Here is a 61482-nt window from a genome sequence, read left to right as displayed (position 1 = left end):
TATACACAGAATAAAATATTCACATTTGAGCCATTTCCACAGGGCTATTTGTCGTAGCGGGCATGCTTTTGCCCACTCTTCTTTATAGAACATAACAGGCCCCAAAAACGTCGTTTGAGAAGATAAGCTATTATCTAATGTTTTCACGCTGATGTTAAAAACTTTCCTTTCGCCCGAAATTGACGATCTGCGATATTAGCAGTATTCATGCGACTTTAAAAAAAAAGGTCGAGGAGGAAAACTTTCGTAAAGCCAAACAAAACATCCTCAATAAAGCCTCTATTCAACGAGTTTGAAGGTTCATCGAAATGGTTTCATAAGTCATTTTTGATAGCCCGGATTTTTTTCATGTGAAAGTTAGCGCCGATCTAAGAAAGTAGAATAATAAATTGACCATTTGGCCATATAGTTCCTCCTGTTGGGCTTGCTGTGCATTTTGAATCATGACATGTTTGGGACCACTTGTCTGAAATCAGGCGAAAATTTTACTTATATGAAATATTTAAGAGACTTTAGCGGGTTCACATCAACCCATATCGCTTAACACATGGCTATAATTAAATAAAGTTATTTCCACATTAAAAAATATTTTGAAAATGGATGGTGAGCAGTTCTGGTCCCGAATTGAAGCTGTAGTGACGGTCAATGGTGGTTATATAGAACAAACCTTCGCCAGAAACGACACATGTTTGGAGACAATTTACAAAAAAAATCCTGGTTTAGATGGCTGATCGTATACGCATATATATATATATATATATATATATATATGAGTGAAAAAAATTCAATAATCCGCACACAGACGGATTCATAAAGGCACAAAACTTTACGAGAGAATGAATAAACTCCGTCCTCAATCAGCGATTAACGCATTTTTATCAAAGTTATTTTTACTGCAAGTTGCAAACACAGCTCACATAAAATAGAAATAAATCAAAAACATGTTACTTAAAGCCAGATATTTATGAGATGGGTTCCAGCTTCAGTGGGCTGCAGTGAAAATCAGCCGCAGGCAATATTTTCATCAGCTTCGTCGATTTCGGTCATAGCTAAAGCTTTTTTCAAAAAAAATCAGAACCTAATAGTGATTCACAATAATGAGATGTTGTTCTATAACCCGTTAACCTCTCAGTGTGATCGTAGCAACAGCGCCTAGGATTCTGCGATGAGCGAGAGAAAATCGACTAAAAACTGTATCATTTCAATTGAGTACCTGTGTACATGTCTATGCGATCGTTGAATACGCGTCTGCACTGAAATCAGTTGGGCCTGCTAGCTATACCGGCTAGTTAGCTATTTATTAGCCTAATTAGGCCTAGACCTACAATATAACCATAGGATTTGATAGCAGGTCACTTTGTCAACTCAAGTATGTTGTTTTGTCCCGGTGAGAACCCAGTGGGTAACGTATTTGCCTGGTGATGTTCAAGACACGTGCGTGGTGTGGGTTCCAATCCGAGTATGGACAGAGTTCGTTTATCTGACGAAGTGCTACACGGACGCAAAACTCGAAACAAACAAACATGTTTGTGTGGTGTAGCTTTTAACAATGGAAGAACTCGAAGGCTATTGTTGACAGGTAATGTGTACGATTAGAGTGAATCGATTGCCGTTATACGTAAGCCTTGTAACGTAGCATAAATAGAATAAACCGGACAAAATTTCAATAATACTGAAGTCTATTTTTAATCTTCAGTAGCCATTCGATATAAAGTTAAATCTGCTTCATATTTACTGGTTTACCACATTGCCTTATCTGCTGAGATGCTGCGTGCTGTCCTAATGTTAACGCATGTCTGCTTTTATATCGTGAGATATCGATGTAAAAGTCATTGAAATATCGACGTTTCTTTTTCTCTAGTTTCCATGTTGGTAGGCAAAGAATGGTATGCATAAAGATTGAAGGCAAATCGCCCTAGCTAGCCGCCCTTGACCTCTTGAGCAGGAGACTAATTATTAATTAGCTTTAATTAATTAAATATAGTTTGAATTGTTATTTGATTTTCAGCACGGCTGTTTATTTGACCTTCGACGCTGTCGATTTCACCTTAGAATTGTAACAGTAAACACGCTTCCAATCCGTAGGACGCACACAGCGCCAAGTACGAAGTAATCTTCGAGGATTTCACTAAATGTACAAATCGTCAGGTAAATAAATTATCGTTTCAACTAATTGATTTACTGAATGTTGAAAGATTCCGTACGATGTACAATTTTACGCTAACTTGTTGTATGGATTGTTATATGGCGTACATGTGGTGTAGTATAGATAACTACTCTCAATGAAGTAACTGGGTGTAAGAGAACGAGTGCCTGTCTGAATAGACCGTGCTAAAATCGATTTGATTACTCTTTCACGAGAGAACACTGCGTAATCAGTTTATATTATTCAAAGCTCAACATGCGTCTTCTATCAGATCGTACTGCGCATACAGTTATACCCTGAGTACGGTCTACAGAACTACAAGCATGATGCCAACAACTGGACGTACATAGGATCGAAGCTTCACGTGTGTACTGCTATGACAGTTACTTACTTCACTGCCAATCTATACTGTTTCATAAGAGACGAATATATCTGTCCTGATTCACTATCGACGTATTTTTGCATGCTGACATAGGTGAAAGATGTTTAAAGCAAACGGCACAATAGAATTTCGTTTTTGGGGGCAGGCTTCACAGCAGCTAAATGACCGTCTACTGAGACGATGGATCACACTGGACTTTGGCCTAACGTCGTCCGGAACTCCACTCTGTTGGCTGTTACTGTCTGGCCAATTTAATTAGCAACCAGAATAGGCCTGTCTGCCTACCAGAAAATCAGCATGTATTAAAACAATTCACGTGAATATATTTATCTAGGGCCAAATCGTGTCAACACATCATCGAAGGATTAATTTTTGACTCAATTCTCTCTTGTGTGATCGAAAAGTCCCCTAAGCCTAAACACGACCTGACGATGATGTTAAATGATTGATCATTAGCCACCTAATCTACCTTACTGATGGTAAGGTATTACGGAAAAAAGATCAAAACTTGCTGTGGCACAAAAGACAAGCTATCTTGAAGAGCAAATAACTAAAACGCTTCGGAAAACTGTTCAGCGGAGTAACTGTAAGTGCATTGTTCGTTTAGTTTAGCATAGCTCTCCTCATTGTGCCGTCGCTTCTAACCGAATGAGTACTCATCTCTGAAGAAACTGAAGAGTCAAATTCAATTACTCACACTATATATTACGGAAATAAAGGTGTACAGGGTCGAACCGTATCCGATTGTAATGTTGTCCTTGAACCACGGCCTGTTCTGCATGGACGAATTTTTTTAACTTCACGTTCGTCTTTGTCGTATTTCCATAACGTCGATTATCAAATAAAATTCATGTAAAATTTTTAGCTTGTTCGTCGCGACCGCGAAGTGGCTGTGGGTCGGTGGCAGGGCCTGATACGAGCAGGAACAAAGTAGACAATGCATTTCTACCTCGTCGGCTACCTGCCACAGGCATCGATGGCCAAACGTATGCTATAAACGAGCACAATATAATTGTTACCATGTGACATATTTTTTAAGGCTACGATTAAGAACGAACTAAGAGGACGTGAGTATATTAGCGCCAATCACTTTTTATAGATTCATTGAGTTCACTAGGATAACCTTGGGCATTGTCTGATCAGATCAGATCTGATCAGTCTGAAAGATCAAATCAATCAAAAGAAAAAGGATCAGTCAATGAAAAACATCGAAATAATAGAGATTCGTTTGGTATTCAATGTTTAGCGGTGGATGAACAACCAATAGCAACCAAATAACAACCGATTCTCCCTAAACCGCTCGAATTGTGAGCTATTACTCAAGGATTTTTTGAGGATGACTTCGGGCATGAAGTACTTATGTAATTTCAACAGTTTATGATCAGCTGAAGGTTGGCTATTTCAGCGTAGGCCCTATGACAAATAGTAATGATCATATCCTGATTCTGCTATGCCCTACGAAACATCGGTAGCCCCAAATGGCTTGCATGCAGTTTCTTCTATATATAATATTTCTGTTAAGAATTAAAAGGCCTTACAGTTGATACGACACTTGAATGGTATTGCGCAGCCTCTTCTATTACGACTATATAATGGCTCTGCAACGCTCGACTTTACGGTTTTCTCTCAAGTTATGAACCATGAATTGTGCTTTAGGCGTTTTCGCTATGTATGCGTGAAAACGTATTTATTATTCTACGCATGTCTCCATGCAATAATTTAAGGTGAAGTAAAGTGACGCGCGTGTTCGTCATTACCCAAAGCCCATTTGGCTTTCGTCGCTCCTGACCGAAAGCGACTATGCAGCATCAGTGAACAGGGCCACGAGAAGCTAACCCACAAAGTTAAATTTAGTCGACCCAGTTTAACAAGGATATACGTGTCTCTTTAATATTTAGCGAACATACAGCATTTGCCTTGTAAGGTTGTCGTTACGGGCCTAACAAAGCAAATTTGCTGCTTTAGCCATTAGCGAACCGTCAAATTAAAAAGCCGAAAGTTATAAATGAACTTAAGTTAGAAACTGCTGTGAACCTTTTCTTAGAATTGCGGCAAAGAAGGAGCTGTCACCGCATTTCATTCCATTCGCAGGTCATTTGCCGAAGTTACCGTTCTCTTAGCTCAACCATTTTTCAGCCAGACTGGTCACACCATGAGCGTACGCACCTTTAAGATCTTGCAAAAACGGATCGCATAGACTCCTGCTTTTTTAGAAAGGGACGATAAAAAAAACTACGCGTGCTTTGTAGTATACGTTTTGAAATGAAAGAATTTCAGTCGTGCTTATTTGAAAAAAAAAACGAAGGCTGCAAAGTAGTAAAGAGCATGCACCATATTTTCTATTTAAAACAAAACCAGGTACTCTCAAGTGCTGTAGAAGGCTTGTCGGTCTGGGCTACGAGTCGATGCCGAGTGTTCATGAGGGCCAGCTGTTTTGCGTTAGACGAGAAAACCCTGAACATAATTCTCGTTTTAAGGCAAACCTAGAGGCCTATCACGGCGAGTGCAGACAAAAATATGGAAAAGCAAACTGACTTACGCTGGAGAGCCATCGGTTCACCCTGGGGAAGCCTGCAAAATAATTAGCCGTAGCACAGGAATTATGTCAGGCCATTTTTAAAAATCATGTGGCTGTAAAGGGACTCACAGCGAAGGTGATGTTGAATGAGCTGAATTTCAGGTTAATGCCGACTTGTCAACTGGGCCGCAGAAGAACCTTGAAGCACGCAAAAAGGAACCGCATTTGCTTCAACGTGTCATTATAGCTGACACGATGTGAAGATAAAAACGTAATCATTTAAGCTTGAAGTAACCTACAGGGTATATTTTGAAGATACGCGTGTATTTGTGGCAAATGTTTTAACTGTCATTAAGTAACATTACTACCAGGTTTTGAGCGGATTCCTTAACGCTGTCTATTTCGAAAGCAATTCGTGAATTTTTCACCACGATCGTGCCCTCACTCACATGTTACTACTCGTATTGCGCTTTGTATGGAAGAACTCGACACCTGTGTTAGCTTGATCTTTGCATGCATTAGACCTCTATGTTTCGAATTCTCCGTCCTGTATTAGTACCGTTAGGCATACGGTTGGCTCCCAGCACGAAACGAAGTCTGTCTATCTATGCCCGGGTTCGAAGCTAGACCACAACCTGCTTCTAACATTAGCAGGCAAATACGTAACCCGTTAAGCTATTACGAGGAGAGTTTACCAAACGTAGTCACCTAGAACCCTCCTGCTCCGCAAAGCTTTTTTTGAGAGGGAAAAAGGGCGTCCGGGGAAATTCAAGCAAAAAGGCAGCTATTTTAAATATTATTCTAATGATCAAGTTCGAATCCTATTTTATCTATTAAATTCGACCGTCGTGCAAGCGGACTAACTTCAGCGGAGTCAACTCTGAAAAGAAAACCTGGTATTTCGGTAATTAGGACATGGGCGGTTGGTCCAAAGCCAGATTCTCAGGACATTTTTCATCCAGTAATATTGCGAGCTGGCTGGCTGACTGGCTGGCTGATTTTCCGAGGAGACGATACTGCGACTGGAATAAGATAAGAGCGCTTTGACTTTTAACCGTACAATTGAATAGCCAAGCTAATTTTGTGTTTAGGTTCGTGCTGTAAGAACATACTGCATTGAACCTTGACCCTATGCCAGGGTTGTCCATTGCTAAATGTACGTACGGCATCTCATTTACTCGAACGATCTATGCCAAAATGAAAATAAGCTAAATTTTAGTGAAAAACGAAGTCATCTTTTAGGGCGTCGTGTACTAATCATTTGAAGAAAAAAAAACGAAAGAATCATTTGAGAAAAGGTCTGTGCAAGACGCGTTTGCTTCGTGCTTTCTTTCACCAGTTGCCAGACAGCTTCCGGATTGCCAGACTACAGAACCAGGCGATTTTGTATTAAAAGGAGCCTTATTAACGCTTTTTGTTGTTAGGCATAGCTAAGGTTTGAATATATAATCTTATAGACTGGGGTTGTTTGTCGCACAATCGGTTTGAAACATAACTGAAAATACGTATGGCGACAGAAATTCAGCTAGTAACTTGCTGTCCATCCGTTGTTTTTAATTTATAGATTTGGATTACACGCATAAGTTGTTCAATTAACACTAAATGCCTTTGTAGACGATAAGAGGAAAAGGCTTAATAAGATGAGGCTTGCGAGATAGCGATTACCATAGTGTTAGGATATTTATCCTAGCCGACTACGTGGGTAAACGTTCATAGGTAAAGTACTGAAGCTGATAAAAACAACAAAAAAACAATGCAACGTCTAATAGAATAGTTCACATAAATGGCTCTACAGAGCAAAAAAAAAAATGAAGAAATCAAGATAAAGACGATACTTTCGGCTAGTAAAACTCAAGCGTAGCTTTTCCACGCTTGGGACAGGGCCGTCGGATGCTTAGCCAGGGGTTGATGACCCACGGATTAGGAAAACTGTTGCACACATATAACTTGGGGGTGATCGACCTTCAATTTACTAAAGGCCGACAGAATGACATATGCCAATCTTCTAATATATTGTCCGAGTTCCCTCGTCAATGTATCGAATAAAAACTGCTTGGCTTTTCCTCGTTGGGAAAGTCTCCTCAAAGTTAACAAACACGGTATATATAGAATACTTTAACTACTTCAAAAAATATCGTTCTGGTGTAAATTGTGCGGCAGAGCAAACACATTGATTTATCTTTCAATAAATATTTGATTGATTGGGCGGCTCTTCGAACACCGAAGGTGAGGACGAGATAATTAAACATTTTCAAAGAGTTTCTTTCAAGGATTTCGAATTAATGATATTAATTTGCTACTTTTAACAGGTATATGTACGGATTAGACTCTGATTTAGGAAACGCAGTAAAGAATGAATTGTGTTATGTATGATTGAAAGACAGGGATATTTTTAGAATTTTGAATTTTCCCTCATTTCTCAAACTCGGTAGACGCACTGCAATCATCGTTCAACATCAGATGATTTTTGCATCTGCTGCGTTTCTGTTAGACAGACGGATCCTATGGCGGATGCGATCACTTTACATTCGGAGCAACCCAGTTTACTAGGATAGCACACTATTTCAATCGCTTAAAAGGCAGACCATTTCAGTAATTTATCTCTCTGCTTTTAGCTCAACGCCGTTAGAACGTATTTGATTATTAGCTAATTAATAAAGCATTTGCGACTTAACTCTTAAACGATCTATGCCTGAATATATCCATCAGAGGATGAACGTAACGACTCGTTCCTCAGAACTAAACGATTCAGCTCATGCAACTTCATTCTGAATCTGATCAGGTTCAATATAGTTGTCAATAATTTCGTTATGATGGGAAGTGACAAGCGCCTGTGACAGTTCGGTTGAATATGGCAAGCTCGAAAGAATATGTCGACGAAGTATATGATAGAATTCCTCATCTTCCTCATAGCATACATTTTCAAGCTTTCGAAGATATGACCGGGGCCACATAATGAAATGGCTTGGTAGCTTTATTGCTCTTCTGCTATCGGCTTCTGTCTGTGCAAAAATATCCACGAGATAATGCAGTATAGCTAAAAGCATTCAGCGGCACGAATTAACTTATCAGTTAACTGCTTCAATAATAAATACTTCATTGAAGTAATGCTGGGTACAGCATACGGTATACATAAAACAATGAGGCTCTTCTTTCTCTTTAGTAACACGTCACCTAACCTCACGAACTAAAAAAAGATTATAGAACATCTCAGATATTCGATAATGATTAGGGAGCAAGCTCTTGAGAGAGCACTTGAACAGTTCTTAGTAAGGTGCGACGTGATGAAGTTCTCTGGTCTTTTGCGTCGGCATGTTTCACTTATAAAGCCACGTTTCCAATCTCGTGAAGCACCCGGTGATAGCACAGAGGGTAGCCCGCTAAATTTACAGAGACACGATGCTATAGATTCGGAGCCATCGTAGACAAACTTTGTTTCGTGCTGCGATCCATCTCAAGTGACGCCTAACGCCTCAAGTACCAGGTGTAAAAAGGCTTATAAAGCGTATGCGACGATGATGGGAACCAGCGAGGTAGTGAGCCAAGTTATAAATAAAGACAATAAATAGGATACTCTCGTTCTTTCCTTTTTAAAATTGTAAGTCTGCATGACATAAAGCGGACAACCATTATCAACTCAAGGATAAAAGAGTGAAAACATATGATAACAGATAACTTATTTCGATGTAGTTCAGCCATTGAGCCGAACAGAGCAATGCAAGCCGCTCGGGAACAACATGAATACTGCAACGGGTTGAAGGTGGATCTTGAAACAATCGTATACGATGAATGGGTTTATAGTTTTCACCCTACTAATGAAGCCAGACTATAGACTGTATTAAGGTTCAGCAAATAGTAAGCCAGCAAATAGGTAATCAGTAGATTATAGAATCATGTCTCGTGTTATTAATCTCACATTCAAGGTAAACATCAAAGGTGTATAAGAAATAAAAATCGAGATGCCTCCGAGCGCATTTGAGATTTAGAGGTAAAAACAAATGTACGTTAGTGTAATAAAAATTCAGACGATCGACAATTTCTTTTGGCTAACTGACCGGCCCCCTTCATTAGCTTGTAGAAGATGAAATTACCTAGTAACTTGTGTTCATAATCAATTAATTCCTCGGTGCGCTATTGATCGTGGCATAAAATCTGATAATAGAGCTTGCTTCCCGATTAGCAAATCGCGTACTTAGAGGCAGCCGGCCAAATCGACACCTGATGTTCTTCACTGATCCAGTCAGATTTGGTCCGTGGAGTAGTGATCAGTCAAGTGTCAATAAAGCACGGGAACATTGTAGGTTGTGTCACCTAAAATCTATTTTAGTTGAAATCTATTGTGAAAATGGAACGATAAAAAAATCAGAGGAGTCAGCCGTAATGACGTTAGGGTTCCCTAGTCGTCCGTACGTCTTTTTCAATTGTCTTGTAATCATTGTTTATTTAACATCTGATGGTGAACATGGAGAAGTTTTAGTTATTTGTTGAAACGACCGGTGGTTGTGCAATGACCATCTACACAGCGTAGAGGTGAGCTGCCGCGCTCCTAGCTCCTGTGTCGCCGTATGCGACGCCCTGGATCTGTTTAATGTTCCTATACAAATATTTGTCCCAATACATTTGCTGTGATATTATCTAATAACTATATTATTAATAGAAAAACGATATTATCGAGTGTCTCTACTCTAAACCTTAGAATTGTTATTTAGACGAGCTTGTGTCATAATCTAAGCAACCAGACCTCTAGACAGCAATGAACTGTACGTAGGTTTTATTATTATTTCTGTGTACAAACAAGGCGATAATACGCTGTTTTTAACCAGAATCAACATAATTAATGGCTATATTTTTTTTTGTTCCGTGTCTATTGATCTGACGCAGTTGCAAGCCGCAAATTCCCTCGATAGGTCTTATATTGTTGTACCAAATCGACGAGCCAATCAACGAAACAAAGCCAGATTCAGAGATATAGGGAAAAGAAATACGCGGTACCATAGATAATATTATTTGCGTACTCGAATTCATTAAGTCCTGCTTGTGAAGGACTGATGTCACTTTCGCATCCAGTCGTTTATACGACGCCGAGGATCGAGTCCTTCCATAAAGTGCTGCTCAAGCAGAAGTTCTGAGTGACGAGCAATTGACAGACTTGGGCTGGTATGTAACATTGTATACACTGCACGCATCGAAATGGCCACAACTGAAATTTCCTGTGTGTTGAGGATATTATAATAGGTCGGAGCTCTCGTGCGATATAGAGGAGGCATTTGATTTGTCTGCCTAAACAAATTCGTATCACATAGCCTCGGTATGTACATAGAAGGGCTATGTGTAAATAAGGATTGGGTGTTCGCCATTCTGTACTTGATCAAAAACCAGCTACGTAACTGCGGAACCGCTCCAAGTGCCAATAGTTATATTAGGATATCCGACTTTGGGTAGCTATTCCAAAAACAAGATTTCTGAACTGATCATTTTTCCATGACCGGCTCCCCGGACTATTATAGCCGTTTATAAAATTCGTCGTATTACACCGATATCAGTTTTTCGTGCATCGTTTCAGGATATGTAGATCATCAAAATGGGTACGGATTAGGTGATGTAAACCGTCTGAAATCAAGTTGTTTAAAGCAGATACAATATATCTAGTGAACTGTTAGTTCAATATAACGAATCGGGAACTTATTTACGATAAGTGTTCAATTAGCTATGGTAAGAGTCGCCTAACTCCTTTAGTATCGTTCGTTTTCTATACTAGCTTTGTATGTTGCTTATTTGTTTGTGTACATGTCTATGCATGTACACAATACTTAGGGTACATAGTCGAACTGCTTCCCCTGCAAAACTTTTTTACGCAAACGATATTCCTTGAGCTCGTGATTTTTTTTTTCACGAATATATAAATAATGTGTTTGAAACGAGTTTTACTAAGATTCCCGCCAAATTTTAAACTTGCACCAGGCTCATGAAATAGACATTGCTTGTTTGCTTTATGAAGACGCTATTGAATATCTAACTCATTGATATTGTATAGCCACCTCTAAATATTCTAACACTAATGATCAACATGAAGCAATACGGACGTATTTTAAGTCCTATAAGACCCATCGTACAAGATGTCCTCCTTAAGCTCGCTCAACAACTTGTACAGCTTTTATCGTTGGTTATCTGGAAGCAGTTTCTTCGCGCGCCCATACATCTACACGCATTATTTAGCCTGGTCATGGAAACAGCTAGCCTTTGAAAATTAATTAAGATTTTTTCGAATCTCTTCCGTTCTAAAGTGATTTCGGTTTTGTACATGTTTGATATCATTACATTCGAATATCCGCAAAGCATGAAGGAACTGGTAAGCAATAACTATGGCTGTAGGCGAAACTAAATGCGATAAATAAATTTATATCGCCCTTTTATTGAGTGTTAATTTAACGAGTTTAATTTTGAGTGTTAAACCAATGGCTTTCACAAAGGCGGGGCACAGACTGTCGTAGCCGTTTTGAGACCTTAATAAACTTTGTTTAGAGGTTTTTTGGGAACTGATGCGCTACGTAAACGAGATTTCATTACGGAAAGGTGTTGCACGGTACTATGAGACCTTGCCCGCTAAGCCCCGTACTTCGTATACTTGGTTCGCCTTGCTATATTCAAATATTACTTCAAATCAGAAGGACTCACTTCGCGCCAACCCAAATGAGTTTAGCTGTTCAGAATCACGACCTGATATCAGCGGATAATTAAGAGTTCGATAAAACAGTAATGTAACGCCTATTAGTAGCTGCTCGACCGGCTTTTTTTTTTAGTTTTCCCCTTAGAAGAAAACACGAAGGTCAGTTAATTAGCTAGCATTATCGCTGACTGGAATTTTATTAATATGCTGCAGCTATCATATTTTTTTTGTTTTCTAGACGTCGGCTGCTTCAGTGTTCTCGAACAGCCTATATCGACCCCGTATATAGGTTCCTCTTAGAGTGTAATAATGCCGGCACTATGGAGGCTAGCTGAATAGCGTGAAACGGCGTAAAGTAAAACCGGTTTTGAGGTTTTGCTTAAATTTTATCTAAAAAATGTTATTATTTAATTCCTTCGAATATGCTCATAGTCGTCTGGCTAGCCACGTTTCCGTTACGTGCATGGCTGCAACGAGACCAGAAAAATGATATTTGGGAGGTATGAAAGGTAAAACATTTGTTGCATTATTTTTAAAATATGGGTTAAACAGATCGATTCTTACTACCTTCTTATCAGTATGAGCCAAATGTTTATTTTTCACACTTAATATTCTCGGTGTAAAAACTACGGCTGTGTTTATTTTTTCCGTTGTCTTAATTATTTGTTTCTGTTATTGCAAGCTACTTCTTGGTGAGCAAACTAGAAAAAAGAACTAAAATGAAAACAATAGCGCGTAATCTGAAACGATAGAAAAACGTCATCAAACCCCCTTAGGTTGCTGCGCTTTTTCAGTATCATACCGTTGGCTAGTAACTGATAAAGAGCTTCGTCATCGCCATAAAAACACGTGCTTTACTGGCAGGACTATGATTTTAGCCAGATCGGCCTCCAGCACGACAATGATACGACCATTCCGATACACGCTAAATCTCAGTCAAAGCGCACATGTTCTCGATACGTGCACGAAAGTATATCAATACTTCGGTCGTAATCTATCTAGAACGAAGTGTCACAGTTTAGCGTATAGGCCATAATCTCTCTGCTATTTCAAGCAGATCCCATATTAAGATTACATCGATCTACTAAATTTATGGCTGTTCCTACATACATCTTGCTTAATTCAATAGCAATTTCTTTCTAACTTTATATAATAGAAGGATTCAGAAGTAAATTACACGTACTGCGATTGTCTTATTTGAATGACATAAGCTAGTAGAGGATCTTTGGCGTCATATCACAATGAAAGGTAAGGAAACACATGTGACAGTAATAGCTATGGTACGTTTTTGAAAAGGAGTTGGAGTGGAAGCTATTTAAAACAGGCCGGAATGATTCATCCGCTTACTATTCCACCCTGCCGTACGCTACGTGTTGGGAGTATGATGATAATTATGCTAGTCATACGCTACTGTGACATCGGCTGAAATTAGGCAATCAAAGGGTTTGAAAAAATCATTGGATTTGGGCTGGCGACCGATTTCGTGTGTTCTGCTGGTTGTGAATCTCCAGGACAGTAAATGGAAAGAAAATGAACAACCGTCTGTAATATTTTTGCCTGTTCACAATACATTGCCTGCTCTAGCTGTTTCCCTAGAAGACGCATCTGTCTGCTATTTTTTTTTTATACCTCTTCTGCTGTTCTTTTCATGAAGACAAGTTTTCGGAATCATCACTTTTGTGTCATCTCAAGAACTTGCCCGACCAAAAAAATACAAGTAGCCGGCACAGGTTTCATCAGAAGTGAATAAGTTTTTTCCAGCAGGCTTATAACACGCCATGGTAATAATCATGCGATCATATACAAAACCTTTTTTTTTTTTTTTTTTTTTTTTCTATTGTATTGATAAATTCAGTTTCTGTCGTTTCTCTTAGTGCGCTAATTTCTGGTGATGATTTTCTGAAAACGTCGAGATATTGACACCTACTCGGAGCGGGCGCGTCAGTCACTTAGACCACGTTTTTTCCGATGAAAATTATGCGGATGAGTTTTGGGAGGAAAGTCAACGAGCCAACTTAATCCCTTTTCAACCTTTAGTTATTTTGTAGTCATTATGATCAATAAGCAGTTCTCCCATCCTTATGTGTTATGCCGTATAGTTATATCTAATAATCATTAGGTTTCGAAGTGCAGGAAATATTTGTCAAATGATAGTTCTTTCGTCCGATGCTGCTCCCTTTGCTAGACACAGTAGCAAAGGCTTCTATTTTCGATTTCAAATCTCCTGGCCGGCCAATAGGCGGTACTCGTACAATTTTTGCTTGTATAGAAATGTTCGCGTGTGCGTAACATATTGTTCTTGTCCTAATTTTCTAGATTTAATAAACACAACCATGAGTTTACTTCTCCTTGTTGGAAAATTTCCAAGTTATAGTTTGGAATTATAAAATTATTTCATCAATAGAGCTTTGTTAGTTGGTAGAAAACCTATGCGCCTTCCACTCGACATGCAGACTATAGAAGCTATCACATAGCTTGTCGAAGGCCACACCACGTGCTGAATATCAGAGGACGAATCAGAGCTGAGAACTGTCATCAGTCCGCTGCGCAAGTCTTAGACCTAACGATGAGTTGACATAGCAAAGCCTCAAGAAGAGGCTTTGCTCACGAAGAGGAATCGTAAGAAGACAGTAGAGCAAAGCGATATGTAAAGGTTGCGTGATTACGAAGTAAAGCGTTTTCGTTTCACGATTTCCGGGCCTATACTGATAGTATTCAATCGAATCGAGAGTCGGAAGCTGTGCTACGCTTCATTTCTGGGTTGATTACAGTTGAGTATACTCGATTACCGTTGACACTTCATCATTCATTGTGATGCTGAAGAGTCGTTAAGGTTATAGTATTGTATCCAAGAGGGTTTCGAAAAAAACATGGCGAGTGAAGCCACTGAATGTGCGTGAGGAAGTCGTATTTTTTTGGGAAAACTTTCGAAACAAAATGTCACAACATTAATCGATGTAATTCAATTATCTGCTGTCATTCAGATCACGAAAGATGAATACGCCAACGTGATACGAGAAAAACCCGATCGGATAATATAACTAGCTTGAAATCTAATCGTCAAACCCTTTTCGTGTGAAGAAACCTGCAGCATTTTGACATTTTATTTAAATTTTTATGCATAATATGAAAATGTACGATTGTTTTGTCTGACGGCGTTCAAGACGAAGCACAAATCCTCTCTGTACTATGCTGTCAGTGGTGCCATCTGTCAAAGTAGCCGAGTACATCGATCGTACTGCCCTTCTGTACCGCCGATAAAAAGTGTTGTCGTAAAAACGATCCTACTTCCATCTCCTTTGTAGATAACCACCGCCTGTTGAGTCGAATAAAAATCATATATAGGTGTATATTTGCAACTCAAAATCTTACGATATCCGCAATTTCATTGTTGTTTGGTTAAGAAAATTGGCCGAAAAATAAGAAAAGCCGTGAGAAATTTGCCAGCGTAGAATGTAGCTGACGTTCATCACTGTACAGTGACTCGTATGTGTGTTCATTTACTTGGAAAAATTGATAAGAAGAGAAGCGCAGAATTTAAGTGAGTTGCGAAAAAATCAACGCGTATGTATCTCGTCGGTATCGCAACGGCCAAGAAACTCATAAGTCTGAGTAAGTGACAACGTAAACGGCACAACTGAATACGTTACGTATAAGGACAACAATTAACATTCTTGTCAAAACAGATAAAGGAATCGTTCCGTTATAATGGCTTCAGCGTTTTCGCTCGACCTACTACCACCTGAGGTAGAACCAATCAGCTTGATTCGATTAGCTAATGGGGTTAGGAACGCCAAAACAGGGTGGGAAAGGCCTGTACGCCCTGAATGCTTCAATATCTCACTCTGCATTATACCTTTCCCCGGGTGCCTGAATCAACGTCACTGGCTTCGAGCGTGCGTGTGTGTGGCACAATGTCAATAGATTGTGTACGGTGCACCGTAAAGGATTTGGCCTGCGCCGGTTGGGAAAGCCGTCGTCACAAAGACGGAAAGCCAAGGAAGGCCATGAAATAAAGCGATGTTTGCTTCGCGCCACCCTTCTGTTACAGTAATCGCTGGCTGTCAGCCAGACCGAACTCCAGCAGCAAGCTTGAGAATATATCGACCGGCACCAGCAGCGGCGGCGGTGGCAGCAGCAGCAGCAGCAGCGGCAAAAACCGAAGGAAAACTGAAAAGAAAGTTTCTTGCTTCCATCCAATGCCGAAACGAATGGAAATGCAAAAACTTCAAGGCTTTCGAGCTTTTCGCGACACCTTCTCTTGTCCGCAAATAGAAAATCTGGTGCAAAAAGTTGAAACAAAATGTTGCATTCTTTCAAAGCCAAGAGGAGCTGTTTATCGCCAGCGTTATTTTGTGGTGAGATGGTTGATTGCTAGTGTTTTTCTCAAAAGATGGAGGACGCTCGCTTGAGGCTATATCCAGAACCTAATTAAAGACCACAGGTAACGTAAAAACTAGAATGGCCCAGATGTGGATCCGCGCGGGCTAAGGAAACTGGAAAAGGAGCAGTGGGAAAGAAGAAAAGCTGACGGAAGTTTTGGGACATAACGGAGCGAGAGCAGCGAATGCAGAAACCGACGAGGAATCATCTTTTAATCGTTCCCCCTGCCCTCTCCCACCCTCTAATTCTTCGGACTGTTGTTGTTCTATTGGGATAATGTTAGGCGTCCTCAGATTTCGTTACTGTCCCTTGCTTGCCCGTAAGAGCAATGTTTGCCCTATGATGACTTATTTCAAGAACAGAAGAAAAACTATGGGATATAGGAGGCCAAGCTTACAGCCTTATGCGGCTTGCTGCTACTAACACATACGTCAGGTATTTCGAGTCAAGACAGAGCATTTAACGATTTGAGTATTCGACATGGTATCGCGTCGTCTGGGGGTATTACTTCGCAAGGATAATATAGCTATTGTTCTGTAAAAGCCCAAAGTCAGAATGAGATCCGTGTATTTCCCACTTTGTATTCTATTAGGTATAAACGCGTCAACGTACCTCAAATATTTAAAAAATGGTTGGTCTCGAAGTTCATATATAATCAATAAATAACTAAGGTCAAGTGAATATCCTATAGTTGAGGTAGGCGCATACATAAGTGGATTCGAGTGATAAAAATTTATTCAAAAGAAGCGTTTTAGGTAACGCCTTTAGGTGACCTTGTACCGCCATTGATGTAACTACAGAACAGAGATCGTCCGAGAGCAAAGTTGACCGCAGAAACTCTTGATTACTAATATGAAGGTGAGCGTCTGACCTTCCTTTTGATGTATAATAGCTGTTAAATAAGCTGCCGATATAAAGTTCCGGCGAGGGGTCTCTAAAGCGACGTGCGTTCGATTCCGATACGAAGGGGATTGCAAGACTCAATTTCCCCTACATATGTTATGGACGCCTCACGTGGCAGTAGTGCCTTCGAATATCGTTGAATGCAAAAATGACATGTATTTATGAGTCACCCAATGGACTCTTCAAAAATTTAGCTTTAACTATAACGAGGTATTTTAAACATATGAGTGTAAATTTAGTGCAAACTTAGCTCCATATTATTATATACAAAACCATGTGTTGAAGCCACACGCCATTTTAGTAGAACGAAAATACTGCAAATAACAATTTAATTATGTGGTGCAAAAAATGCACAAAGGTATTACTATTTCATTACACGGATTTCTCTTTGGGGAAATGATGATTAGGCGCATCAGCGTAACGATCAACACAAATCTTTAGTGTGTTAGCTAAACTCTCTTCTTCGCTGTTGTTGATAGGTGCTTCTTAGATGACGGCCAGAATCACCCGCCAGGGCTGTAGGTGACTAGTCCTTCGCGAAGTAAGTACTTACGGCCAGCCGTCTCACATTTTACCAGTGATTTTTATGAAAGCAGACCTTTCTACTTCAAGTTCAGTCTATTGTAGTCAGACGCTAAACATTGCGTCTGAGTTGTTATATATAATATTCAGTGGATTATGTACCCAATACGAGAGACAACGGTGTATCTTAATAAGACCATAATCGTCATCAGCGTCAAGTGGAAGAATTACCTAGTGTCAATCACATGGTTGTAAGCATTATTGTATAATTAGGCATGACAGGATAAATAGTGCCTTAGCTGAAAAGGGTAGCACACTAACCGGTCCGTAGAAGCACATTTGACTAGTGCTCATTTCTAGTTACAATTTATGCCTTGGATGAGCCCGAGCAATCTTTCTATGAATACTTTAGTTATCTACTAAAACGAATTATTACTGAATCTTCCAGGCCGGGCGGGACAGCAGTCGAGGCTGTGACTATAAGGCACATGGAAGAGTTCGTCGTACCATCTGCAGTCTAATTGTCTCGCCCGTCTGTTCGCTAAAATAGCATGCATATCTGAGGGCCGCTTTTTCCATTCTTGTCGTGCCTTGACTTGCCAGTCATTCACCCCTCTTTGCCTATTCTTTATCCTAAGGTCCTGCTGCCGATAAGGCGTTTTCCGCTCATTAGGTGTCATCAGGAAATCCATTATGCCTTCCTTGTGGTGTGGCCGCGATAAAGAAAGGTAAATATGGGGTAGATACAAAGGAGTTTATTTCAAGATCTAGAAGGCAAGAATTCTTTAAATAAGGTCACAAAGTTAGAAAATCAGGACTCAGACCGATGATCAGTGGTGCTATCCAGCAATGTCGTATGGTTGCAAAGTCAATGTACCAAGCGAAGGGGTTTGCCCGTACATTTATTTCCACATCGGCTAAATGGTCGTCCATAAGAGTTGGACATCACGTTAATCAGGGTAATAAGTGAGATTAAGGCTTTAGTAGGATATTTTAGTTAGCAGAAATATTGTCAAGGTCGAAGGTAAGGTGCACGCTGGCCACGAAATGTACTTGATGAGCAAATAATTGAAGTTCCACTGAACCTATAAGTAAATCCTTAGATCAAACAGAAAATTTTATCCTATTGTGCTGTACGCATAAATATATAACATTCGTCCGACATATTTTCTTTGATAAGCGGGTGCACTCAGCACTTGCGCTTCTCTATATTGTCGCAGATGGCTACCTATTCGATTATTCTCACAAATCACTCGTGCTGCCTAGTTGAATGAATACGTTCCATTAATCGCTTGCTATGAGACAATAAACAAATACGTTTTTTTATATTTGATTTTACCCAGATCTGTCAAACAATTCGAACGATTGACCGACGGGCACAGCAGATTGATTTTTCTCTACGACAACCAGACGGCCATATGTCTCTGTCATGTCAGCACGTTCGAGGGTAACGTACGATAGCCTGTGGCAAACATACATATTTCGTAATAGACGCGTCTGGAAGTACGCGTACACCTACGTATAGGCCTGCCGTTACAGTCGAAGAAGGCTTCAGCGTCGATAAATTCTCGGATGCCAATATCGGCGATACTTTTACAGCACAACGCCTATTCGAGTTTAGAAACTTTGAGCAAAGTATGCAGTTTGATGTTATGCGTATCGTGCATCGTGCTAGTGCTTTTTTGGTTCGTTGCTTCGTGAACAGTCTTTAGGAGATAAAAGTTCCGTTTACGGAGCTCGCACAAATAGCTTCCACCGGTCTCGCCGAAGATACACAACACGCTATCTGGTTTCCACGAATCATTAAACTTAATCAAAAATGGGGCAGCTTTATTGCGGATATGCACATTTACATCAGCACATTTCCATGGCTGCATTCTATGAACGAAAGCCCAATCACGAACAATGTGATAACCCATTATGTTATTTATCTAATATCATACTGCGCGTAGTTAAACTTTCTTTCCGTCACATTTGTCCCGTGTTGACCTGGTAAAGAGGGCACGCTAAATGCTCCCAGGTAGATCGAGAAACTAGACCTTATGGCAATTATGACTCGCACCCTGTTGTCTTAAACGTCGAATATATGGTTTTTTAAATGGAAATTTCGCTTTTAAGACCGTCGATCCTATGTTCGAGTACCGCAATCCTGCAGCTGACTAATGCCTATATATGCAGCTTCAACGAAAGCCCTCATTGTCATCAAATCGTCTTAGTTGTAGTGAATAGACTTTGCTAGCTTCTACACCAAACTGTCTATGATATCTATTACAGGAAACGGTATAGAAGTAACGTACTAGTCCATCGTGATACTATGCAAGGTTAGACGCGTGTAATATACACTATAGAACAGTGTAGTCCTATTTGTCACTATTGTAGTGCGTCCGTTATCTATAATAATACCGTTACCAGACAGGAACGCCTGTTTCCTCTCGAGATTATTCAATTCGTTTGAGTCAGCTGAAAATCAAGTTGGTTAACTTCAAAGCAATGAAGCATCGCTCCGTGTCTTAGGCGAGTCCTTAGACCTAACACTTATCTTATTTCCTATACCTGAAAAATCTGCAATAGCAGCAACAACCGCATTCGAACAGGCGCAGAACATAGAAAAATAGCTCCCAGCTCTTTAGAATTGTCACAGGCATTGCCAACAAATCGTATTGTCTTCGATGGCAGTCAACTCTCGTCGATCCGGATAGGGGGCGGGAGAGAAGGGCGGAGATGAGTAGAGGATGAACCAATTGTAATAAGACGAATTGTAATTCAGTCGATCCAACGAAAGAGGAGTGCTAATTGTGGGTTTGTTTTTTTGGCGATTTTCGTTGGTAGCTGCATCCGATAAGCTGACGTGCATTGTGAGACACGACACGACGCGACGCGACGCTACCATGGATGTGGCTGTCACATGGCAACAGCCGACTGCGGCCAAATTCGTCGGATCGCCTACGGCAGTTAGCGTTCGTATACCACGGCGAACGTCAGCAAAGAAGATGAATAGTGGTTTCGATACGGAGGACATGTTCCGAAACTGTATTAAGGGGACTGAGGGTTGAATTTACATAAATCCACTTCTTGAGGAAATTCGCCGGACTCCGGAAGTTGGCAACGAACATCGGGAGAAGACGTCGGTTTTAGAACAACGGCAGAGAACTATAGAAGTGTCAAAAAAAATTATGTGCCTACGAAATGGTACAGATTAAAAGCCCTTTATGCAAGACGCTAAGAATTGAACGGGACGCACGCAGAAATAGGTCTCGCGACGATGAAACGAGAACCAGATGAACCTAGAAGAAAGAATAAGCGGGCGACAAAATTTTAGATCTCTGAAAGAATTGTGAAATAAGTGAATACTCAACACCCATAAAATGTTAGGACATATGAAGCAATGTTCCCCGTAGTTCAAGGCGTTCTTATTAAGAAGATCATGTGTTAGCTTATATCTTTAAGCAGAAGGTGGCAAATTCTATGATCGAGGCTATGCGTGTTATTCGGTAATGCGTGCGTGTGTGATGAAAAGCGCGCTGAGCTTTGAAGCAGCGTCCTCTCAAGCTTGTCACACGGGTTCTCAATTGTTGGAATCTTCTCTTACGTCAAAGTAACTTTGGTGCTTTACAGCCCAGCAGATAGGTAGAGCTTTCTTTAGACTGAAGCTCTAAAACATACGACTGAACTACTAATCGGTGTTATAAAAGTAAATTTTTTCTCGACCGCTATGATTTCGAGTGCTAACACGGTTAGCATTTCCAACCAGGAAACGACCAGGCGCTTTCGTTTATGCCAACATTGAAGGCAAGTCAAACCGCTAATAGGAAACCAAAGAAAGGCTTTCTATACAAGAAGACCGAGTGTAATTTTTTGTTATTGCCTAGTCCTTGTTTGTGTATACGTGATAGCACGATTTGTATCATCATGACATCTGACGATATCGTTTCGAATAGGCTCCGGGTAATATTTATCCACGAGTGGAGCAGATTGTCCCACACTGACGATCAATAGGAAATGGCTGTACTCCGATCTATTGATCTTCTCTAGTTTCCGTAGCATTTTTATAATCAGCGTGCCGTAATACGATGTTCAATTTGGGAACAAGTGCAAATCGACGGAACGGATCACGCATGAAGTAAAGGTAACAGCAAAATATGGAAACACCTCGCAATACGCTTATGTAGTGCAATAGTACAATATTATAGCAGGGTTTAATGAATAAGCACACGTCTACGGCCATATAATCCCAGAGCAGGTGGCTGTAAAGCGCTTGGTTTCGTCAGCCAACCGCTCAGCTAAGCTAATTGTACTTCCTTTTTGTAGTAGCGGTGAGATGGCTGGCAATATACTCAAAATCGCAGAAAAACCGATATGAGCGAATCGGGAACTAACAGAAACGAGGCCGTAAAGTGGACGCATGCACTTGGCCCGATTGTAAGGCTAATGTGAAGGAGACGTGGGTAAGCTTGACAAACGTATTCCTATGGAGAAAACTTGTCATTATAAAGAGACTTTTGAAACATTTAGCAGATTCGTGAACGCCAACGGTGCTTGCTAAACCTAGGACTAGTTTGTGGTGTTCTTAGATAACATTCGAAGATTGGCTCGTTTTTCCCCGACAAAAACAGATTCGACCGGTGAATTTGATCGGATGCTTCGTTGTCGACCGGAAAAACCCGACACCGGCCTTCGGAGGCATGTCCACTAAAAAAAGAATACTGATTGCTCTTGCTAATCCGAGACGGGTTATTTCAACAAGCAGCGTACACAAATAGGGACTGCTGTTGGCAAATTAGAGCAGTAGGCTTCAGGTATGTTGATACCGAGAAACCCGAAGGCCGCCAACCCATATGCCCTTCATCAAAAATACCGCCTTCAGGTACATTGATCATCATGTCGCATAAACTGGCCACTTTTTGGTGGGCAGCGGTGATACGACTACTCTTGTTTCCGATCTAAGTTTCTATCTAGCTGTCTAGGTTTGAGATGACTTCAAAGCGGCCGTGCCCACACGGACGTAAGCAAAATTGTATGCATTTTTTCAAAACTGACTGAACTTGGCAAGACATCATTAGTCGTGCCAAATTCAGTCAGTTTTAATTAATTAATCTCCGTACCTCGTAGAGCACGTGGTACTAGACAGCGGAACGTGAGGTCAAACCAAGTAGAGTTCCTGGCAGCCTCTCTCGCTTCCTTGAGTTAGAGCTATCCGTAGCTTGAACGTTCGGCGATTTTTTGACCCTCTGTTAATTAAACAGACTTAATCTTCTGATAATGAAATTGACTTAGCCTAGGCTCTTTATTTGTTGCGTTGATTTGTTTTTTTATACCGTAAGCAGTTCTCTTCAAGCCTCCAGAATTTCCAAAGACTGACCTCATAATCATTTGATCGGCTTTTTCGACATATAGCCGAAGGTAACATCGAATCGGATTCCGTTAACTTGGTATTGAGCTTTCTGCAAAGCAGTTCCTGTTGCACCGTAGTTGAACTTCAGAAGAGTTTCTGTCGTGCTTCAGTGAGAGTTTAAGAGAGATCTCGAAGGGACACTTTTGAGTATGAAGTTGAAGGTAATCTACATACTACCATTTCGGTGTTCTAGAACATTTTCGCAAACTATTTTGTTTGTAGAAATAATAACAGTTACTCTATAATTAGTTAAACGGCTTATCCCAGGCTCGAACAGTTTTACAATACAGTTCTAATGTACATAGGTGATAAAATAATCCGCTGATTATCAATTCCGAAGAAATTAGCAAAGATCGACGTTAGTTTGATCGGACTTTTATTTTTTGTCAATTTTTTTTGACCGCTGTCATGTTTTTTTTGCTTCGTATCATTTCAAAATGGACCACTAGCTTAAATAGTTGGTGATGGTATACATGTGCCTTTCTGTATCCTGGTGGTAGGTAATATTACCTCATATGCTTCATCCTCAGCATGGCTACACAGATTCGGCATTCTGTCTCTATCGAAACAATAAGAACTAAACGGTTGGTAACTGAACTTTCTTATTATATAAGGGTCCGTTGTTAGACTTACCTTTTTTTCCGGGGCAAGCGTTAAGGGTTGTAGCCCAGAGTTTGACTTCGGCTAGACCGCTCGAACTAAATTAATAGAAATGGCTTATATCCAGGAGTGTTACGTCTGGCGCTGACAATGCCCCATTTTGAGCCAATGTGCAGAAACTTGAAAATATTTGACTTGCGTATGGATGTATTGTTCGCTTTCCTGACTTTAACAGTGTTGACTTGGGTTTCCTCGGGGGGAAACGCTCGCGGGGACGGCTCGCGCTTTTTAGTTTGACAGAGAAATTATTTGAGAACTCTTCCCCTTTAAGGAAATGAAGTGTTCTCTATTATTACTTGGTGCTTAGGTTATGATACATTGAAACTGCATGAAGCACCTTTTCACCTTTGTATTTACCAGATTCAATTCTTTTTGAAGTCTGCAAGCATTAGGCATATCAGGTCGTTGCGGCTTAAGGGCTCTCACTGACATCTTGGCCATATTATACTGTTTCGAATAAGGGCCCTTAAGATCCTGCTCTATTCTATTAGCGCCACAGACCACAAATATCCCATCGTCACCATCATTCCACTAGTCTTTTTTCGCACATATTGCGCATATAGGTCTAGATAGGCTCGCTGCTATATAGCTGCATTATTTAGGACCACTGCTTAGTTTAAAAAAGATCTGCTTCACCACGTTGTTCCGGCTGTGGGGACGATTTTCAAGCTTATCGTATACGAAACAGCTATAAAGAACTACAACGACATTCGTAAAACAACGAAGCCTGAAATCGTTTTTGTGACTCACGAACTCAACGTATTCGTTATGTTATCCGTTAAAAATACGACCTGAATTCATTCAGCAGATAGAAATGGCACGACATATCCGAGATACAGTAACTTCTCGGCCGAAAAATTGCCTACCTGCATACGTTCGGCATATTATGTTTGCATTTTCTAACTAATATCAATATCAACTGATTGTTTGTAATATATTTGTGTGCATCATTAAGGTCCTTCCAGATACGACACCTTGTGAGGAGACTCTTTTTCAACGGGAGACGAAACATCAATATAAATTCACATACAAGATCGAGTACAATCTGAGATCCGAGTGTAGACTGATCACAGCTTCCATTTGGAGGCTATTTTAAACATTTCGCTCAATGAACACTCAGAACTATTGCGCTCGGTTAGTTATTATTTATTATTATTATATTTTATAAATTAAAAAAGTAAGACCAGAAGCTAGCTATAGCTGATATAAGACTTCTCACGATGATGTTCCTGTCCTATTTTGTATTTTGATTCTACAAACCCGACTTTGTTACAATCGGATACTGCTACTATATATTATCAACGAATAAATACACCACTTGTTGAGCATGATGTAATCTCTCTTCATGTCGTTTTTATTTACAGAGTATCACAGTATGCACATAGTTGCTTCATATATATTTATCGTTTCTCTAACTAGTTGATCATGGTCACCGTTATTTATTTATTTTTTTTTTTAATTATAAATTTTCGCATGCTTTTCATGTACGCCAAAAATTCTTCCGTTTTATTCAACAACATAATGTCTTTCTCGTCTAGCATTCTGCATTTATCCTTTCCTAGTTGAGTGGGTTTTCTGCTTTTTTCGTCGATTAACCAAAGTTTCTCACTTAGTTCGCTTGAAAAATATGTTTATTCCTGTTGTCCTTCCTTTTATCTGTCATCGTCACTAGCCGATATACTCGGATATCAAGTACGTCACAATTATTCGTAGACGAAATTTTTTCTACCCTTTTTTCTCACAGTTACGGCGCATTATAGCGTCCCTTTTGCGTTCTCATCTCCCCCTTTTTATGGGGTTAGGAAAAACTTGAGGTCAGAAAATTGTTATTCTGAGCTGTAAGAGAAACAGTAATAATCCCGTTCATAGGAATTGAAACGCGTTCGCGTCTATGATATGCCGCTATTGTGACGGTAGTGATTATAGCAATACTTAGCATAAATATGGCTAATTTTGTTCCTGTTTGCTGAGATCAAAAATTATCAATATCGTTTTAATTTACCTATGCTTTATTGTTATAGGCCTAATTATTGAACCGACTTCGCCGTTATTTCTATATTATTGCACAACGCGTTCTACGTTATAGAAAGACGACGCATACGATCCCTATATCAACAATCCAGATTTGCCTCGCGACTACTAGAAAGCGAGATTACTTGAACGGACAAAATCATCGTTTCATTTTGCCCTTCGTCTTCTATTTTATCTATGCATTATATATTATTTAATTTTTATTTATCTTCTGTTTTTTTTTTTTTCTTACTTTTTCTATGTTACGTCTTATCCTTTCGTTGAGCCTCTAGTCAGTGTTTGTACAGGGATGCCACCTTCAGCGAAATGCCATGTCGCCGTCCCTTCTACCTTTCGTCGTGATTTCAAGGAAGGACCCGTTTAATGCGAGACCCAACTGGTACCGAAGGTCGGGCAAACGAGCACGAAAAGAACAATTTACGAACAAGCAACCAAAACAGTTGGTAGCTTCCCGTTTTCACCAACTTCATTCCTTATGTAACATGTATATGTACATGCGTATACCTACTAAAAGGTAGTTTGAGCCGGTATCAGAGCGCTGTTGTTGCCTTTCGCATTCTCCTTTTGACACTTTTGACGTTCTCGCTCGCGCCTCCGTCTACCGTGACAACAACGTAGTTTATTTAGCTACCATGGCGTTTAACAGTCACCTCAGCATAACATAGCGCGTTCGAAAAACAGAAGCCACTTCGACCTATAGAATTTTACATAACTTTTCCGATAGATCCATACCTCCAGCCTACTTCTGTTTTCCTATCAATTTTGTAAATGTTTTGCGTTCCTTTGACCTCACTAACAGTCTTGCTTGCTATTTATTTCTTGTTTAAGCCCACTCGCTTCTTGACATAACAATGAAGGAAACTAGCAATGCCACCACACAATCCAGATGATGTCATAATATGTCCCCGTTTAACCTTACTCGTGTCCTATCATAATAAACAAGAAAACCTGTTTATTAGCACCAGCACACAATCCAGAGAGTATAACAGTATGATCACATCCTTCTGCTACCGGGACCGGCAGGTTCTGCTAGGTCGAATTTTGTCAAAGTGGAATCTTACGAAATTCTCTATGTATTGGCTGTTGTGGATGCCTCAATACTAGACGCAAACGTACCCAGCTATCAGAATGAAATCTTGATAATAAAATTTGCGTATCCTCTCATGTCACTCAATTTGCAAAATACTCACACCAACACGTGCATACAACCGCAATTGCAGTTTTCAGTATCCAACAGACGAACGCTTCGTCTCCCATACGACGACAGTAATTTTCACAGGAAAAGCAGTTCAGCTTACTTAGCAGCGGTTTCGTTACCCCCCTCCCTCCCTCCCTCCCTCCCTCCTCCTCCCCCAACCCACCATAATCGTTTACTTTTTTTTGTTTGATACATGTGGTCATCGTACATGGGTGGTGAAGACACCTTGAAGCCGGAGTCCTGTGAAAAACCTCTAGCAGTGGTGGACTCGCCCGAAAAATATAAATCCCAAATTGTGCTCCTCATACCTGTGCCTTATTATTGCTGCCCTATTTAGACGGATAGTTGGTGTTGTTGTTCGAGTGCTGTCCTAATTTTGATCACACCTTCATCTTTTATTTTTTTTCATTATAGAGTTCTTTCTCCCCATATTTCTTCCCAGAGTTTATTCTCCCCACATTGTCACAGCACAATTCAAAGAAAATCGGACTCTGACTGTATCTGTACGCTATGCTGGTGTTGCGAGAGGTGGCCAGTGCCTGCGAGGGCAGAAGGATTCAATACTCGCTCGTACAGAGGAATATGGCTGGTAGCCACTAGGGAGTCCATAGGCATGGCGGAAGCAGCGGGGGTGCTCATAGAAGCTGTCATGTGGGTTCTAGGGAGAGTCCTTCGTAGCTTCGTCGATCCGTGTAAGCTCTGCTGATCGTATAGAATTGATCCTACGACGCTCGTCGGGGACATATCTCTCAATGGCAGCGAATCGACCTCGAACCCTGTTGGGTTGAATTGACGATAGCTGGACTCTTCCCGCTGCATCCTATCCAGTGGACTCTGATGAATGTCTCCACATAGGGGTGGAACATCTAAGACAACGCACGGCACGCAACCACTTTGGGCTTCTTTTGTGCATGAAGATGAAGCCTCATCCTTTGTAGAAGGTATCTGAAAACCAACATTGTAAAACTAGCGCAAATCAGTGAGTGATATTGAAACATGCTGACGGATATTTGTAAAACTGTCAGAATTTCAATATTCTACTTGATTGTACTGTGTTTAGAACCGGGGGACCGTCGCTTTCCATTTTCTATATCGATACAGCATAGTAAATTTTAGATTTTCTGATTCTGCTGTACTTAAACAAGTAAACAAGGCTTAGAGAAAATGTTTTTTTTGAGAAATAGCAATTTCGATAACTTGTGATTTTATTAGGACAAAATACAACCAACTGCCAAGCCCAGTTGCAAGTGGAGTACGAAATGCGTTGTTACCGAATGGAAGGACACCCATTTAAGGTTAAGGTGTTGTCACGTAGTCCGAACGATAACAAGTAAAAAGGCCATTTGGAAAGCAAGCACGGGTCCGAGAGTTTGAAGTGTTAGGAAGGTATTCCACGTCGATATTCTCGATGCACCAGAGGAAGACTGTCGAGACATTTGCTCTTCAGCTGAAATAGAATGCAGTATCCATATAAACATGTGAAGTATCACCACGCGCTCTCAAAGCTTATTTGCGCTTTTTCCAGCTCGAGTAACTAATTATTATCTGACGCGAAGTAGAGATAATTTTTCCATATGTGTCGATAAAGAGCATTCTTTAATTTATTTTTCTTAGTTAGGTTATTGATTAATTTATTATTTTGAATACGAATTAGACTGTGCTTCGTAATTACGTATCCTAACATTATTATTATCGTTATTTTTGGGTGCCTGAGCCAGTAATGTGAACTGTGATCTTGATGTTTGTTGTCTAACCTTAGTCACGTAAAATATACCAGCTGTGTTTCACATATAAACTAAAAAAAAATAGTGGATTTCAACCAACTCACTGAAATAATGAACATCAAAAATGGGTGCCGTTTTTGAGCTCTAAAACAGCATAAACGATGCAAATGAGAGACAACTTAATATTTAAGATACGCTGGAAACAAGATGGACACCAGTTTTTAAAATCGTTCATATTTCCTGGAGAATAGACACTTTAGAGTATATTCAAACGGTTATTGGCGCAAAAAACATTGGTGCATCCAGGATTATAACTTGTGACCCCAAAAAAAACACTAGCAAGACACAAGATAATAATATACAATTCGCTAAACAAAAAACACAGTAGATTTTGAAAGTCAAAAAGCTATAGCACCATTAACGGGGTTCGTTCGTGCATGATGATGACGACCACGTTCAAAGGCTGCATCATCTTCTTATTTCATATTCTATTAAATAGTAGAAAACTATAATGTAATAAAAATAAACAAGAGAAAACCAAACTCGCCTTAGCCTATATCAACATAAGTCACTTACCATGAAGAACATGCACGTGGACGGTTGCCGGCGTCGCGTGAACCGGGGCACACGTATACCTGCCAGAATGCTGCTCTGTCACATCGGAAATTATCAGCCTTGACACAACTCGACTGATATCGCTTGATTCGTCACGTTGCGTCGGCGTCAACAACTGCTGTGGTGATACGTCTAATAAACTCGTGATATTGATGCGGGAGTGTCTATCATAGTTGATGACACGTTTGCCATGATACCAGAATACATGCGACGGCGGATAGGGACAATCTTGGATGACACACGTCAGACTGACTATGCTTCCGCTGACCACGGACAGCTCGTTGCCTTCAGCTATCGAGGCATGCGGTGCTACAGGATCGAACAATAACAACATGGGTCGTGACAGAATCATGGCGGGAACTCCTGCTTATCTGGTAGCAGAGCAGACTATTGTAACAAAACTATGCACGAATCATGATGGATAATGAAAAAAAAAAACAGCTGCAATCATCGAGCCGAACTCCGCTGGTAGGTTTTTTGCACGTATATTAGGTGTGGTACGGGGCGTGATTATCACGTTAGCCCGCTTTAGAAAATCAACAGACGCCAATGATATTTCATTATATACGACAGTGTAATTTATGGTGGTCGTATTGTCAGATTACAGATAGAGAAATGACAATAATGACCTGTGCAAAGCTTGAGGGCTTCCGATAATATGAGAAGACGTGCAAACATAGCTCTAGACAAGGGCGGGTAAAAAAATTTCAAAGATATCTTATAACCACGGAAAAAATTTACGTTTAAGGCTGAAGAAGTATTAGCTTCAGCTGTTGATTTACCTTCTTCCTAATAGAAGACCTCTTTTTTCAGCTTTAGACTTGTTTCTTTCGGCCTTCAAGCTTAGCCCTATTGTAGAGCTAGTATATCTATCTCGTGTATAAAAACGTTTATTTAATTTGAAGTTTTGAAACTAATACTGAGATATATGGAAGCGTACTGTAATTTTCAGTTTATGTAAATGTTAAATTTTTATCCTTTTTTTTTCGAGAATGAGTCGCTGGAATTTTAATGGGAAAACTACATTTAATTGGCCCAATGATATCGAATCTAGCGAACAAGTGGTAGTTATATCGACCTCTAAGGTCCCTTTCGAAATTTCCGCCCCCTGGGCCAGCATGCTAAAGCACGACGCCATACTTAATTGCCACTTCAGTTAGCAGTCGAAGGAGCGAACGCTGCTGAAACAGTATAAATATAATGTTCGATTTGGCTTTATAAATAATTCTGTAACTATTCGAATCCACTATGTAAGTTTCCTATCGGTATGAACGTGGGTTAACTTCAGGAAGATGTTATTTTCGACAACTTGAAAGGCAGCTACTAACGGTTAAAACGCCAACACCCCGTATTTAGAAAAAAAACAATACATTCGTGCCATTGTGTTTAGGGTAAGCCCGAGCCGGCAGGATGAGCAACCAGCGTCAGATAGTTAAACATTAGGCAGATTCAACATTAACCATTTGCATGGCATATTCTACGGTCAGAAATAACATTTAACTCCTTGGCATATACGTTCATATAGAGTCCTGCTAAAATACCACCGCCTCCACCTTCCACCTGACTGTCTATCGCATACTTGTAAACTCTCAACTTCGGTTATATCTAGAAATCATGTTTTTAGTCTGATGGCTGCAGAAACAGAAAAAGCAAGTTCTACCATACCGGTTCATAATAACGGATGTAACAGGGATTAGAGCTCATGCTCTGTTCGCATAAGCGAGAGAGAACTTAGACGAGGCTAAAACAACTGATTCAGTTGAGTAAGCAGATAATCAAAGCAGGATCGCGTATCGCAAGTAAACGGAAATCTGTAGTTTTGAACAACACTATAATATGGCCTTTTTAAATTGCTAAGGTTTAGTTTTTATGTAAAAACACCCCACAATGATTACATTTCTACATGAAACACTCTGTTCTCTATTACGTTGATCTGAAATTTCAATACAGTAAGCTTTCAATTTCTATGAAATGCATACGGCTCAAAAATGTCGTACAACGCGCGCTGCTGGATTTTTCTTTGATCGCTGACCATACTTCAAAAGTATCGGACAAGCAAACATGTTTTAGCATTTTATCAAACTTTTGTTAAGCGGTAAACAATTTCGCCTGTACTAAGGCTATATTTTCTAAAACAAACTGAAGGCTGCGTTGTATAAAAACCACTACATCAGCTTAAATTACATAATCACCTTAAAGGCTTTTTACTTTTAATCTCAGTCAATTTTTTTGAACCCTCCCGGCTATTGCCGCTGTGTGAATAAATCCGCACCACAATCATTGTTTTAGGACCTGTTAGCACTAAGAGTCAGACTGGAACGGGTTTTGCCGGAATTATCTGGGATTTCTCTAACAGACCCATGAAGCCGTGGTAAGCAAACAAGCAGCCCCCTGACCCCCTACCCAGTGACTTAGTATAGAAACCATTTTTCCTAACGTTAAAATATGTACCAGCAGTGGCCATGTGCTTATTCCTTGTTGGTTACCACGGCAACGAACGCAGAGAGATCCACAATAGCCATGTAAAACACGCCGGCCCACCGACTATGAACGATATGTGAACCAGGATAAAGTAAAGCTATAGATAGCAGTGTATTTCAAACATGCATGCAGAGAAATTGAAAGAACGTCAAGGTATAATTCAGCGTTGTAGGGATGCGTCTATGTGTATATATTGAGTTAGGCGTATATATTGTTCAGGCGAAACGATATTGTCGTGAATTTACCATAGATAATTATTTACAACAGAGTCATATATAAGCTGAATCGTGTAGGCTTCGATATGATTAAATCGGCTTTGATCCCCCGCATTTGTCTCGGACGAAATACAGTATTTCTTGGCTGTTAGCAACTTGGACTCATACAACTCAGTAAAACTTCATGTAGACCTATGATAGACAGTCCATCATTTTTACCCGTTTAACTTACCGCATTAGGTATCGTTTTTTTTTCTAGCTAGAGTCATACCCCCCCCCCCCCACACACACACACACACACACACACACACACACACACACACACACACACACACACACACACACACACACACACACACACACACACACACAAAATTATTAGTGATCTATATAGCCTCAACCTTCCAAATATATCATAATCTAAAGCAGGATAAGTCCATATATATTATTATATTCATATTATGTCTAATAAAATACATCTCGAGAACGATAGAGAAACCCCGCACTAAGAAATTTGTGCCTGAGAAACTCATCTTGAGCTCGGAAAATGTCACAAAAAACACTTCGAAGAACCTATAACGCGCCTTAACTGATGTCCATATTATAATGGAGTCCATCTGAACGATCGAAAAGTCGTAATCCCCGGCATATGATTAGGGGCAATTAAGAGTTGGCTAACCACAGCCGATCTATCTTGGTTATACATACGATATCTAAAAATCATATTGCGTTTCTGTTAGATCCACATTAATCCACATGATTTCTTCATCCAAGGTTTAGCGAATCGGCCCTTCTAGCTCACTTTCAATCAAGATGAAGCCATCGTTAAAAACTGGGTTTGCCTGTTAGATATGAACGGTCTGCTGAGCTTTTATGTCCCAGTGTGTAACATAGTTTCCACTCGGCGAAACCTGAATTTTCCCTACAGCCACGGTTCGAACGGGATATAAATTATTATCATCATCATCATCGCTTGCTATAAACTAAATTGATTAAAGTTTATACTTTTTCTATATATTTAATATTTTCACAATTTCAATCAATATGTTGTTATATCATTAAACGTTTCCATTAGCGACGCGTACAAAGGGGCTCTACACTCTCATGGTGTAGCAAAGCCCAGCATGCAAAAAATATAGATCAAACAATTTTGAAATTACAATATTTGAAACTTTCAAATGAAATTTAGCTGACACATAATCCAATCTTATACAATCAGCCAGTTAAATTTACTCTAGGAAAAATGGATTCAAAAGGAAAAGCATCTTTTGATCACGAAAATCGATTCTCACTGATCAAGTGTCTGTTCTTCGAAGGCCGCACCGCCACGGAAACCAAAGCTTGCTGAAGGCGTTATATAAGGAGGCCTTCAGCAAATCCAGTACGTGAGTGGTATAAATATTTCAAGAACAGCGTTGAAGACTAGCGAAGATATGATCAGATATCAGGACCCGAAGGACAAGACCGCATTGCCGCAATCAAGGAAGTTTTTCACCAAAAAACAGAGGGTGGATTTCAGAGGTTTGATCGGCCAAAAAAATTATAACCCAGATACTGAGGAAGCGAAAATTGGGAAGACATAGTCCCTTATAAGTGAACTCCAGATTAGTTGGCAATGCGGAATTTCACGTGCAATTGCGGAACTTTAATCAGCAAAAATCTGTTTGGAGTACACAGTGATCATAAACGACAGACATGCTCCAATCTCTACCACCAGCCAAAGAAGGATCAGGCGAGAAAATAGAGTTGCCCTGGAGAGAAATCAAGGTTCGGTGGTAGCGTCGAGTAAGTTTGGACGTGAGATGATTGTAGCACTTGCAATGATCACCAGGGGCATCTGCTACTATGAGATACTCTCCGAAAATGAAACAATGAATGAAGCCTGCTATTTCGAATTTCTGAAGAGACTCATGGATCGTTGGCATGCCAATTGAAAGCACGGAGTCTGGTTGTTTGACGACAACGCCAGACCGCATGGCCATGCCTCACTTACTTATTGTACTAAGAAAAAAAGTATTTAATGTTAGCTTCAGCCCGCTCATTCATCCACTCTAAATCTGTATGACTACGGGTTTTCTATGTTTCCATGAGACAATTGCATATCGCACATTGCACTATCGATTTACTTTGAGGAACCATAAATAAAGAAATTGCATACGGGAGCGTGAATGGTAGGTATATGGCTATCAGAGTGCTGCGACGAATGCTCTGGTATCTCTAACAGACATAAAAATTATCATTAGATCCCAAATAGATCAAATGTTATTCAATTTTAAAAACCGAAACGACCCGAAGGTTCAAAAACAAGCGGGAAGATCATTTACCGGACAAAGAAAAGCTGCAGCCAGCATACGATCTAACAGCAGCTAGTATCCTTCTGTGCATTCAGTCACGCATTGGCGTTTCGCATCAATTGTAAATGAATCTCCGCTATTTTCTACCTACAACGCTGTCTTCGAATAACCCTGTGATAACTCCAAATACGGCGTAAATGATCTCTCGATACCATTTATCGATGACCCGACTTTGCATCTGTTGTGGCAGACGCAGGCAAATGTACAATTAAAGGCTAGATGTAGATAAAAGAACATACTGAAGGGCCTGATAGCAAGAAAAACAAAAGAAAACCCTTACCGTTATTATTGGGATTGTGTTACACGCACTTTACCTGTACAACTTCGCATAGAATCAATCAATACAACAGCGGAAGCAAATAACAGACTACCGCGAATGTCGTATTAGCTAAAACAAACATAATGTAGATGTCCTATGCAGAGATGTAGATTCGAAGCAAGCAAACAAACCTGTAGACGTCTGTATATAAAACAGGAGCTCATCTTAGAATTCGTGCGTATCACCGTATCACATAAGTATGTAACCCAATATTTGTGGTAAGTTTTTCCATAGAAGATATCGATTTGCCTTAACTACATAAACTTTGCAGCTAGATTCTACTCGTAGGACGCAAGTGCTCTGTGGAGCCTTCGGTGCCACCAGCTATATCAACCTAATCCAATAGCTAGCAATTCCGATAGTCATGGAGGTCCATGCTCTTTGCTGCCGTCAGTGCAGTAAACCAGTCATAAGCATTCACTTTAGTCGGGCGTGCTCGACTAGCTCAATATTCTATTGAGACGGTGCTCAAATTGTCTTTATTTTAGCTGGGATTTGCACCGTTGTATTGTGCAGATTGGTACGAAAGCCGCCTTGTCAAACAGAGCATTATGAACTTTTCGAGAACTTTGAAGTTGATCTTTGCCAAATAGGTTGTCAGATTAGAAAGCGAATATAGCAGAATCGTGTACATACTTATTAAACGAATGCCCCGAGTTCAGACGGCTGACTCTCGGCATGAAATTAGGTGCGTCTACGTCCGACTTCAGACCTAAGCCACTATGAACCTTCGCACTTAGAATCAGTTACCAAACATGTTCCCACCTGCACTATCGCAGGAATAAATGTAGCAGTCTATGCTATAATACGTATTCAACTAAGGGGGAAAACATTTATTTCAGGTAAGCCGTCGATAGTGAATGTCAATATGCCTTTGAAGGGGAAACGTCTGTGAGATACAGTTTTCGCAGAGACCTTTTTTCAAAATGAGTCAATTCAAGTAGAGCAAAAGTCTCCTCTCTAAGTTTATTCATACGTGGGCAGGATCAATTGGTCCATATTGGATTCCGCTACAAGGTGAACATGTTAAGCTTCAAAATCCCCTGAAACAGGTAAACGATTATTTCGCCTCCATTCTTGAACCGTTTAACTTATTTCGTAAAGGAAAATGCGTCTCACTTCGGTGTGCAAGAGCAAAATTGTGCAAACCCCCCTAATTGAACAGTTTGCTAATAGATAATCGCTTATGAATATAGAATTGTACTATTCAGGATCAATGCGCTAGTACATATACGCTGCATATCTGAGCTGAGTAGCTGCACCATGTGGGGCATGATCGAAGTGACTGTATTAGTGACGCATATTTATAATCAATTATAACCTATTAATAATGAAACGCTGCTCGAGAGTTTATCTAACTGCAATAGGAATCAGTCTAGATATTATTAGAGAGAAGTTTGTTGTACTATAGAGCAAATCGAAAACATGGTTCAAAACAATTAACTCGAGATTAGGTGTTACTGCCATAGTGAAGATAAGTGTATTATATTAGAGAGTGTCTTTGAGAAGGCTGATTTTAAGGTACAAAAATCAACAATGTGGCAGCCTCTGGCCTAATACTTTATAGTCTCTCTCTCTCTCTTTCTATGTTACGCAGCCAAACTTAAGATTCATCTACCATGGCATCTCTTTCTAGGGACAAGTTCAAGCCGACAAGTAAGTACATGCCAACACGAAGACTCCCTTTCTATACATTCGAACCGCAGCTCGAATCCGAAAAGAAACATGAAATAGTGGCACATGCCGTAGGACGATATACCGCTATTTCATAGTCGTGCACTCTGTGGTATCGTCTATTTGCTCGGCAGCATTTCTTCTTGACAGAGAGGGACGTTCAATATCTGGACTAGGACTTTCTTCTTCATCTATGCATTTACGAACGACGCCACCGACAATACTACGTGGCCTAGCAGCCATGATGTTGGAGCAGGCCTATTGCTATTTTTCTAACCGACTTTAGTCCAGGTTTGAACACATTTGTAGCTATAAGGCGCTGGCAGACTAATGCAACAGGCGCCAACTTCTGCTCCTCCTCAGTGAACGGGATTTTCCATGGAGATTCTCTCTCTACGTTCATAGAACATATCCTATACGATATAGGTATTCTATACGATAGTCAGCCGCTCACACTTCATTCGCTTTTCATTTTACTTCGTCTTCTATACGCCGCGTCTAGATTGGCTATAGAACGATTGATATAGATATTTTTAGCGATTTAGGCGGCGAGTGAGAAAAATCAAACATTAAAAATGATAACACTACTCGCTGTTAGGCCTCCTTTGATCTCGACGCTTCGTTGCAGCTGGCTTACACGAGAAACTACACTAATTCTAGGAGTATAATCGGCTTTGTCATCAGTGGAAGCGCTGAGGGAAGACACTCGAGCAACCTCAGATGTCTTCGTCATGACGGCCACGGTAGCAATCATCAGCATCTTTCCTGTGGGGGGCATCTCGAAGGACGGGGCAGTCGGTGGAACAAAACGGCGCTAAGTTTGGTGACGAAAGCAATAGCTGAAGGCCATCATGCCATGGGACAGCATTCACCATTATCGATAACGAAGCTATCAGCAATCGAAATAGCACTACCCGCTACTATTATTTTTTCGTCTTTCTGTTTCTGTCTGGCCACTGCCATATACTGCTAGATAGGTAGTAAAAGAGGGAAATTGCTACAGTAGGAAAAAGGCAATTCTGGCTATATGAGGCAGTTTATAGGATCATTTCTTGCCGCGGTCGTCGTCGATAAAATACCCAGTGCCTTTTAGCAAGAAAAATGATATCACTTCCGAGAGCACCGGCACTTGGAGATGGAAGAATCGCTACGGGTGAAGCCCGCGAGTATTATTATGGCCGTCAGTCGCAATAAGAGCAGCTTCATGCAAATTGAAGGCGTATTGTCGACATCGTTTTGGTGTTTTAGTTCTCTGAAGTGACTGAGATGCAAATATCTCTCACTTTGTTTGTAGACGTCGTACGCGTGGTCTGGCAGGTTTGAGGAACGTGCAAGAGACAGTACATAAGCATGTACAAGTGTGATATACGAGTCGAAAATGGGACCTAATCAACCGCGTTAGGTAAGATCACGCCCACGGAACAATGATGAGTAAGATTATTTTTCAAGTTTACCTTCATACCTAATTGTTTCTATCAGTCCCATCAGGCCCGTCGTACATGAGTGTGAAGCTAAGGCGGGGCTCGTACGTTGCTGTTGTATGAGGAGCGCTATGTTAATAGGCTACGGAAAAACGCGGTATCGATTTTAGAGGATTGCTATCGCATAGATGTGCGGACGACGTGAAAGGGGTACTAAAAAATTCTACTACAATGTAGACCACTAGAGCATACAATGAAACATAAACAGGTTGTATTCATCGACGCTTTGTTCTTTGTAGAATATAAGAGCACACGGGGCAAAGTCCCTCGGCATCTTGAGTTTACAAGATTAGATCGAAGGTTCCAGCTTTATATAATAGCTCTCAATGTTAGTTTTAGTGAGATTATCAAGGTTTCTAGTTGATACTAGAAGGTTATTTCACGCTACTGCAGCTGCCTGATTTGAGGCGTGTCAGACGAACACAGCATTACCTTTATGTGTAAGTCTAGCGTCCTCTTATTGTGCCTCCGGTTTTTAATATGATTAAAAGTCTACTCATTCGTAATACTAATCGATATTTTCCCAGATGACCACCTGAAGGCCTACATATCACTGTAGTAATACTCACATAAAACATTGAGCGTTACATAGGCGCTGAGCATAGGGTGCTGCGTGTTAACTTGGCATTCGTACTCGCCAGCGTCGGCTTCCTGGAGGCCGCGGATTTGCAACATCCAGTCTTCGGACGCCGGAACGGATTGCGAAAACGCTGGCTTGGGGCCAACATCAGCGCTGCCAGACTCATTGCGCGACAATTTTGGCGTCACTGAGTTCAGCATGTGTGTCCTGGCAGGAGATGAGGCAGGCTTGTGCTGCTGCTCTGACAACCGGCGTTGCTGCTGTTGTGAATGGGAGACTGGTCGATCTCGACGCACCGCGGAGAAGCGTTCGTCACTTGTGTAGGTAACCATACCGACCGTCAATATATGGTAGTCCGAACGCCGAAGCCATGTTACCTGTAAGCAAAGAAAAGGTAGAAATGAGAAAGAAAAGGAAGTAACTTAGTTGCTAATAGTTGTTTAACGACTAGTATTATATCATAATGATAATTATATCAATTTGATCATGACGCAAAAATTGCTTCGCGCGCAACAAATGCAACGGTCTCGGGAAGGCTATTGAGCTGGGTCTAAATAAAGATTACACTTTCCGATTTTACATACATCTCGGAACAGACTTTGGCCTGACGCGGCCTGCAAAAAAACACACCCAGACGCTTTGATTTGTCATTCAGGGTCTCCTAGAGCTGACCAGAGCTTCTACCCGTTAACTTAAAGGCTAACAACGGCGCATAATAAGTCCTTACTATGGAAATCACTGTCCGAACGTAAATTCACTCCGTAAATGTGGCATCGTCTTCGACGGAAGATGCTTTGCTTGTAACAGCAGAACTTTGTTACAGGGATCCTTTCTTTTCCAGATCCTTTTCATAGAACTTTCACATTTTTGCGTTTACACCTATTTAATGATGCGGACACACGAACAGAGGTAAATTTGTCAAGATAGGATATCTAATTAGACAGTGACTGTATGAACCTCACGTTTTCATCGGAAGCCTGCTTTAATTTGAAGTAGGTATGGAATATGTAGCACGTAGAAACTGTTTTTATTGCTCTCTATTGATCTACAAGCGTGGCTGAATCAAGCTAAAGCTATAGAGGAAAAAAACATTACCTCTGTTCACTAACCACGTACCTAGAGATGTATACATTGTTATTGATTTCGAGACTCTAGTTTGCATATGTACACCCGTACGGTCTTACCGTCACTCCGATGGGTGACTTTCTCAATGTTATTACTCCTGCAGAAAAAAGGAGCTAACGACCACTCCCTTATAAACAGATAATTGGGTCATTTAATAACATTGAACGTAGGTACATATGTATGCTGTGTCAACACCACAGAAAACTTCAGTGCCAGACCATCTCCACGCTGTCCAACTGTCGCAGAGAGTCAGTGGAGAAAGCCGAAGATGACTTTGTGGACAAATTTATTGCTTTACAGCTAATTCGTCCTCTTCCACCAAAGCATAGACCGCTTACAGCCTGGGTCATCGAAGTATGAGAGCAACTAATAAGACGATTTTTCGTTCGCAGAAACAACAATAGCTTGAGCAAATATTTTTTTACATTCATCGTGTATAATATGTATTCCTGCTGGTTTTCAGCTACTCATAACCTTACTGCTGTAAGATTATAGTATTGATAGGTTTCCTTTAATTTTTTGTATGAATATATATATAATGAGCGTGAATATGTCGCAAGCAGATGACATCAACGCAAGTATCTCTGCTCTTAATTGAAGGGGTCCAACCATAAAAACAAATCTGGCATTTCTCACTTTATCTAGCACCTAACATGATAGCCGAACCACTAGATCCGTCGTGCATTTTGTGACAAAATAAAGAGATAGATCACGTATTGTCACGTATCAATCTAGTGACAGCTGAGCAGTGATGTGCTAGAAGAATTTTCTTTATACTCCAATATTCTAACAATTTTATTAAATCAAACATGTCAGACCTACTTCAACTTCTAGTGTCTGTGCTCTAGGGGTTATTGCTCATTTTAATATGGTTATCAATTTTCGTCAGTTAGGGAGCTAACACCAGTTAGTTATGAAGTCTGGGTGCGTCCTAAGAAACGATAGATTATATCCTTACGCATCCACATTTAAGTATCGATTGGGTCGATCGCATAGCTCTGCATTGCGCTATGGACAATATGCGATGAACCCCTCTGATGATTATTTTTGTTTCTACGTTATTGGAAAGTACTTTCATTTTTTTCGGTCATAGGATCTTCATTGACGCGCTCAGATTGTCGGGTTTTAGGGCGCACTCAAAACACATGTACGTTGTCGAGGCGAATGATAACCCAAGCATTGATATGATTAGAAATTTCCCAAGCAGGCCACATAAAGGAAGCGATAAAATCCACTGGTATCTCTGTATCGTGCATTTATTCTACGAACCAGATATTCCCTCCTGCCTCTCATTTTTAACACTCTGAAAAAGTGCCTTGTTCCCTAAAATAACTTAATAATCAGACTTTAGTTCATACCGATCGTTGTAACGGAAAGCCTCGTGCAAGATGTGTAGAAAACGGTATCACCCTGCCCATTTGATTAGTTTCGTATTCGTGTACCTGATACGTATACATTCTACTAACCGTTTTCTGTCCAATATTATGCACGTAACAATGTAGATAAACGGTAGAACCTAGCTGGCCCGTAGCATTGGCGGGGGTGAGTCTTCGGTCGATGCTTGGAGGAGATGCGTGAGGATTATGTGCGGCGAGGTCTGGGTTAACTGTTGTGACCGATGCCGCTGCAACGGCTGGGATGGAGGCCGACGTGGTATCTGCGTTTAAGGTGTTCTTTGACCGCTCTAAAGATATGACTGCTCCCTCTGGTAGGCTCGATCTACCTGGGTCTGAGAAATATCGTCGGCCCGGATGTCGCTGACCTAGAGAAGACAAATTAATGCAAAAGGGATATGTAATTAAGTGGTTTAGACATTAAAGTTCCCCGTTTCCTTAAAATACTGTGCGAGTCGCGTACGTTTCCGCAGCTGAATGAACTGTACGTAAGTTAACAGAAGACGGGTTCTCGCATAGATCTTACCCTTGTATAATCACTAACTGTGAGGAGTTGATTAACAGGTAACTTTCCTATTGTCCTGCATGGTCTGCATTGTCCGAACCACGATAGATTTTTATTTTGTTGCATTGTCTTTAACATTATACTATGATACAGAGAATGAGAACTTGGACAAGATCGACATTTTAGACAACAGCATCTGTCATTAGTAAACTGCGAGATACATAGACCACCCTCCTGTAAAAATGTGCGCCAACTAGCACTAATCCCTGTATAATTTACGCTACGTCACCCTATAGCGCGTTCTGTGAGACATAACAGCTTTACGCACCACTCACATCGCTCCCATGGGTGTGACGTAGTTCATGCGGGGCCGGCGCTTACCCCGTGCCTAGCCTAGGCCTTTTGCGTTAACCGCTTGAGCTCAACAGGACTATTTATCGTAAGCGTTATTTGAAAAATGTTACATGTATTCGTAGGTTAAATAATTCATAACAAACTACTAAATAATAAAAAAAAAAAACTTCATAAACATAAAAAAGATTGGTTTAACTTGAAGTTTTGAAGAAACATTTACATGTCTCATCTTACTACGATCCCCATATAGGGTATCGCAATTATATTATTGTATTATTAATACCTAATAATAATTATAGCTTACAAGTATTAGATATATTTTCGAAATATAAATAGATATAGTTTCAAAATTCATAGTAGATACTTATAATAATAGCTTGATAATAAAGGCTGACTCGCCTTGTGGCTATTATAGGCCCAGAAAATACTTACTCTAACAACATTAATCTTTGGCATCCCGTTGTCATCTGCTTAATGTTCGGTAACTAATTCTGGGTCATAACGGGTTCTGCTGTCGCGTCTATTTGGGTGGGGGCAATTGAGCATAGTTGCTCATATTCAAGCAAGCCTGGTAGCTTATTAGCAGACAGGCCTTGTCCTCAGTGGTCGGTCGGTCGCTGAGAAGGTCAATGCCTGAACTCATACGTACACGAACTATCATAATTCGTATTTATATACAACGTCTTGTCCTATATTAATTACTACCCATCCGAGGCTATCCATTGATTCAGTTCACTACTTAGATAGGCCTCTTCATTCAAAGAACGCAGTCAAAATAGATCACTAGAGAACTTGGCTTGTAGAAGTTGCCTTTTAAATCATGCAGCCAAGTGTTACACGATCACATTCACGAATATCTTCTTATTTTATACGTACACTGCTGGGGTACTTCACAATCTATTGCTGAAATAACTATATTTTATATATAGGTGAAAATAGTATGTTTAAAACAAAATCACGTCTCGCTCTTACTGCCAAATATTCAAAGCTTCTATTATGATAGATATATGTAGGAACGACGCTACCATTAGAGATCAATCTTATGTAGGATGCAACCGTTGCAGTTCGATTGTTGATTGCAAAAATGTTCGTTCAAAAAACAATTCTAGCGCATTATGAAAGTTTGCTACTTCTCTCTGTCTAGAGCACTTAAAGAACCTACTATATTTGAGATTATCAAGACCGACTCGAGGTGGAATCTTTTTTGATTTTCCTTTCAGCAATATGGTAGATATTATAGAATATAATAGTTTAAACTAGCCTTTCAACCCTCTCATGACCATAGTGTTTATCTGTACAGATCAAGAAAGAGTTCTCGTTTGCTTGTCTATAAGTAAATGGTTCATCTTAAACCAACAACTCACCGCAATATTTCACCGGTTAGCTGGCAAAAAAATGCCTTGCCAAATCCTGAAGTTTCTCTTAATTCAGGCGTATTATTCAATGTTGAAAGGGAAAAACCTCAATGAACGCTTTACGCTTCATTGAGTTTGCTCTCATCACCGTATGATAAACAGTATCTCTCTCTCAACTGACCAATATCGGAGATGGTATCGCTTGAGCAATTCGTCGCTCTCGTCCCAATACGATATGAGAACCTTCGATCAGAAATTTTCTTGTGGATTTTCAGTTTATGCAACGGTATCGCTTAGACTCCTATACTGAAGCACGTTACCTGCGATAATTCGAAGTGAAGCAGCTTATAGAAAAAAACCGGAGCTTTTCGTCTTCGAGCAAGCCTCGGCTTCAAGGCTAGTGAATTTCGGATTCGCGACCATGTATCTCTCTGTATTGCTTGCAGTTTGTAGAACAGAAACAACAAAAAAAAAAAAGAAAAAAAAGTTAACGAAGTCTAATCCGCTTAAAGGTCGCTGAGTCATTCTTATAATCATATTCTATGTAGATTCGTGCTTGGGGAGTCGTCGTAATGTTGTAACAACTTCTTTTAACAATAATTATATCCGTAGCATTTTTTTTTTCGACGATAACAATATTGTTGTTTAAATCAACTGGATGGTTATATCCTCTAACGATCAGCTCTAAACGTTGCCTATATGTTTCTGTTAGTGTTTCAGATCAAATCTCTATAACACAATAGCTCCCTATCCCACCCGATCGGTATCAGTTCAATCTCGACCTTAACGGGCTCTTCAAGACCGATATGTCGTTAACGCTATAGAATTGACAAAAAGCAACAGAACTATTACAGGAACAGAAAATAATTGTTTTTTGCGCTTATATGAAACATGTGACATCTATAATGTGTGTGGCAGTATATAGAGATATTGTAATTTTAGTAAAATAGACGATTAGTTTTATGAAGACTATTACTATAAATCTCGGTTTAAGTAAAGATTAGGACGCGCTACTGGGCCAACTGGTTACAAACAATAGGTACGAAAGAAACTCTCTTTAGTGCAAATGTACGAGCAACGAAGTTTCTCAAACGTTGGACGCCAGGAGTGATCATAAATTATTTTGGATGCCTCCACCGTACATGGGTTGCCGTTACCCTAATTTTAACCCCTTTTTGTCATTCTCCGAATTGACAACGACAGCATAAAGATAAATGAAACTAAATTTAGACTTTTTAGCCGTAAATTTTCTAACATTATGTCAAATAGCATTTGTAGATGAGAAGAATGCTATGATATGAATGAATTTACAAGTTTTTCAGTGTCGTTTGAAATATAAGAAACGAAATACTAAAATTATCTGTATATTTCACTGAAACGGAACACATGTAACTTGCATGTATTTAACTTAAAATAGTGTATACGGGGTCAATTGGGCTACCTCCGGTCTGACCAAGTATTAGTATGATATCTATTCGATATATATGGACAAAATACGATATTTTTTTTTGCATCGAATTATTTTACATCTTAATATATTTTTACGAATAATCCGCAACTTGATCCAAAGTGTGTTATTCCAACATCTTTTGATAAATATATAAATAAGATAAAATAGATAGCATCGACCACAAGTCGATGGCTGTTATTTAGACATTGATACAGTGGTTGTAGGCGAACCTATACACGGGCAGCCGTTTTGACCATAGATCAAACAATTTCTACGCGATTTTTAAGCTTTACGGCCCCCATTCAATTCAGGATACAACCCCAACCGGATAAAGCCTTACGTAGCTTGACATGTTGCGCTGTGACAGATCCCTGCTACCGTCGACTTTCGCTGCCGGTCCTTTAATGTGCCTCTGCCGTTCGCGCTGCTCAACTTCTATTCATTTCTCGGTATCGGTTTTTCGAAAGAGAAATGTCTAGCACAACATTATAAAGTTATTGGATAGTTCCGAACCAAATCTCCTACGATAACAGTATCAAGGAGAAGTCTCGCTTTCTTGTACTCTGACGAAGGGTTGAGACACCGTGGTCTTCATTCGATGTCATAAGTTAACTCTAAAGTTACACTGGTACGGCGGTTGCTTAAAAACATGGAAAAAGGACGGTTATGGTTTTCGACTCATGTCACTAAGTTCGCGTAATAAAATAGATCATGTGTACCATAATAATCGGAGGCTGTGGAGTGAAGCAAAAAACACTGGTCCGAAACGAACAAGTAGGTACATTAACTGCGAAGTCCTATCTTCATTAAAAGTTTGTGATCCATCTGCGTATTATTTTTTTAGGCACATTTCAGGCCACTCCGTTATATTATGACAGATTGCGATCCATTCGCCCGATAATTTCAGCTTGTTTTTCTACGATCACAGTTTATTGCACTATCGTAGTTTACTTCCGCATTCTACTGGCATGTATATTACCAAAATCGATCATCTTGCCTACCGGATCTGCATATAGCTGGGATTATTATTAGTAGTGTGGCCTTGTTGTCCTCATAGGTTTGTTTTCATAATACGGTTGTATAGAAGTTGAACGAGAAATCATGCTTACGCTTTCGGCGCATTTAGATTACAGTGCCTGCATTCACAGACGAGACGCACATACTTTGTTTTGATCAATCAACAAACCAGAATCGATCTTTAAACAGCTATCTTTGAGCTAATAGGTAGGCTCCATCGCAGTGGGCTACAAATTTCCATAAAATATACCACACCCGTAAACGCTTTCCAGCTAACAGCTAGCTATCCAAAAAAATCCAGGTCTTAGTGGAAAGTCAATAACGGGTCTGTTCGCCTACGTTTGTAAAAGTGAATTAACGCTAAGAAATATCGACGCACGTGTGCGACGTTTGACGTATACGTCGAGCATGAAATGTTTTCAGATTTGAAGACGGCCCCTTTTCGATAAAGCGATGACAAACATGCTCGGTCGCTTGTCAGTCTGCCACTTATCATGCGCTGCCCAAGATTAATAGAATCCAAGCTAACCTCAATAGTATAAACGTGTAGCTAACTCAATCTAGTTTCGACGGAAAAACACTTGTGATTGGAATAAAATCCATCTTCTTAAAAACCATCTGCAAAAATACACATCTAATGAGAAAACTGTAGCTCTCATAATAAAATAATAGACACGATCTGATCACCATTTTTAATTAACGTATGTAAAACAAAAGGTTTCCCATGAAAATTTTTAACAACAAATTATTACAACACAAAGTGTGTAGTTCAAAAATCAAGACGCTTTTATATTACACACAGATGAATCGTCCGGAACGCGCACGCTGCATCATCATAATGGTTGGGTTATGCCCAACATAGAGGCAACATAGAGAAAAAAACCACTCAATAAATTTCTACCAACAAACAAATGTTCTAAGTTTTTGTATTATTCACGCAGCATATACATTCAAAATGGTCAACCCTGTAATTTTTGTCAGGGACTACTGCCCAAGAACAGTTGGATACGTGCCTTTGCGTTTATAGATGTTTCTATGTTAGCCTTGCATTCATATCAATTCGTGTGCCATATTGAAATACTCAGCCAAATAGCCACCGAGCCAATCTATACATTAGACAGCAGAAGTGTATAAGCCTGTACTCGTTGAATTGTCTATCAGTGGACTTCGTACGACCAGTTCAATTTGTTTACCCTCCCACACTGCTATCTCCTGGTCTCTAGGGCTTCCACAGCTTGCCCCGGATGTCACTAGTTTCTTGCTATCGTAAATGATACTGTTGTAGAAGGACCATCAAAGAGACCTTGTTCCCAATCTGTTCTTGCTAGCATCGATAGCCATATAGGTCCTCTATTGGCGTAATATTGCTGGCCAGAAGAGCTGTTATTGACCGCTTTTGCCTATGTCAACGATATCAGTTCGTCACAAGACTTAGGAACAGCTGAAGTTTTAGCTTTTAGTTTGTGTTGCTTCTATTGCCACCGCTTTTACCCAGGCAGAAACTTATGATCGAGAGGAACCCCTAGCACATATTTGAAACCCAGCGAGGCTAACGGAAAACCGGGTAAGGCAAGGCTATGCTGGGCTCCGTCGACCTCGCTCAGAGGCATTAGTTAGTCCTTCGGAATAGTGTCAGACCCTTACTTGAGTGGCAAAACAAGCAAAGCTGCTGGTATGAGCGCTTGCCGTCGACGAGCAGACGTCGCGAGAACGCGATACAATCGCTTTGCATTCCTACAGCAAAAGCTGTGCAAACTTGGCCATAGAACCGGGCCACCATCTCACTGCTACAGAAACATAGTCCTTGGACCTTGAGAGTTTGGCCAGTGCCGACTTTCTTTGCTACAGTCTAAAATTTTCATTTCAATACGAGCCAGCCGCGACAGGTAACTATACTTTCATGGATATTTTTCTATACTCTCAATAAATATAAATATGGCATGATCTCAAAGCGTCAACATGCTCTCGGTATTCGCGCTATGTGACGTGGACCAAACTGCTTAAAACACCTAGACAGCCGTACGATACACTATCCTGGTGGATAGAGTAGGCTATTTTATAAATGTGTTCCTTTCCGTATTTTTCTAACTATGAACAGTACGAATAGAGTATGGTAAACTTATGCATGGCAGTACGTTTTATATCTGACCGCTGTTGGGGTGACTGAAGTGAAAGAAAGCATTGAAATGTTATTTACGAGAATTCGAAAATGTTAGCCGGCTTTTGTTGCTTTTTACTAAAGAATATATTGAAAAGATGTTAGGTTTTATTAAGTGCCTCAGGAATATACGCCATCTTGCTAGGCAGGCTTTCATTCAAGCCGTTCACTTTGCAAGCCGAAAAAGAAGGAATTTCTCTACTTTGCGATTCGAAACGGGTTTAGCGGTGGTTCTTATGCTAGAACTGTTATACCTTTGTAACGCTAGTTGAGGTAGAGGTCCGCGAGGTCAGAGCTGTATCTGTTGACATGAACTCTACGCATTTGAAGCTAGAAATATACAAATAAATAATATTATACAAACAAAGTATATGACTATTTATAATAAAATGAGTTTGTTTATTGTCTTTATAAGTTTAAGAGATTACCTCCTCTTACAGGATTCTTTTCCAAAAATAGTAGTTTCAATAAATTATTTTGAAAATTATAAAATGTTTTTTTGTTGTATTAACAATTTCTGCGATAAGTGGTTACATCTATGTGAATGGTTTTAGCTATAGGTTTGTTTACGACGCGGACATATGGTCTACTAACAACCTGCCAATCATAGATATTAGACTAGCGCTTATTAAAATCATATTTGCTGACGATGACGATCTCGTTTTTTCTCAAAATGTCTGCATAACCTATATGGGCCGAATGTAAGGCCGGACCCTCGGAGTTGAACGGCTCTCTCCTGTTAAAGCGTCTTAAGACGGCTGCTAACGTTAACCTAAGATGAGATACAAAATTAATTAGATAGATATCAATGGTATTATAAATGTGATATTTTCGTAGAATAAAAACAATATAGAAAATAGTTGATTGCATTGCTAATTTTCAGGTAACGGGTAAGTTACTTCCGTGAAAGGAAACCTACCGGACGATCGTTGTTGAATTCAATCAGATTACATATAGGCTACGTATAACTAACTTATTACAGACGGAGGGTTTCTTAAGATATATTTACTCACGGTCAATAGCCGGAAACAACGAGGCACAGATTCTAAATGAATAGTTACGATTCCTTGTCGCCATTAAATTTCAAGCAATTAGTACATTAATTAATTTTAGCTTAATCATATAGTTAACGAGGGAGGCGTATCTGAAGTTTATAAAGTCTCGTCTTCCCTTTAGGCTTTTAAAAAAAGATACGAACGCACCGTTAATCAGCGGAAACTAGCTGAACATTCGGCCTTGTAGGTATTTGAATTGGTATTGAAAATGTGACCAGCCAGCTATATTTGCGGTGTCTTTAGATCTATCGCTGGCCGTAAAGCAGAGTCAAATAAATTTGCCACGACGATAAAGTTAGACAGCCGTAAGTTACCCCCCTGCGAACCTGTTGCCGATGCGAGCAGTCTTTTTTTTTTAAGAGGATTTCTCTATATTGTGAATGTAATTAACGAAAAAAACGTTTGTCCACTAACTGGTGTGCATTATATCCAACGAAGCTACTATTTGAATATAGATATTGTCTTCAGTAAGAATGGCACAAGGAATAGATAACTCGAAGACGGTAAAAGATATCTGTGTTTCTGGCCATGCCGTAGCGATATAATTTGGCTAACAAAAAAGCATTGGCTCTTCGTAAAAATAAGCTTAACTCTTAAATAAAAAAAAGAAAAAAAAAAGGCATAAGGAGTTTTTCGTAGCTGTTGCTAGGTTAGCCGCATTCCGTATATTTGATGTTATTGAAATCTCACCGTAGAAAATTTTTATTTGATGCCTTACTCTCGTTAAATAGCCTAAAAGGTTTGTCAAAAGGTTTAACTCCAGTATGCTACCTGAATAGCACCTGTTTGTATCGTGTAAGAGCCTAGTGAAAACTTCTAGAAATCTAGCGCTTACACCTACAGTTACGAACTTCTGCTTAAATCAAAAACGTCAGTTATAACTGGTCCTTTGATTATATTGGGTCAGGTCTTTACACGGCACACCAAATTTTAATGAGTCACGAGTAAATATATGAATCACAATCAATTTACAGGTAAAATAAAGCTTCGAATTCATATGAAGAATTGCTATTTTTGGACAATATTTTATTTTGACCTGATAACAGCTAACACGGCATCGACTAATGTTCTGTGATGGCAATCCTGGACAAAGACATCTATCACAGATAACAAGACTCGGGTTATCCTTTCCACAAGCGATGTTACTCAGTATGAAGCAGGTCATCGGTAGATTTATTCTCATCGAAACCCGTTAAGTCTGTTCCCATCTCTCGTCCTGTCTCAGAAGTGCGGAAATACTCTAGCTCTTCTTTCATTGCCGTAAATTGCGTATCTAATTAGCATTGTCTATGTCCAGAACCAAGAAGAGTGGGATTCCTGTATGACAACCGACAAAGTTCGAAGACCCTGACAGCACCTGTTCAAGACAATAGGGTGCATAATCCGTCTGTCGTCCCAACTATTCCGTGTCCACTACGCTTTTGGCACTCAGTATATATCCACAATAACATACGAGGTCGCTACACAAAATACATTTAGTCCACGGCAAACGAAAGCCTTCTATTTGTAAATGTAGTAAAACCCACGTGTTCCAAGACGTGTAGCTATCTGTAAGTCCGACCGTTTCTGAGCTTCAATAGTCATTGTACTCGTATTACAAAAGACAGAATCGATCTCTGCCATCCCATGGAATGATAAACTTCGAATAGGCAGGGTTTATGGAGAGTTTGAGTTTGTGTCTTAGTTTTATGAACAGCGACGCGCCGTCTAGACAGTACACGTGTTTGTTTGCGTCTGTTCAGCGATAAACGATGAAGGCTCGCATTAGAAACGAAAATTTGTTTTGGGTAAGTCATACGAATCACAATTCATGAATGTTGTTTCTAGGAAACCTGGCTTCTGTAGGAAGCAATCAGTTCGAGGTACTCGAAGCGTATTTGTCGTACGTAATGTACAGCTACATCAAGTTGTTATTCGGAGCATGTCAGCACGGCAGCCTTTGTGGAAGAGCTTCGTGGTTTCTGCTTTGTCCATGGTGACCTCATCTACGTAGCACGACATCTTCGTGATAACTTGCTGAACGTGAGACTTACTCGTTCCAAAGATCTTTAGGATACAGAACGTTTTCAGCTCTCCCACCAGATCCTGAATACGGAGTGACAGGTCATTCAGCAGAGGAGAAAATGGCAAGGGGATTAGGTTATGACCCCGTCCAATGCGCGCTGGTTGAACGAAAGGCTGAGCTATTCTGTTAACTGTGCTTACATCATTTTCTTGTAATGTTGGCCTAATTAAATACAGCATTTTTTTTACAAAACTATGCCTCCTGCAAAAATTTATTAAAAATTTTGTCGAACAAACACAACGACAATAGTCTGTATTGATCTCTGACATACACAATGCATCTCCTATAGGAATAAATTAAGTCAAATAGGATACAAATATGCCGATTAACGATCTTCACATATGACTTCCAAACGTTAGCGTATTGGTATGAGGGAGTAGCTGGCATCCGAAGTCGCTGAGGAAACCTAATATGATGTGAGTCCAGGAATTGTTCGGTTTGCCAGTGTTAGTACTTATATTACCAGCATGTACGAACAGGGTAGCCAGTGAAAGTAGTGCATGATATTGTCGTTCAAGATGATCACGTTTTCGCTGCTCGGAGGGCCGATGTACGCTACTATGATGCTACATCTACTGCTTCTCCATACCATTATATTCTCCTCGCAAAAATGATACTGAATTTTTCAAGATTTTTGCAATACAGCGTTAATATTCTTTTATTGGAATGGCTTCGTCTAGTATGCTAGCGTGCGGGGAACGGACGGCGAAGAATCTAGCAGCTCGAAGGGGTTTGTTTTTCAGGCCTCAATGAATATGCTGACGTGGACGCGAATAATTACGAGTTGTTCCCTCTACGATCTACTGTGAAACAGATATTGTATTTAGCTTCCGTTCTTGTTCTGAGTGCGCCACTCTCAATCGTTTTGACGTTCTTGACTCCGGTCTCTGCTCCGTGACCGCTTCTGAAGGACATTTCTACCTATTAAACGGAATGATCAATAATAACTTATCAAATACTCCCAGCCATTTTGTGGAAGCAAACCTTAATGGCAGCCTGTCAGTTTCTTGTTAATTGGTTGCTTCACTAAAATACTTTAATGTGAGGTATACGTCGTAGGTTACGTATATAGGTGATATATAAACGGTTCTACCTTCCTCTTTTACCGTTGATTTTCGCTTATCGTTTTGCTTGGTACTCTACTGGTAAAGATGGGCTATTGGTCACAAACTCTAATAAAATTTATTTTGGTATCGTCGGTTCGATAACGGCTTTTTTGCGGTTTGGATAACCTTCATTAAGCTAAGTGTTCCTAATCAAGAGAAATGCCTGTCACGACATGGCTACTCTCTGGTTAAACAACATTTGATCGAAAATAGATAGAAATCTTGTATCTCTTAATCGAGCTTTCAACTTCATATGCGATAATGTACATAATATGTCTAATAACATCGATCAGTGGAATCGACTCTGCTTAAACGTATGGCTTCATACCCCATAGGCGGTTGGCGTACGAAATGTTGAAGTCTTCAGTAGGAAGTTGCGGGATCAATGATTTTGTTATTTGATTGAGGTGTTCGTTGAGGTAATGTTTAACACTATTCGAACGTGACCTGTTTCGCCTTCGCTATTTTTGCCCACGGAAAGAAGAGTAATCCTGACATTGTCAGTGCCGATAACCGATACGCGTTATTTCGATGCGACGCCTGCTACAGTCGCTTATAACCGCACAAGAAGGTTATAATACTATTATTATATATACGTATATATTACAATACTAATACCCTACAGAGTAGAAGTTCAAGGTTATATCAAACCCTCGAGATTGATATTTTCGAATTGCGAGTAAAACTTCGAAATGTCCTCTTTTTTTATGTTACCCTTTATAAGAGAGATAGACGAATGTGGCAGTGTGTGTCCCACAGTGTTGTGCATATCAATTTGTGACAAAACTCTGTTTAGTCGATGGGAACCATAAAAGTTGGAATTGGCTCTTTTCAGATCGGTTCTGAGGCGATTCATTGCCTTCATCTTCAGTTTAATTGATGCAAACATTAATCAAAGAAATTTCACGTTTCTGCCACCGTCCTGTATTTACAACACCGGTCAATTCCCTTTAAGGTTCGACAAGACCATACAGTTACGAAACAATAATAATGCAGAAAGCTATGACGAAACTTAACTGGAACTCAGTGATTAATGGTACAAGATGCTAGCTAGGATTGTTTAAATGTGAGGGGCTTAACAGGCAGATTGGCCGTCATTTTTAGCGATGACCGTTTGTCACCATTAGCTGCCTGACTGAATCAACTTTGAACAACATATCAGCTACTTAAACTAATTAAGCAATATGAAGCCTTAAGGACGCTACGGTTCAGAACATTATTAAGTATTCATTGTACAATCTAAATTCCATAAAAAGTACATATAAATCGTACCGTATGTAACAGTTCGTAGTCTCCTCTCACATGAAATGTTATTTCCCACAAAAGTTATTATATAACTTTTTATCCACGTATATTATATAGCTCTTAAGCCGTTCGGCGGACTTAAAACCGACTTCTGCTATCTTTTATATAGAAGGCAAAACTGTTTAGGTCAACAAGTTAACACAATACAAAGGAGCTGTTTATACAATATAACGCCTTCATTTACAGCTCCTTTCGACTGACGTTTAACTCACCGAAGTGGGCGTGCACCATTGTCAATAAAGTCACCAATAGCCAGATCTTCAGCAGAACTGGGTCGAACGCCATCATCTTCTCAGGGGTCGTGTTCTTCACTTTCCGTAATCGTCGAGCCTTAACTCGTTGATCCGAGATTTTGTTCGACTGGACAGTTACTTACTTATTACCTTGTCGTCCGTCGACAACCAATGTCTACAGCCGCTACTGGAGTTCCCCTTGTGGCGTTGCCGCTGTGACGCAACAATCCGGTCGCGGGGTGTCTCGACCACTGCAGTTGCAACCTGGGGGCTGCCCTCAGTAAATCGCCAACGATTATCGATGTACTCGACATAGGTACATCGTTGGGTAACGCGTTAGCGATTCAAAAGGGGTAGAGAGACGCGACTGATCTCTGTTATAGCTGGTGGTCAGGGTGCGTTTAGTTTTGCGCTAGTATCCTAAATGCACTGTTTCGCTGTTTTAGCTATTTTTCGTCTCCTTTTCTGTTCACGGTGAGGGGTAGGGGTTAGCGGCAGATGCAGCTATGGCAATCCGTGCTGTATGATCCCTTGCTATGCCACAACATAACAACAACAACAACAACAATGAAACTAACGATAAGCATAACACACTTAATGATTACACAACAACACCACCGATAGGCGATCCCTTGTCATTGGTGTAGCAGTTTGTTTCGTATTATTAATCCACAACTGCTATCATGTGGCCGTGTTAGGGGTAACGCCGGGGGGCGCGAAATCTCTGTACGACAACCGACCTGTACCAAGCAAACCTGAACACTATGGACACTCTAGAGGTAACTGTATTCTGTTTACATTTCACAACACGTAGCTCTTGTTGTTTTTTTTTTTTTATTTCAACACACAATGAGAACAACAGATGTTCCGCGCCTTGTTTTGCCCTGAGCAGACATAATAATTTTGCCTCTTTCTAGGTCTCAATCCGGAAGCACTTCTACAGCTACTGTCATGAGTTAAGTTTTGCCGTATCCAACTTCTGTAATATGATGTTACCAAAGAACGATATTGTCGTTCTGTTGACCCGGACGATAGATCTGTAAGTAGCCTGAAGAATTAATGCCTTAAACACAACTTTCCATTCAAAGTGATTATGTGGGGCACGACGTAGACGTGAAACCACAACAACTACTTTGCTATAGCGACAACCTCCACCAATCAACATCAATCCCAATAGATTAGCAGTATTTTTAGGGGCACTGCGGCGATAGACACAAAAAACTACCTTCTTCCCGCCCGATTACGTACGCTACTATGGTGCTAACACGGCATTTAATATACAGATTCCAAAAATTATTGCGAGATATCGTGGGCTGACCGATAGTCGATTTTGCCGCAGATAATGGTTCCGTACTATAAATACTGTCTATCCGGAATTGCGTTAAAGATCAAACGTTAGCAGCACACGCCACAATGGAGTCGTTCATACGCGGACGCCAACGTCAAACCTGCTTCGATGGGGCCCATGCGAAGAACGGTATGCGCGCGGTTACCCTTTCCTTCCTATGCGGTCCTCGCTCTGACCAAGCAAAGAGAAGAGGAAATATCTTGCCCTTCCTCGATAGCTACCCCTCCCCATCACGCTCGCCGCGAGCATGCCCCACCATACGCGTGGCTACCATGAAATGATGCTTCCAAACGATGAAATTAGTGTACCCGTCCGGTTTCAGTTTAACGTATCTTGTGCTCCTGGAGGCTAGCAAATACTGATATTCGCTCGTTACGGAATAAGTCTCATGAACCATTAACTAGAATTGTCCCATAATTGCGAATAGCTAGTAATGCTATAGTGATTCCGATTGCTTTTCTGGCTAATTTGTCAATATCATTCTATCAAATATAGAGTATATACCTTTAGCCCTTCTCCCCATATTATCTACGCGGTACAGAAATTCCAGTTTTATATTGTCGCATAATCAATACTTCAACTGTCCACTTCCTTTTTATAGATAATTTTGCCTTTCGTTTGACCTTTGGGGTCAATACGACTGTCACTACCACTTGCAAATGAGCTTGAAAACCCCAAAGTGTTTAGGCTTGATGGACTTTTTTTTCAAACCTCAGCTCACCTTTACTATTTATCCCTTTATATGAATACCGATACTAAGGATTTAGCCTTTGCTACCGCATGAGAAGGCTTCAGGTCTGTCTAATGCATGTTGAAAAGGTAGTCATTAGTAAACTCGCGAAAGGGTAAATTTTTCGGAGAAAATTTATTTTCATATAGGAATGCTAAACAACTGTACAAAAGACAAAAGTTCCAACTTTAATAAGTTAACTTTAATAAGGTAAAAGAAAGTTAAACATTTTTCAGCTTTTATGAATTGGAATATCCGAATGAAAAGCTGATATTCAGATTATGAGTTCGAAAATAGCATGTCATTAATTTAGCGCCTCGTGTAGTGGCCGGTTCCCTCAAGCTAACTACGTTCATACGCAGAGCTATCTCCAGGGCGTTTGAACACAGCGTTTCGAGCACGCGCTTTGCTGATATGAAAATTTATCAAGTGCCAAGAAGTTAATCGAAAGGGCTTACGCAGTTCCTCGGCTGATCGGCAGTCAATTAAAAGGTACAGCAAGTTAAAGCGTCATCAAAAAACATCATGACAATCATTTAGAATCTGTTATCAATACTTCGTAAGACTAAGAGGGGGTCGTCGATAGATGAAAAATCAGTTAAGCCCAGACGATCACCCGGGAAACCGACCACAGACAAATCTCAACGTTGTCCTCCGGTCGTTGATGTCCCCTTTTCAAATATTTGCTGTGCAGGAGGAGCAGTTATCTTTATAAAGCTCCGCGACGCTTCAGCGGCTTCCACCATTAGTTCAGCATCTGCTTTGAACAAACAATTCGACCTGTACGTAAAAAAACGTGGTAAACACATCGTTGCGCCTCAATTATAGTCTTCCTTTATATGGTTAAGAAGACCTATTGAATAACCTTTCACTTGGATAGGCCATGCTGATCCTGTTGCTGAATTGTTTCAACAGAAATAACAGTAACCATTTTTGGCATGTTTCGATTCTTGTGTTTGTACTGTGACAAACGTCGCCATCGATATGACTTTTGTCGTTGAAATATTTTGGAAGCTGGCAACATATTTTCCCGTTATCAATGAATTAATTTTTCATTTCTAATTCATCTAATGTACTTTTATTTCTACGCAGGTGGTTGCCCTCTCTCTTAGTAATGTTTTATGAATTTTTTGTAGCCGATAGGTGCATACGTTCAAAGTTAACTATCGTCTTGCCATTAATGAGCCCTGTGCTTGAAATACCGCTTCTGCATCCTGTAGATCCACACGGCCATCACGTAACGGTGCTTATATGCCTTTGTGTATTAGATTAGGTCTGTAGACCCTGTTTTTGATTTTCATGTTCTATATTTTTCTTCCACTTAACACCGATTTCCCAAACGAAATCTCGGACGATAAATAGAAATTTAGGATAAAAATATTAAGTGATCTGTGAACACTTTTTTCCATGCCATGCCATGCCAGGCATGAATGTAGAATGTGAGGTGAGTATGGAAGCAACAACTGAGCTTGCCTATTCGCAAGGTTAGAACCCTCGCGGTTATCGACCATACATCGATCTTGAGGGCTCAGATCGGATTGGGCTTACCGCAAATAATTGTGCAATAAGTAATTTAAAATAGAATGAGTGGGTCGTGTCACAATATAATTTTCTAACTTGGAAAACCTACAACTTACGTGAGAGAACTGCTATAGCGTTGATGACAAAATACAAACGGCTGAGGTGTGAGGTAAATCGTACGTGAAGTGACGTTGAAGAAAATGTTCGGAAAAATCAGGTGGATAGCAAAGTAGAGAAGCAAAAAAGGCAAAAACGTAATGTGAGCAACTGGAACACAACAGGTAACATGGCGAAAAGAATAGCAGAAGCATTGAGTGCAGCGGCCGTCGTTACGCCTACTATGTCCGCAGAGGCTTTATTGTTTCACTATGAACGCGTCGACTCGTGCGCAAGGTATGCGCATATGACAATCTTGGATGCCAACGAGTTCGCTTTGAATTTTCGTCATTAAAAACCGCACTTGTTCGTAGGTTGGGCACTAGATAAATCTGTTTTAGGAGACACAGGCCTTAAGGTCACCCTTGTTCGTTGCCTTCATCCGCTTTGGCGGCATTAGGGAGTGCCGTATTATTTTCCGTTATTGGACACCAACAGGCCTTTTTTCTTACAAGGGCAGGCGTAGACGTTTCGGATATGTACACTGATGTTCGTCACGGTCGAAGAGCGTATAGATCTGAAAGTTGCTCTTATCGTAAGATAAAATCTAATCCCTATCGTTTGCGATTCTAGTGTCGAGTTCGGTGCTAATTTGAAGGCACCCATTTCATTTTGCATAATGTACCCCCTTCTATCCCCCCCCCCCACCCCCGCCCCTTACCCCGCCAGGTAAAATTACGATTCGAAACGAGCTTAGCATCTGATTCGCTTTTTGTGGGGGGCGGGGGGGAGGACGATTCGAAATCAATTTCAGAGATTTATATGTGTACTATGTGTAAATTGATTTACTCCGATATCAGATCAGATATAGATAACCTAACCGTATTAACTATAAGAAATTCGTTTTATTTCTAATCTTATCAGTTTTAGCGGTTAAGCTCATTGCAGTACTCACGTAAGTAATATGTATAGCCTAAGTACTATTCATTTCTGAAACGAGTATATTTATGAAAACTTCTATTGGTATCTTTCTTTTTAAACAGGATCCAGTTTTACGTGTTCCTTAACAATAGCATGTTTGTATTGGAAGGTAGAAATACGAGTAGCGAGCGCTGTGAGGGCATCGATTCAAATTAATTATTAATCTCATCGAGAAATTCATTAATAAAGATAATGGTGAGAGACTCGGTGGAACATCTCAGTTGCCGGCGATCTGGACAGAAGCCAGAATCGTCTGGGAACTCTGTTTCTTAAACGAAGATTAGATGGGCTTTGATGCCAGTAGTTGAAGTAAATATCTTTTTTCAATGAGCTTATCAATTGCTCTATATACTGACAGCGAGAAAGAAAGCCGATCTAATCCATCATATCTAATTCAAGAGGCGCACAAAACACGGAACCAGAAATTGTTCTTTTCGTCTCGAGTGTCTGCGAATGTTAGAGAGTCACTGAACGGTACTTAAGAGCTCTCACGGTCCATTTTTTAATGTTCCATTAGAGCTCAATTTTGTGAAAGGATCTTTTTTGAACGCTTAGTTGTCGTTACGTAGCTGAGGCTAAATGACGTCACCGATATCAAATATTTTCCGTTATTAAGAAGCTACCTCGAATGAAACCAGTGTTCTTATATTGTTATTATCGCATTCTCCAAACTCCATCGGATCGTGTTAACGCTCTCGCGAAACTCATTCATAGCTAATATCTAGCGGATGGCTTTACTCCCAATGCGGATGTATTCATTGGTCAAATTTTGAAGTGATTCCGACTTTTTATTGGTGATGTCTAATATTAACAATAACATTTTTCTCTTTCAGGATTTGAAAATGAATAACGAGCCTTTCTAAAGGCCTCCGTTGAAACTGTACAAAATTCTAGTCACGGACAGTCCTTTATATTGACACTGCTATTGTTTTAGATAATATTACGCCACATAACTATAGCTCTGTGATTCTGGCTTGATCTCTCTTTCTCTCTCTGTGTCGGTTTTTACTTTCTTATCAATTTATCAATCAGCTTATCAATTCAACGAAGTTCCAACTCTGAATCTGTTCGAACTTCCCTTCTAAAAAAAAGTTTGTCACTGGCATAGATAGAATGTTTGATACCGAATGCCGTCTTCATAGAGCAACGCCTAACGATAGTACCAGACGTAAAACTGAAAATGTTTATTAACACAGCTTACTCGTAGCATGTTACTAAGCAGAAAATACCGTCGGTCTGCCCCCTTACTTTGTTAGTATCCTACACATGGCGGTCGTACACGCTAAGCCGTTTGTAGGAAAGTTAGGAATATCGTTGAAACCTTTAGACATAATATTTAGCGCTCGTTTAATTAATAATCGGTTTTTTCAACACACATTCGAAGGGCTTTTTCAACTTGTAGAAAATTTACCTCCTGTTGTATGATACGATGTCACATATTTATATCGACTATTATCGTCTTAGGAAAGTTCAAAGTATTTTCTTGCCTCGTAGTAACGCTGAACTTAACATCTATTGAAAAAAGTGATAAGTAAAGCGAGCCTTTTTCAGCATTATTTCGCCTCGTGATTCATTCGTTGATACGATATTGGGTGTTATTAAATTCTAAAATTCTGAGACATTTTCGTCACGGTATTATAATGTTATATTACGGTTAAGTTTTCATCATCGTCATTACATTTTCTTCTTTCGTTTTACGTCAGCCGTCATTTTTGGTACATCGATATATAACGGGTGGTATCGATCAACGGCCGTCATCTCAGTACCGTTGTGTTTTAGCGTTGTTATTAAACCATTTCAGCATGCTTTATATTTATATTTCTTCTATCTATAGATCAATGTCAGCAGCTATCGCTTACCACCATCATAGTAATTACTAGTATTTTAAGCATTACCCTATCTTAATAATCCTAACGGACCATCTTAAATAAGCCTTATAGAAGCTTTCATTTTAAGGTCTTTTTCAAAGCTTTCGCGATAACTCACAAGTAGTAGTGTAGTAGGTAGTCTATAGAGCAAGGAGTTACACTCGGTTTCATACGAAGCCGCAAGCTATTTCAACTTTAAAACGACCTCATTTTTCCCCCAAGTATTCGTAAAACAACGAGTTATCAAAGAAATGCCTAAGGGGCAAATTCTGTGTATTTCCTCTACATTGGTTCGAAGCGTTTTTGTACAATAACATCTCAAATCCTAAAGAAAATTTAGCTATCTCCTTTCAGCAAACCCTTATGGGAGCCCGTCTAAGGTTCTTACCAAGGGTCGTGACTAGTTCGACGGTTACAGCATATACATTGTGATCGGTGATGACGGCGCAGTATTTTCTCCTATTTGAAAAGGCCTCATGTCGGAGCTACAGACGTCATAGTTAACAGCAGGGAATGTGGGTGCACTTTTGCAAAGCCTGTTACACTTTAACCCAGGAACTATTCATTTGCGATAGAGCAGCCCTCGGTGTATTTTTAACTCAGCGTGACTGTCGTCCAGATCAAATAACACTACGTAGTTATTGATTAGACACATATTACTTCCATTTCAATCTCGAGCTATCTTATCGTCAGTATATGTTACTATTATAGATAACGTTTGGGTATCGTTGGGTTTATATATATTGACATGTCGAAAAAGAGTCAACTGTTTAGGCCAAAAATTTAAGCTAATATTATTAATACCTTAAAATAATATTATTTTTATCAATGACATTCTATTTTTTTTTGGTAACACGGTTGTCCTGCTGTGGCTTTTAGCCGACAATTAATAACAAGTGACTTTTGCATGAAAACTAAATTCATACCGTTAAGGGAGTTTTGCAGAGACCGAAACAGATGACTGTTTGGTCGTGCAAGATCAGAGCTATACGGCGGGTGCATGGAAATGTTTCATCCAAGCTCTCTCAATTTTTGCCAGGTAGTTAAAAATATATGCAGTCTGTGTTTATCGTGATAAAAGACAATGTTTTTTTTCTATTCATTCACTAGTTCCGGACTTATTGTAGTTAGTTATTGAAAACAGTGGTCCAGATTAATCGCACTTCCCCGCGGCAGAAACTTGTCATGCACTATTCCTTTTCAATCTCAGCAGACACATCGTATCATTTTCTTTGGCGTCTACGTGAGTTTTGTCGCAGATTGTAGGCGCATTTTTTTTTTATTTGCGCATTATTGTCGTATATGATCCACTTTTCATTACTAGTAATGGAAAAAAAGGTTTATTTTAGAAATATCCCGATATCGTTATGTTTCTGCAGAGCTTTGCAGATGTTAATATGTTCGCGCAAACGATTTTCTGTCAATTCTCGTGGCACCCAACTATCGAGCTTTTTTGTAGCTAGCTTTCTCTAAATGGCTTAAAGCTGTTTGGTCTCGAATATTTGGTTCCTTAGAGATATCGCGACTACTCATGTGCTATCAGCCGTGCCTAACCTTAGCAATTATTTCAT

The 61482-nt window shown here is 40.1% G+C and overlaps 1 protein-coding gene and 1 long non-coding RNA gene across 3 annotated transcripts; one reads left to right on the top strand and one right to left on the bottom strand.

Moving 5' to 3' along the window:
• The first annotated feature begins 1024 nt into the window (after positions 1–1024).
• On the top strand, positions 1025–20895 carry LOC147754381 (uncharacterized). Of its 2 annotated transcripts, XR_015317091.1 has the most exons (5): positions 1025–1579; positions 2009–2148; positions 17479–17540; positions 17970–18249; positions 20351–20895. It is a non-coding gene; the product is annotated as an uncharacterized LOC147754381 (long non-coding RNA). The 2 variants fall into 2 exon arrangements; XR_015317092.1 differs by lacking the exons at positions 17479–17540; positions 17970–18249; positions 20351–20895 and adding an exon at positions 2622–3215.
• A 6065-nt stretch (positions 20896–26960) lies between these two features.
• LOC111254765 (uncharacterized) lies at positions 26961–54803 on the bottom strand. Its single transcript, XM_022815950.2, has 6 exons — positions 53347–54803; positions 40837–41132; positions 38235–38622; positions 29103–29450; positions 28074–28249; positions 26961–27747 (listed from the first exon to the last, which is right to left on the bottom strand). Exons 1-5 carry the CDS (start codon positions 53420–53422, stop codon positions 28110–28112), a joined length of 1248 nt encoding a protein of 415 aa, XP_022671685.1. The 5' UTR covers positions 53423–54803; the 3' UTR covers positions 26961–27747; positions 28074–28109.
• Between the last annotated feature and the right edge of the window lie 6679 nt (positions 54804–61482).

This window comes from Varroa destructor, unplaced genomic scaffold (assembly GCF_002443255.2).
Source record: "Varroa destructor unplaced genomic scaffold, Vdes_3.0 BEIS01000007.1, whole genome shotgun sequence".
In the NCBI taxonomy this organism is placed as follows: Eukaryota; Metazoa; Arthropoda; class Arachnida; order Mesostigmata; family Varroidae; genus Varroa; species Varroa destructor.
This window is presented reverse-complemented; position numbering and strand designations above follow the sequence as displayed.

Bases quoted from the DNA above. Each gene is read 5' to 3' on its own strand.
- LOC111254765 (XM_022815950.2), bottom strand. From the start codon at position 53,422: ATGATGGCGTTCGACCCAGTTCTGCTGAAGATCTGGCTATTGGTGACT. The intron at 41,133-53,346 runs GTGAGTTAAACG...TGTCTTCTCTAG, and splicing joins AATGGTGCACGCCCACTTCG to GTCAGCGACATCCGGGCCGA. The intron at 29,451-38,234 runs GTGAGTATTACT...TCGATCCTGTAG, and splicing joins TGTAACGCTCAATGTTTTAT to CACCGCATGCCTCGATAGCT.